Source organism: Zingiber officinale, chromosome 6A (genome assembly GCF_018446385.1).
Source record: "Zingiber officinale cultivar Zhangliang chromosome 6A, Zo_v1.1, whole genome shotgun sequence".
Taxonomy (NCBI): domain Eukaryota; kingdom Viridiplantae; phylum Streptophyta; class Magnoliopsida; order Zingiberales; family Zingiberaceae; genus Zingiber; species Zingiber officinale.
This window is the reverse complement of record NC_055997.1, coordinates 34,456,942-34,529,030: the sequence shown is the minus strand read 5'-3', so window position 1 is coordinate 34,529,030 and position 72,089 is coordinate 34,456,942. Positions and strand designations below refer to the sequence as shown.

Genomic DNA, 72,089 nt, shown 5'->3' with positions numbered 1-72,089 from the left:
GAAAACTGAACTTTTTCAAGTATTTTAAACCATGATTTTGAAACTAGTACTTTGAACTTTGAAAATTTGATTTTGGAAAACAAATTTTACAAAAACATTCTAAAAATATGATCTTACTTTTACCAAACTCCTTTGAAAACTAAAAGTAAAGATTTAAATTTAATTTAACTTCACTTTGAAAATTGTCCTGAATCTAGTTCTTAAAATTTGATTTTACTTAATTTTGACAATTTGATTTGAAAGTTAAATTTTACAAAAATTAGTTTTAAAAAAATTTACGTTGTTATTGAAAATTGTGGAAATTAGATTTTTCAAAACTTAAGTTTACAAACTAAGCTTCTCAAAATCATTTTCCTTAATTTTGAAAATTGAATCTTTTACAAACTTAGTGTTGAAAAATAAATTTCAATCAGTTTTGAAAAATAGATTTTTCAAACTTAATTTGGAATTTTTGTTTTTGAAAACTTATTTTTGAAAAGCGTTTCAAAGTTGAAACTTGTTTTGAAAATTTAAAATTGATCTTGAAATTTAGACCTTATACACTTATGTTTGAAAATTAGACTATCTAAACTTAGCTATTTTTCTAAAAGCTAAAAGCTAATGCTTTAAACAAGTTTTCAAAAGTTTAAACTCCCCCAAGTTAACTTGACATCATTTCTTATAATTTCTTACTTTGTCTAAAGTCTATATTTATGCTTACTTGACATTAGTTCTTTTGATGAATAACAAAGGGGGAGGGTTAGGTGGTTAAGTTAGCTGAACCAAACTGAAAATACAAACTAACTTAAAAACCACATAAATGCATGTTGTTTCTTGCATAGGTTTTCACTAACTTAACCAGGTTGTCATTCCATCAAAAAGGGGGAGATTGTTGGTGCGGTTAGTACTAACAATTTAACTCAGGCTTTGATGAATGACAAATCAGGTTAAGTTAGTTTGTTGTTGTCTGACACTTTGATCGAGTGTGCAGGAGAAGTCCAGACAGGTCGACGGGCTGACCGGATGTCTGGCACGAAGCCCAGCTAGGTCGATGGGCTAACCGAATAGTTGGCACGAAGTCCAAGCGGGTCGACGGGCTGACCGGACGCTTAGGCAAGAAGTCCAGCTAGGTCGACGGGCTGACCGGATAGCTGGCACGAAGTCCAGACGGGTCGACGGGCTGACCGGACGTCTGGCAGGTAAGTGAGGTAAGTCACTGGAGGGGAGTGACTGTGAGGACGCGTTCCCGGGAAGGGAACATTAGGCGTTGATCCGGCTTAGATCCATTTCGGATATCTAAGTCGAGATCGTGACTAGATTCCGGCCTCGGAAAGACGGAATCTAAGTCATACTCTTTGCTATTAATTTGTTGAACTTTAATTGTGCTAACAATCTGTTTTACAGGATATATATTTGCCTCGGACTAACTCTATTTTGCAAGAGAAGGAGTTCCTGGAAATAGGAGGTCCGGGCGCCCGGAAGGCATCCGGGCACCCGGAAGGCATCCGGGCACCCGGAGGTCCAGGCGCCCGGAAGGGATCCGGGCGCCCGGAGGTAAGTTTTATCCAAACTCATGCGTCGCCACATGGAGCTTGCTGGTTGGACCTGCCACGTCCCACCAGGGCGCCCGGAAGGGATCCAGGGCACCCCGAGCCTCATATAAAAGGAGGGTCAGAGGGGAGCTTCAGTACATCATCAGAAAGAAAGTCTTCTACTGCTTGCTCTACTGCTCTGCTCTCCAGCGACGCTAACAAAGATCCGACAATACGCTCCTTCCCTTTCTTTTATTCTTGTCGGTACTTGTCTTTATTTTTCTAGCATTTCTGTACTATTAAATTGTAATCATTTTCGAACTGCTAAGTGATTGCCCAACGAAAGTACTCACGGAGTACGGGCCTTCGAGTAGGAGTCGTCACAGGCTCCGAACGAAGTAAAAAAACACCGTGTTCAGTTTGTCTCAGTCTTTATTATTCCGCTGCACTTAACTCTTATTAACGCTGGTTTTTCGAATCGATATTCACCCCCCCCCCCCTCTATCGACGTTTCACGATCCAACACTATGGAGATCAGCAACAAAATGTGATTTCATAGTGAGAAGATGGGAGATGTCACCATGATAGAGAAGATATTGCGTTCTCTGACACCAAAGTTTGATTATGTTGTGTGTTCCATTGAAGAATCCAAAGACATAGATGCATTTTCTCTTGCTGAACTGCAGAGCTCCTTGCTAGTTCATGAATATAAGATGAACCGAAGTTCAACTTCAAAGGAGCAAGCTTTAAAGGCTTCTATCTCTACTTATTTCTCAAACTCTAGAAGAAGAGGTAGAGGTATAGGTAGAGGAAGGGGAGATAGAGGCAATAGAGATGACTGCAAGTATTTTGAAACTGACGATGGTCATTTTCGGGGCAAAGATAGAGGATGAGGTCAACATTTTGACAAATCAAATAGAGAGTGCTTTAGATGTCATAAATTTGGACATTATCATATTGAATGTTATACTAAGCTACCTGCAGACAAAGAAAAGGAAGCGCAATCAAATTTTGTCGAAAAGCAAGAAGTAGAAACTTTGTTAATGTTTGTTCAAGATAATCAGGAACCTGAATATGATGTTTAGTATGTGGATACAGGCTATAGTAACCACATGTGTGGAAGTTGTTGGTGCAACCTTAGGTCAAGGTTGACCTGGGTGACCCGACTCGAGTTGACCTGACTCGAGGTATATTTTGATGTTTGACAAGAATAGAGAAGTTATATTTTGATGTTTAACAAGAATAGGAACTTGGGGGATTGTGGGTGCAACCTTTGGTCAAGGTTGACCTGGTTGACCCGACTTGGGTTGACCTGATACGGGAAAAGTCCAAGTATGGAGACTTGGCACGGAAAAGTCCAAGCAGGGAACTTGGCACGGGAAAAGTCCAAGTATGGAGACTTGGCACGGAAAAGTCCAAGCAGGGAGCTTGGCACGAGAAAAGTCCAAGCAGGGAGCTTGGCACGGGAAAAGTCCAAGTATGGAAGCTTGGCATGGGAGGTCGGAGAGGGCTCGGTAGCTCGTTCTCTGGACTGGATGGAGTCGGAGAGGGCTCGGTAGCTCGTTCTCCGAACTAGGTCAGAGAGGGCTCGGTAGCTCATTTTCCGGACTAGGTCAGAGAGGGCTCGGTAGCTCGTTCTCTGAATTGGATGGAGTCGGAGAGGGCTTGCTAGCTCGTTCTCCGGACTAGGTCAGAGAGGGCTCAGTAGCTCGTTCTCCGGACTAGGTCAGAGAGGGCTCGGTAGCTCGTTCTCTGGACCGGACGAAGTTGGAGAGGGCTCGGTAGCTCGTTCTCTGGACTAGGTCAGAGAGGGCTCGGAAGCTCATTCTCTGGACTGGACGTGGAAGTCAGAGAGGGCTCGGTAGCTCATTCTCCGGACTAGGTCAGAGAGGGCTCGGTAGCTCGTTCTCTAGATCAGGAAGGCTTTAGGTTTAAGGCTGGGAAATTGGATCGGTCTGCTGACCGACCCAGTGATACTATGGGTATCTGGATTGGTCTGCTGACCGATCCAGTGATACACTATGGTTATCTGATCGGTCACCAGACCGATCAGTAACCAAACAGTAGCGTTCGATCTTCGGAGAAAGGAGAGGGGATCAGTCTGTGGACCGATCAGCCTAGGGCCTGATCGGTCCACAGACCGATCAGGGATCGCAACCAACTCTCTGTGAGAGTTGGGATCGGTCTGGGGACCGATCAGCGTAGGGCCTAATCGGTCCCCTGACTGATCAGATCCTTCCTGGATCGATCAGGGTGGAGCCTGATCGGTCCAGGTCTAGCCGTTGAGTCACAACGGCTAGATTTCTTTCTGTGTCTTCTTCTTCGCAGGTTCATATAAGAGGGCCACTACAGGGAAGAGTTGATTTGTTCTTGTTCCTTGCGATCTGAGCTTTGCTGAGCTCTCCATTATTGAAGCTTCGTGTGAGCTTCCCTCGACTGGGTTTCCAACTGATCAGTTGCTGCTGTGGTTGGCATCCGTGAAGTTGCTGCTTCATCAACAGTCGACGAGAAGGCAAGCAAACCAGTGTTTTTACATTCATATTGTTCTTGGCTTCTTGCTGTATTTCTTGTACTCTGATATTGCTGTTGCAAGAGAGATTGTGGTGAGGTTTCTCCACCCAGAAGGAGTTTTTATTAGCCGGTTTTCCGGGGTCTCATCCACCGACGGATTGATAGGATTCGTCCACCTTTCGGACATGCCGAGGAGTAGGAGTATCATCTCCGAACCTCGTTATATCGTCGCATTTGAGGTTTGATCTTCTCCATTTTCGTTTCTACTTTTTATTTCCACTGCGCTAACTCAAATTTTAGGAAGAAACGAGAATTTGGGGTCGGCTATTCACACCCCCCCTCTCTAGCCGCGTCCGAAGGTCCTAACAAGTGGTATCAGAACGAGGCCGCTCTTTGTCGGATTAACACCCGGGGGAGCACGAGCTAGAGAATGGATCAACTTGGAGAAGACGTCACGATTCCACCCTTCTACGATCGCGATGACTTCGCGTATTGGAAGGTAAGAATGAAGTATTTTCTTATAACTAACCTAGTAAATTGGAATTGTGTACAAGTAGGTTTTATTCCTCCAGTGGATAAAGAAGGAGAACCTCTCGAGAAGAAGAAGTGGACGAAGGAACAAATCCACCGATCCATAATCAACGACGAGGTAACGAAAATCTTTGAATTTTCATTACCTAATGATATCTTGTGTAAGATAGGTGGATACAACAATGCCAAGGAGTTGTGGAACAACTTGACTACCTTCCATGAGGAGAGCTCCAATTCAAGTCATGAAGAGGAGTCAAGTAAGCCAAGTAGCTCACATCATGGAGGTATGGAATTAGAAGTTGAGGGCTACTCAACATCTAAGGAAGAAGAGGAGGAGAGTTCTTCTTCAAGACTGAAGCAAGAAGAAGAAGCCTCCACCTCCGGAAGGGATGAAGGAGAGAGCTTATATCCATCCTCAACCCTAGGTAACTCAAGCAACTTAATTTCAAGTAAATTACATATAATGTGCTTTGAGTGTAGGGAATATGGGCATTACAAAAGTAAATGTCCAAAGAGGATTAGGAAGACTCTACCGGCACCAAAAGTCAAGGAAGCCGGATTCCCGATACGCAAGGGCAAGGAGCACGTGGTGTGCTTCCAATGCAAGCAAAGGGGACATTATAGGAGTCAATGTCCAAGGGGGAGGCAACCTCACAAGGACAAGAGACCAAGCACATCTATAGGGGGAGCTAAGGCAAACCCTAAGGTATCCTTTAAGGCACATTCTTGCAATTCTAATAAGACACATGCTAGTAGTTTTATTGCAATTGTCAATAATGATAAGCATGATAACCATAGAAACCGATACATGTGCTTAGGTGCCAAACATGTTAGCCTAGATAAGGACAATGCTAGAAATGCCAACCCTAGAGTTAACTCATCTAAGGTTAAGGAAAACCTAGATAGGAATCCCAAAACAACTAGACATATGCCTAGGAATACCTCAAAGAAAAATGAAAAATTAAAACTTGAGGTATTAAAGAAGGAAAATCAAGTCTTGAGGTCAAGACTTGATACTTTAGAAAAGGCTCTTAAGAATTTGGAGAAGTCAACTCTAGGGTCTAAGGGTCAAAAATCAAAGCCCAAGGACATGAGAGGTTTGGGTCACAAACCTAAGTCTCAAGTGGTCAAGCCCGCTTATCATAATGTTCCATTCGATTATGGAACAAGACCTAGGGCTAAGAAGACCATCACCAAAGTCACAAGGGGAGTCACCCCTAGAGTTGATCTTGATGAGTCCCAAATGACCAAGGCTTTAAAGCCTAGAAGGGTCATTAGGAGGGTTGCTAGGGAAGTCATCCCTAGTGAATATTTAGTGAACCCAATGAGCTCAAATAGGTATTGGGTTCCTAGGAGCGTGATTCCTTCACGCTAGATGGTTTAGGGTGTGCCAACCTTAATTGGATAGGTAGGTAACCTACTCATGGCAAAAGGTGGCATTTTAGGAATTTTCAAGGTGTAATCAAGCCTTGAAAATGAAATTAAAAATTCTTCCTAAGGTGATTAGGATGTGCCAACCACATTTGAGGAGTTTTCTAGGGTCAATCTAATTGGCACATAATGATCTAAAAATCTTTAGTATATGATTTTAGGTCTATTACACTTAGGAATATAGAATTCATGGGAAAATGATCAAAATTATCAAAAATGGCAACTAAGGCTAGAATTAGGTATTTTCTATACCTTTATATGTTATTTGCCATACATTATTTGTCATATGCCATGTCATGACATCATATTTATTTTATTATCATTTGAAATGTCATGATAATGCTTAGGTTAGTTATATGTCATGCCTTATTTAAGTTTCATACTTGATGACATGACATCATGACATTGGCACATGTTTCCACTTATGATATTATTTTATGTCATGTCATCATCTCTTGCATTTATGATCAATTAATTTGATTTAAGGATAGAAACACAATTTAGTATGGAGATCAAATTGTTGTTTAGAAAATGCATGAGAACTTAGCTTAAGATGACCTAAACCCATATCTCACATCAAAATTGACTTGGATGTATTTGATACACCTTAGATGTGTGTGAGATATTAGGATTATGAGTTAGGATCAAGGTGTATAGTTCTTGTACCTAGATGAGCCTAATTCGAATTTGAGGATCATAGGGAAAACTTGTGTACAAGTCATGTACATTTAGCCCTAAGATTGTGGTCCTAAATTGAATGGTTTAAGATCATTTCAAAATTGATTTGAAAAACCTTGATGAAGCTTTTCTAGTGATAGCATTCATCATTGAGCAAGTTGATACAAAGATGGATTAACCTTGAGCTATTTCAAAGTCTTTCGAACTTTGTATCAAGATTAAAAAATGGGAGTTATTTTCATAGAAAACTATTTTTCCATGATAATATATGTTATGAGGAATGTATCCTCAAAATTTTACAATTTTTGGAATTTTCTGTAATTTTTAGGGATTTCTGAATTTCAGGAGAAAAATCAGATCCTCATCAGAGAGTCGTGGACCGATCAGAGGAGATCTTGATCGGTCCAGGGAAGTCTGGATCGGTCACTGGACCGATCCAGGGCAGTGTGGATCGGTCTGGTGACCGATCCAGTGGAGTACTGATCGGTCTGGTGACCGATCAGAGCGTGCCAAAATGCTGATTTTCGACTATTGTCTGATATTTCAGCTGTGGAAGTTGGTGATTTAGATTTCTAAAGGGTTGAAACTCTCAAAGACATTGTTGGTGCAATGGAGTTGACCTTTAGGGGGAGCTTTGCCTATTGGTCAAGGGGGAGTTGACTTTTAGGGGGAGTTTTTACTCTGAGGATGAGTGATATGGGATTATCACTAAGGGTTTCAAGGGGGAGAATGTTGTCTTTAGTATCAAGGGGGAAATTAAGGGTTTCAATGAAAGGTATGGGACTTTCATTAGGAAGAAACTCTTGACCTTGATTCACTATTTTTGATGTATGTCAAAAAGGGGGAGAATGTCTAGAGAATGTTCAAGGAAGAACATTGGAGAACTATTGGAAAACCTAAGTAATTAGGTTATCGGGTTAACCTCCTAACTTGATTATGGTTTTTGTCAAACATCAAAAAGGGGGAGATTGTTGGTGCAACCTTAGGTCAAGGTTGACCTGGGTGACCCGACTCGAGTTGACCTGACTCGAGGTATATTTTGATGTTTGACAAGAATGGAGAAGTTATATTTTGATGTTTGACAAGAATAGGAACTTGGGGGATTGTGGGTGCAACCTTTGGTCAAGGTTGACCTGGTTGACCCGACTTGAGTTGACCTGATACAGGAAAAGTCCAAGTATGGAGACTTGGCACGAAAAAGTCCAAGCAGGGAACTTGGCACGGGAAAAGTCCAAGTATGGAGACTTGGCACGGAAAACTCCAAGCAGGGAGCTTGGCACGGGAAAAGTCCAAGCAAGGAGCTTGGCACGGGAAAAGTCCAAGTATGGAGACTTGGCACGGAAAAGTCCAAGCAGGGAGCTTGGCACGGGAAAAGTCCAAGTATGGAAGCTTGGCATGGGAGGTCGGAGAGGGCTCGGTAGCTCGTTCTCTGGACTGGATGGAGTCGGAGAGGGCTCGGTAGCTCGTTCTCCGAACTAGGTCAGAGAGGGCTCGGTATCTCGTTCTCCGAACTAGGTCAGAGAGGGCTCGGTAGCTCGTTCTCCGGACTAGGTCAGAGAGGGCTCGGTAGCTCGTTCTCTGAACTGGATGGAGTCGGAGAGGGCTCGGTAGCTCGTTCTCCGGACTAGGTCAGAGAGGGCTCGGTAGCTCGTTCTCTGGACCGGACGAAGTTGGAGAGGGATCGGTAGCTCGTTCTCTGGACTAGGTCAGAGAGGGCTCGGAAACTCATTCTCTAGACTGGACGTGGAAGTCGGAGAGGGCTCGGTAGCTCGTTCTCCGGACTAGGTCAGAGAGGGCTCGGTAGCTCGTTCTCTAGATCAGGAAGGCTTTAGGTTTAAGGCTGGAAAATTGGATCGGTCTGCTGACCGACCCAGTGATACTATAGGTATCTGGATCGGTCTCCTGACCGATCCAGTGATACACTGTGGTTATCTAATCGGTCACCAGACCGATCAGTAACCAAATAGTAGCGTTTGGTCTTCGGAGAAAGGAGAGGGGATCGGTCTGTGGACCGATCAGCCTAGGGCCTGATCGGTCCACAGACCGATCAGGGATCGCAACCAACTCTCTGTGAGAGTTGGGATCGGTCTGAGGACCAATCAGCGTAGGGCCTGATCGGTCTCCTGACCGATCAGATCCTTCCTGGATCGATCAGGGTGGAGCTTGATCGGTCCAGGTCTAGCCGTTGAGTCACAACGGCTAGATTGCTTTCTGTGTCTTCTTCTTCGCAGGTTCATATAAGAGGGCCACTACAGGGAAGAGTTGATTTGTTCTTATTCCTTGCGATCTGAGCTTTGCTGAGCTCTCCATTATTGAAGCTTCGTGTGAGCTTCCCTCGGCTGGGTTTCCAACTGATCAGTTGCTGCTGTGGTTGGCATCCGTGAAGTTGCTGCTTCATCAACAGTCGACGAGAAGGCAAGCAAACCAGTGTTTTTACATTCATATTGTTCTTGGCTTCTTGCTGTATTTCTTGTACTCTGATCTTGCTGTTGCAAGAGAGATTGTGGTGAGGTTTCTCCACCCAGAAGGAGTTTTTATTAGCCGGTTTTTCGGGGTCTCATCCACCGACGGATTGATAGGATTCGTCCACCTTACGGACACGCCGAGGAGTAGGAGTATCATCTCCGAACCTCGTTATATCGTCGCGTTTGAGGTTTGATCTTCTCCATTTTCGTTTCTACTTTTTATTTCCGCTGCGCTAACTCAAATTGTAGGAAGAAACGAGAATTTGGGGTTGACTATTCACACCCCCCCTCTCTAGCCGCGTCCGAAGGTCCTAACAGAAGTAAGTCTTCATTTTTCTTATTTAAATGAAGGCTTTCATTTTACAGTAAGTTTTGGTGATTGTTCTACTATGAAAGTGATGGGAAAAGGTAATTTAGAGATAAGAAACAAGAATGGTTTTGTAGAAACAATTTCTAATGTTCCTTACATTCCTGACTTGAAAAGTAATATGTTAAGTGCTGGTCAATTACAAGAAAAGGGGTATGTAATTACTATTCAAAAGGCTGATTGTGAGATTTATGATCCCACTAGAGGAGCCATTGTCGTTGTGCAAATGAGCTCAAATAGGTTGTTTCTATTAAAGATTACAAGTGGGCAATCTTGTTTGGTAGCTGAAGTAAAAGACCCTTCTTGATTATGCCATTGTTGTTATGATCACTTGAGTTTTGGTGGATTGAAGATCCTCCAGCAAAACAATATGGTGACAGGTATGTTGGTGCTGTTGGAGTATATACTAAAAGCTTAGCTTCTATATAAATATTTATTTAGAAATAAAAGAATCACATTGGTCAAGTGTCTACATTTATACCAAATGTAGATGTTCAATTAATTTATATTGTAGATAACATAGTGTGTGGTGACACACACAGAAGATCGTGTTATCGGTTCTTGATAAATTATAAACAGTAGCTCACGACTAAGATGGAAAGGAACAAATCATTGGAATAGTTGTAGTGTAATTAGGTATTAGTTTATCTTGACTAATAGATTACACTAGTACACTCTAAGTGTATTGAGCAGGACTATTTTAGGTAAATTTTTTTTATACTGACTTAATAAAAGAACTAGACCTTAGTTATTATGGAAGTGTGTGCTCTTAATCCTAATATAATAACAAGCACATATATTTAGCATTTATTTCTTTGACTTATCAAAGGGTGAGATTTAGCTTGATAAATCAAAATGCCCGATATATTGGGAAAATATGTTACTTATAGTGTGACTTGTTGATTATAGAAGGAAACTGTGTCCTAGTAATCTAGGTTGATAATGTCCCCAAGAGGAGCTCATAAGGATTGTCATGTTAAACCCTGCAGGTGAACTTAGTCCAACATGATGATAAGGTTGAGTGGTACTACTCTTGGACTAAGATATTAATTAAGTGAGTTGTCAGTAACTCATTTAATTAGTGGACATTTGACATCTTAAATACAAGGAGACTGACACACTCATAATAAGAAAGAGCCCAAAACGTAGTTTGAGATTGGTGCGGTAGTTCAATAATAATTCTTTAGTGGTATGAATTATTATTGATGAAATTAAGTTGGGTGTTCGAGGCGAACACAGGAAGCTTAATTTCATCGGGAGACCAAAACCAATTCCTCCTCTCGGTCCCTATCGTAGCCCCTTGTATATAGAGAATTATACCCACCACATACCCACTTCTTACCCACCTTTATACCCGTCCTAAAGGGGCCGGCCAAGCAAGCTTGGAACCCAAGCTTGGGCCGGCTAAAGAAATTAGGATGAGTAAGATGGTGTGGCCGGCCCTAGCTTGAACCCAAGCTTGGTGTGGCCGGCCATATTAAAAGGGGATTTTATTTTTATTTTAAATTTTTTCTTAATGTGGATATTATGATTTTAAAAGAGAGTTTAAAATTTAAATCTTTCCTTTTATAGCCTTCTACAAAAGATTAAGAAAAGATTTGAAATCTTTCCTTATTTGTAAATTGAAAGGTGGATTTTAATTTTAAGAAAAACTTTCCTTTTTAACCATGTTTATGATTTAAAAGAGAGTTTAAAAATTAAATATTTCTTTTATAAGCCTCTACAAAAGATTAAGAAAAGATTTGATATCTTTCCTTATTTGTAGATTGAAAGAAAATTTTAATTTTTAGAGAAAACTTTTCTTTTTGGAAATCATCCACATGTTTAAAAGAAATATTTTAATTTATAAAATTTCCTTTTTACAAACCACCATGAAGGAAAAAATTATTGGAGAAATTTTTTATAAATTTCCGGAAATAAATTAGGAAGTTTTAATTCTTGTGTAAATTAAATTTTTCTTGATTGGGATTAGAATAGTGGCCGCCCATATGGTTTGAGAAAAGGAAATTGATTTTAAATCAATTAAATTTTCTTTTTCATGGCAAAGGAATTAAGGAAGTTTTTATTAAAATTTCCTTATTTGCCAAGACCAAGGAATATAAAAGGGGGGTAGAGGTGCCTTCATGGCTAATAACCTCTATTCTATTTTCTCCTCTCTTTTTCTCCTTGGGTGTGGTTGGCCCCTCCTCTTTCTCTCTTCCCCTTCTTGTGGCCGAAACCTCTTCATTGGTGGAGTTGCTTTGGTGGCCGGATCAAGCAAGGAGAAGAAGGAGAGAAAGGAAGCCTTGTTTCTAACATCCCTTGGAGCATTGGTGGTGGCTGAACCTCTTCATCTTTGGAGGAGCTCTTGGTGGCCGAAACCTAGAAGGGAGAAGAAAGAGTTTTGGTAGTTCTCATCTCGGTAGATCGTTGCCTACACAACGTTCGAGATAAGAAGAGGAATATGGTAGAAGATCAAGAGGTCGTTGCATACAAAGGAAGGTATAATTAGTAATTAATTTCTGCATCATACTAGTTATTTTTCTTTGTATGAATTCCAAACACAAGAGGCATTAGATCTAGTTTTTTGAATTATTTTTTTGAGTTTGTTTTTTCTTCTTTTTCGAATTTATGATTCGATTGTTCTTTTTGGTTAACCTAGAGTTATTTAAGGAAATTAAATATTAGCTTTCCTTAAAAGGCTTTGTCTAGGCGGTGGTGGTTGCTTTCATATCCAGGAAGGTCATGTGCCTCGCCATGCAGTCCTTGAAGCCAATTTTGGAAATTAATATTTAATGGAATTAATAACATAGGTGGATTTGAATCAATAGTGTTAAGTTCCGCTTGCGATTCAAATTTAAACCATTAAGAATAGATAAGTTAAATTTGGAATCAATGATGTTAAGTTCCTTCTGCGACTCCTAATTTAACTTCTAAATAACACAATAGGTTATTTAAGGAAAGATTCGACAGTTGTATAAAAAAATTTTGTACAGTGGAACCGATACATTTTCCTAGAACTAACCAACATGTGCAACGGGACTGGCAAGAGGGAGTGAATTGCCTACATAAAAAAATAAACCCCTTCCCATTCTTTCAACTTGTATTAGTAGCATAATTCTAATTAAGCAACAACTACAATAATAAAATTGAACTAAACAACTTAAAGAAAGAAGTAAGAGGGTCAGAGGTTTACTTGATTACAACCTACATGGTTTTTAATCCAAGACAGTGAATAGCACTAAAAAGGTCTCATTCGTTGTAGGCAGAGAAGCCTCTTGCAGACGTTGACAACTCAAGAAATAGACTAAGAAATAATACAAGGGTTGTAGTTCAAGTTGTTTTTTTATTTCCTAGGTCCAGAACTCTTTTTATAGCCTCTGGAAAATCTTATTCACAACTTGAAGGCACCTCCAAAGAGGTCCAAGGCATCTTCCATTAGATAGAATTTTATCTGCCAAGGATAAAACATTATCCTCGGCCAACGGCTAGCGAAGGCGCCTTCAAGGGCTGGAAGACGCCTTCGTACTGTTCATCGAAGGCACCTTCCAGCCATGGAAGGCGTCTTCCACACAGAGGTGCGGAGGCACCTTCAACCCTGTTGAAGGCGCCTCTAGTAGCTCAACAGCTCCCACTCACTTCTTTCGCTACTCCAATCGCCTAGGTGATTCCATCCATCCGAAATTGGGCTCACTGGGACCCATCTTTCGGCCTTCTCCTCGAGCACAGTTCCTCCACGGCTTCTCGTCCCTCGAACGTCACACATGTTGTTTTCATCCACCGGTGTACTCTTCCGCAACACCTCGTCTCTCGGATGCACGGAGCTCGTCGGCTCCTTTCCCATGTCATCCTTATCGCTAGCTGCGTCTTTCTCTCGACTTCTTGTATTCCTAAGCTCCTGCACACTTAAACACAAGGATCAAATACATAACCTATCTTAACTTGGTTAATCACATCAAAATAATCCTAGGGTACTTACAATCTCTCCCTTTTAGATGTGCATCAACCCAAGTTAAATTAGGGTTAAAAATACAATAACATAACTAAAATGATTCAATTTGTTTAAAATGGAAAAATATTTGAAAATTATCTAACTCCCCCTTTCTCTCTTTAACCTGTACTTATTTCTTCCCCGTTGATCACATAAAAAAAGGAAAAAATATAGTAGACGGTTAAACAGTTTTGAAAAGAAATTTCTAGGGGTACACTACAAGCATTACTAGTAGAACAATGTTTTCCAGAAATAGTTTTTAGTCATTTTTCAAAAAAACATAGAAAAAGATTCCAACTTGACATATAAGCAAACAGAAATTTCTAATGTAGACAATTTCTATGAAAAATTTTAGAATTTAATCTAAAAAGGATTTTGGAACCAATATAAGTTTCTACCTACTGAATTTATTAAAAATTTGGAGGTACATAAATTGTTAAAAAAATTTTAATTTGTCCCTGGTGATGTCTAATGTACCAATTTAGCCGACCATAGTTTCTAAACATTAATTTATGAAAGATATTCGAATTTAGGCATGCACAGTGATTTTTCAAAGATTTTATTTGTTCTTCTAGTATATCCTTTTCTATTTTCAAGTTATCAAACATTTCTAATGAGCATGAATTTGCTAAGTTTAATTTTAATCTAGCATTTTCTTTTTTTAGTTGTACTATATTCTTTGAAGGCATTTTAGTAATTTGGAAAGATTGTTCGGGTGAAAGTACGATACCTCACTTACCTCATGGTCTGATGCTCCCCCTTTATCGCAGTTTTCATTTGAAGATTCTCCCCTTTCATCTATGTTTATCTCCGAGCTGCTTTTATCATCATTTTTAAGTTGGTATTTGGCTATTAACGCTAAGTTATTATTCTGTTCAGTCTCAGATTCCTTTAAAGCAATGTCCATCGAAGGGTCAGATTCTTCTTTTCTTGACGTTTCGTGGTGTTCCAAGAATTTTTTCCAAAGTTCTTTTGCACATGTATAGTCACCAATTTTTTTGAGTTCCTGCACAGGTAGAATATTAAGTAGATGAAATTCAGCTTTACCATTGGTCATGAATTCATTTCTTTGTTGTTTGCTCCATCGATATTCCTCAAGTTCTTTTCCGTCTATTATTTTGGGTACTTCGAAACCATTTTTGATACTTAATAAGATGTCGAAGTCTATTTTGAAAAATACCTCCATTTTACATTTCCAGAACTCGAACTCCCCCTCAAATGTTGGTGGATTGATGCTAGGACCAGCCATCATCTTTGTACTTCAGTCGGCAGTTAGTCCTTTTAAAGCGGTTGGGCTCAGATATCACTTGTTGATACAGTGAGAACGACAAGAGGGGGTGAATTGCCTACACACAAAAAATAAACCCCTTCCCATTCTTTCGACTTGTATTAGTAGCACAATTCTAATTAAGCAACAACAATAATAAAATTGAACTAAACAACTTAATGAAAGAAGTAAATGGACCAAAGGTTTACTTGATTACAACCTAGATGGTTGTTAATACAAGGCAGTGAATAGCACTAAAAAGATCTCCTTCGTTGTAGGCGGAGAAGCAAACATTGAAAGCTCAAGAAATAGACTAGGAAATAGTCCAAGAGTTGTAGTTTAAGTTGTTTTTTATTTCCTAGGTCTAGGGCTCTTTTTATAGCCTCTGGAAAATCTTATCCGCAGCTTGAAGGTGCCTCCAAAGAGGTTCAAGGTGCCTTTCATCGGATAGAATTTTATCTGCCAAGGATAAAACATTATCCTCAACCAACGGCTAGCGAAGGCGCCTTCAAGGGCTGGAAGGCGCCTTTCACAAAGAGGCACGGAGGCACCTTCTGTTGATACAGTCTGACCTGGCTGTCGTTTTGATGTTGACACTGATTTAAGTTTGTATCAGATATTAATTAAACTCAGACTAGGTCAGAGAGGGCTCGGTAGCTCATTCTCTGGACCGGACGAAGTCGGAGAGGGCTCGACAGCTCGTTCTCCGGACTAGGTCAGAGAGGGCTCGGTAGCTCGTTCTCTGGACCGGACGAAGTCGGAGAGGGCTCTGCAGCTCGTTCTCCGGACTAGGTCAGAGAGGGCTCGGTAGCTCGTTCTCTGGACCGGACAAAGTCAGAGAGGGCTCGGCAGCTCGTTCTCTAGACTAGGTCAGAGAGGGCTCGGTAGCTCGTTCTCTAGACCGGACGAAGTCGGAGAGGGCTCGGCAGCTCGTTCTCCGGACTAGGTCAGAGAGGGCTCGGTAGCTTGTTCTCTGGACCGGACGAAGTCGGAGAGGGCTCGGCAGCTCGTTCTCCGGACTATGTCAGAGAGGGCTTGGTAGCTCGTTCTCTTGACCAGGAAGACGTTAGGGTTTAGGGCTGAGAGGCTCTAAAACTAACACAAGGACATTTGATCGGTCTGTTGACCGATCCAGCGATACTCTGGTTGTCTGGATCGGTTAGCAGACCGATCCAGTGATACATGAGTCACCTGATCGGTCTGTAGACCGATCAGTGACCACACAGAAAGTCTCTATGGGTTATCTGATCGGTCTGGGGACCGATCAGTAACCACACAGAAGCATTCTGTGAGTTATCCGATCAGTCTACAGACCGATCAGAAAGAAGCGATCAGAAACGCTGGGACTCAAAGCGAGAGGGGGGATCGGTCTGTGGACCGATCCACCCATGGGCTGATCGGTCCACAGACCGATTAGACTCTTCCCGGACCGATCAGGATGAGTCCTGATCAGTCCAGAGAGCTATGGATCGGTCTGTTGACCGATACACAACTTGTCGTTTGTTTCAGCTGCTTCTCTGATATTTCTGATTCACTTCTGATTCACCTTATCAAATCATCTGCTGTGAGATTTCTAAGTTACAGGTTGCAGGTATCGTGCCATTGGTCAATTTCAAATGAAGCTCCATCGAAAGAATAAAAACAAGTGCCCTTTATGCTGTATTTCACTGCAAGTGATGCAATTCGAGCTTCAACGTTCACTGGCCGCAATCAGTTGGACTCTTGCTCATTGGTTCGAGCTCAGAGACACCAGTGAAGACCATGAATGGTATTGGTGTGAGTTCAGAGAACCAGATGAGAAGGAAGAGTGATTGGCGACGCCTGAGTTGGTTGCAGTGATTCGACACAGGTGACAGTGATTCGGGACAGTGAGGAAGCAGAATAAGAAGAAGGAAGAAGAGAGGCTTGCTAAGGTTCTGGAAAAAACTCTTTGTCGATCAAGAGGCTGTGTGTGTTGTTGAGCTCTTGGCTGATTCCTTCTGTCTTTGCATTTGTGCTTTGTGGCTGTGAGTTCATCTGTTCAATCCTTTAGCCACTGAACTCTGTAAGTAATTGTGCTTCACTTTCAAATCTATTTTGTGATCTTTGTGGAGAGGTTACTCCACCGAGAAGGAGAAACATTTAGCCGGAATTTGTCCGGGGTGTGATCTACCGAACGATCAAGGGATCGTCCACCTTACGGACACGCCGAGGAGTAGGGGCAAGTTATCCCCGAACCTCGTACATACTTGTGTAAGCTGTGGGTTGTGCTTCTTTCCTTGCATCAGTTTTATTTTTGTTTATTTCCGCTGTGCTAACAAGCTTTTGTGAGGATTTGAATGAGTTTTTAGTGGAGGCTATTCACGCCCCCCCTCTCTAGCCATCCGAAGGTCCTAACAAGTGGTATCAGAGCAAGGCGCTCTTCATCCGGATTAACACCCTAAAGAGCAAGAAGATGGCTATGAAGGAAGGTTTTAGTACCAATCGCCCACCCTACTTCGATGGAGCGGATTTCCAATATTGGAAGAGTCGTATGGAGTATTATCTCAAGACCGACATCTCCATGTGGTTCTCAGTCAAGGAAGGTTTCACACCTCCGAAGGATGAAGAAGGTAAGGAACTAGAGTCGTCAAGGTGGTCCGCCGAGCAAACTCGCAAAGGACAAGCCGATGCCAAGGCGGTGGTCACACTACAATGTGGAATAGCCAAAGATCAGCTTGTCAAGGTAGGTCCATTCGTGAGTGCAAAGGATTTGTGGAACAAGCTCATCGAGCTCCAAGAAGGAACTCGAGACTCTCGGATCGCCAAGAGAGACTTGTTCCTAAACCAACTACAAAATCTCACCATGAAGGAGAACGAAACGGTAAGTGAATTACACGGAAGGTTCAAGGAGATCATCAATGGTCTTCATTCCGTGGATGAACGCGTAGAAAATCGCAATCTCGTAAGGTACGCTCTCAAAGATTTTCCAAGGAATGCCTTGTGGTCATCTATGGTAGATGCCTACAAGGTCTCCAAGGACCTCTCAATTGTTAAGTTAGATGAATTCTTTTGTGAAATGAAACTTCATGAGCTTGCTAACAAGGGTCAAAAAGAGAAAGGCATTGCTTTAGTTGCAGGAGAAAAGAGCAAGGATGGAAGGAGGAAGAAAGAAAAGAAGAAGGAGAAAGAAACTCCTACATCCTCATCCTCCTCCGAGTCCGATGATGAAGGAGGATCATCATCAAGCGAGATGGCCAACTTCGTGAGAAGAATCATGAGAAGGAGCCGAAGATACAAAGGGAAAGGTAAGTCTATTGATCAAAATATTGATAAGACTAACGTGACTTGTTATGAGTGTAGCAAGAAAGGACACTATCGGAGCGAGTGTCCAAAACTCAAGAAGAAGGAAGAAAGGGCCAAGAAGAAGAAAGCTCTCAAAGCTTCTTGGGATGAATCCTCCTCAAGCTCATCGGAGGAAGAGAAGGAGAAAAGCACTCGTCAATTAGCACTCATGGCAAGGGAGGAATCGGACTCCGGAAGTGATACATCAGCCGCGGCTTCATCATCTTCGGATGATGAAGAGGTAACCTCTCCACATTTAGAAAAATGCTATAAGACTATTGCTCATTTATCTACATTGCTTAAGAAATCAAAAACTGAAATCAAATTATTAAAAGAAGAAGTAGAACACTTGAAGACTCTTAGGGAAGATGAGGTTGATGACCTTCATCAAGAGCTTCTTGAGGATGAAAACAATGCCCTAAAGAGTGAAGTTGAGAAACTCAAGAAAATGCTTGAGAAATTCTCAACTAGCTCTAAGACCTTAGATATGATTCTAAATGCCCAAAGGGCGGTCTACAACAAGGCTGGATTAGGATACCAACCTAAGGAGTCTAGTTTCATTTCCTTAGTGTCTAGAACCCAATTTCATAGATCACATGCTTTTAGGGTTCATGAGACTAGGAAGGGTGTGACCAAGGCATGGGTTCCTAGGTCTTTCATTGTAGATGCATTAGGTCCCAAGATTTGGGTACCTAAAACATCTATCTTTCGTGTCTTGTAGGCATTTGTCAAGGGGGAGCATCTATCAACTTGGTTTGTTGATAGTGGATGCTCCAAGCACATAACCGGGGACAAGTCACTCTTTACTACCCTTCAAAATAAAAATAGAGGTAATGTGTCTTTTGGTAATAATGGTAGTCTTAAGGTTATAGGAGTTGGAGATATTCAAATATCCGAATGTCTCCAAATCAAAAATGTCCTTCTAGTTAAGGGGATGACTTTTAATCTCCTAAGTGTCAGCCAATTGTGTGATACGGGTTACACAATTGAGTTTCATTCAAGTCAATGTCTGGTCAAACACATTGACACACTTGACACGGTACTAGTAGGCACAAGGGTAGATAACATTTACCAAGTATCTTTTAAAAGTGCTACTAATGCCTCTGCTAAGTGTCTCATGTCAAAAGAAGAAGAATCATGGCTGTGGCATAGAAGGTTGGCTCACGTAAACATGAAGAACATTCGAAAGCTGGCCAACAAAGGATTAGTGCGAGACTTACCAAGCATCAAGTATCAAAAGACAAAATTATGTGATGCATGTCAAAAGGGTAAGCAAACAAAAGCGGCTCATAAAGGTAAAAGCGCTGTAAGTACATCTACTGCTTTAGATTTATTGCATATGGATTTGTTTGATTGCAGTAATGTTATTTCATTGAATGGAAGTAGATATTGTTTAATGATCATTGATGACTTTACTAGATATACATGGACTTTCTTTTTGAAAAATAAGGATCAAACCATAGATGTTTTTGTTTCTTTTTGTAGAAGAACTGAAAATGAAAAATCAACAACAATTAAAACAATTAGAAGTGATCATGGTGGAGAATTTCAAAACCATAGATTTTTAGAATTTTGTCAAGAAAAAGGATATAAGCATGAGTTCTCTACTCCAAGGACCCCACAACAAAATGGGGTTGTGGAGAGAAAGAACAGAGTCTTGCAAGAGGCTGCACGAAGCATGCTCAATGAGTACTCATTACCGAGCTACTTATGGGCTGAAGCGGTAAATACCGCTTGCTATGTGCAAAACCGAGTCTTGATACATAGGTTTTTAGGAAAGACTCCCCATGAACTTTGGTTTGGGAGACCCCCTACAATTAAACATCTTAGGGTGTTTGGTTGTAAGGTGTTTATCTTGAACACCAAGGATCATCTTGGAAAGTTCACGGCTAAGGCTGACGAAGGGATACTAGTCGGGTACTCTCTAACCAGCAAAGTCTATCGAGTCTACAACATTAGGACTAAGTTGATTGAAGAGTCCTCGGATGTAGCATTTGAAGAAATCCCTAAATCGAATGATCAATCAAAGGATGTAGGAGAAATTCAATTTGAACTTAGAAATCTAAGTTTAAATGATCAAAACATAGAAAGAGTCGAAGTTGACTCCGATGACGATGAGCAAAGGCAAGAGAGGACTCAGTCTGATTCTTTACCTGATACTGAGCCCTTGCCTGTGTCTAGTGAGACCATTCATGAGGCACCACCAACACCAAGGCAATCTAGGATAGCCTCTAGTCATCCCCAAGACCAGATTGTGGGAGACATTCAACAAGGAGTTAGGACTAGGTCATTCTTTAGGAATGAGTCTAATGAGGTCGCTTTGATCTCAGAAATTGAACCAAAATTAGTTGATGAGGCATTGCACGATCCTGATTGGATCATAGCTATGCAAGATGAGTTAGGTCAATTTGAAAGGAGCCAAGTGTGGGACTTAGTTCCTAGACCTAAGAAGACCACTATTATTGGAACCAAATGGGTCTTCAAAAATAAGTTAAACCAAAAGGGAGAAGTAGTAAGAAACAAGGCAAGACTTGTAGCCAAGGGCTATAGTCAAGTCGAAGGCCTCGATTATGATGAGACTTATGCTCCCGTGGCTCGATTAGAATCCATTCGCTTAATGCTAGCTTTTGCTGCACATAGAGGCTTCAATCTCTATCAAATGGACGTTAAATCAGCCTTCTTAAATGGTTTCATTAAAGAAGAGGTCTATGTTGAACAACCACCGAGGTTTGTGAATACCGAAGCTCCAAACCACGTGTACAAGCTCAAGAAAGCTCTTTATGGGTTTAAACAAGCACCTCGAGCATGGTACGAAAGGTTGTCAACTTACCTATTAGAAAAGGGTTTTGTGAGAGGTCAAATAGACCCAACACTATTTCTGCGTAGAGATGGTGAAAACATATTTGTAGCCCAGGTGTATGTCGATGACATAATTTGTGGCTCAAATAACAAGGGCTATTTGAATGAATTCATTACTCACATGGAAAGTGAGTTTGAGATGAGTCTGGTGGGAGAATTGACATTCTTCCTTGGACTTGAATTCAAACAAACTCGAGATGGCATTTATGTCCATCAAACAAAATATACTCAAGAGATGCTCAAGAAATTCAAAATGAGTGACTCTAAGGAAGTATCCACTCCAATGGCGACAAACACTCGCCTTGACAATGATGAGAGTGGAAAACCAGTTGATCTAACGCAATATAGAAGCATGATTGGTAGTCTTCTATATCTCACAACTAGTAGGCCGGACATACTTTTTACTGTGGGCATGTGCGCTAGATATCAAGTCTGTGCCAAGGAATCTCATTTAATTGCAGTTAAGAGAATTCTGAGATACCTTAAGGGCACAATTAGAGTAGGTCTATGGTACCCTCGCACGGAGTCTTTTGACTTGATAGGTTATACCGACTCCGATTACGCTGGGTGCAAATTGGATCGGAAAAGCACTAGTGGGGGTTGCCAATTTTTAGGTTCATCATTAGTTAGTTGGTCAAGTCGGAAGCAACATTGTGTTGCTCTCTCCACGACCGAGGCTGAATACATTGACATGGGAGAGAGTGTATCACAATTGTTGTGGATGATCCACACTCTAGAGGATTATGGGCTCTCGTATAAGGGAGTGCAAGTGTTGTGTGACAACATCAGCACAATAAACCTAACAAAAAACCCAGTCCATCATTCAAGGACCAAACATATTGAAGTGCGTCACCACTTCATTAGAGATCACGTAGCTAGGGGAGACATTGCACTCACCTATGTTGAGTCAAAGTCAAACCTAGCCGATATTTTCACCAAACCTCTTCCGGAAAATGAATTTAGTCATTTGAGGAGAGAATTGGAAATGTGTTTGGCTCAATAGGCCATTAGGACTTCATCATGATCAATAAGGACAATTAAAACAACAAGAGAAATAGGGAAATTAATTTGGGCAACTTGGGAACATCTCACACAAACTATAAGGTTTAACAAATGATTTTTGTTTGCTAGAAATGGGGTGAGATGCTAGGATCAGCCGAATTATTCAAAATGTATCATGCATCCCTTGAATAATTAGGTTGAAGAGACATAAATTGAGTATGGGGAAGACCATTACATAATTAATGTGTATTTGGTTCCTAGATCTTACTCATATATTCCAACCAAGGAAACTTGGTTGGACCTTTACCTAGAAATTATGAAACTTTGGTTGATGGACTGTTTGATACACTTGAACGATGCTTTTCATGATTTTGATTGATACTAGGACAAGTCCTTGAAAAGAATGATAGCAAGTTGGTTATATTTTGACAAACTTGAAACTGAACATAACAAAGGTCAAAAATTTCAGTTATCAGGCCTTAGGTTGTTTGTTTGTTATAAACAAGTTAAGACCATAATTTTTAGGTAATAGTTATGCTTGTAGATCCTCTAGGTTCTAGGTTCTGAACTTGGAAGTTTTCCTAGAGAAACTTCCACGAATTATCGAACATCTCTATGATTTTCAGTTACTGAAATTACTAATTTCAGTTACTGAAATTACTGGAGAAGATCTAAGTATCAGACACTGATCGGTCTACGGACCGATCAGGTCAGACTGGCACACTACTGATCACTTTCTGATCGGTCTACAGACCGATCAGGGAGTTCCCTGATCGGTCCGAAGACCGATCAGATCAATCCGGTACGCAAGCCACTAATCATTCTCTGATCGGTCTACCGACTGATCAGGAAGTTCCCTGATCGGTCCAGGGACCGATCAGCGAGCACTGATCGTCTCCTGATCGGTCTACAGACCGATCAGGATGTTCCTGGATCGGTCCATGGACCGATCAGGAGGCTCCTGATACCGCCTGATCGGACAACCGTCCGATCATTTCATCAACTGTACACCCATCAGAAAACCCTTAAACTTCCCGATCCTTTCTTTTCCCTCTTCACGCAGAAGCCCTAGCCGACTCTTCCCAACACCTCACCTCTTCTCTTTGCACGCTGGAACCCTAGCCAAAACTTCAATGGCACCAAGGTAACTCCTTACTTCTCTAGAACTTGGCATTTCGGTCTCATTTCTCACCATATCTGTGGTTTTTGTTTCGGGTGGCTCCGGTGCTCACTTACTTGCCCCATTATATCACTTTGTTAACTCTTAGAAAGAAACCAGTGGGTGAGGGGACCTCTAAGTCACCGGAGAAGTCAAAGTCTAAGGCTCCTTCCCGACCTCAACCATCTATTTCCGGGAGATTCCCGAACCACAATTTTGAGGAAGCCTTTAGACAAAGAACCTTTAAATTACTCCCTTGTAGGTCTGTAGATCGTAAATTCATGGACAAATTTTGTCCAACTGTGTCTGAGATCATTGCCTACTACAAACTTGACTCACTTGTCTACTTAGAATGGGATATCAACTATGACTTGGTCTCTGAGTTTTATAACAACCTTCATCAGACTAATGATGTAGGTTATAAAACAAGAGTTGCTAAGCAGACTCTTGATTTCAGTTTCTCATCCTTCTTTGACTATTTCGGTTGTCGGAGGTGCTCCGGTAATGTCTTTTCGATATTTCCTGACTTACCAGATCCTTTACCTCCACCCTTTGATATCTTATCTGAAGATATTTATGAGTACTTCTTCAGACATCCTAGACCGGGTGGCCTTGATGAGCTAGATGTTGACTTTCCTACTTTTGCAGCCTTGAGATTATCTCCTCAAGACTACATTCTTTTTAAAATCGTCACAAACTGCCTTCTGCCTATCACATCTAAACCATTATCTGAGATCCGACCATATCATTGCCTGATGCTTTATGGATTGCGTCGGCGTCTCGACTTTGACATCATATCTAGCATCTACTCTTCGATCATCTCCTATAGTGAGTCGAGCGGCTACACTGTTTATATGCCTTGTGGGCATATAATTACAGATTGGCTCGAGACCCTTCAGATTGATGTCTCTAAGGGTAGAATAGTCAAGATGGTCAGACAGGATTGCAGACTTGGGAAGCGGGCATTTTCCAAGTCTGGAATCATAGAACAAAATGGGGATGTTTGGTGGAAGGATGGGAGAGCTCTAGGTGAGTTACCACAGAGACCTCCACGACAGGTTACAGTTGCTCCTGTTGCTGCTCCTCCTGCTGCTGACGATGGAGAGGTCGATCCTGATCTGCGCTGGCAGATTGCCGAGCTGGAGAGTCGCTTTGATCGGCACGATGAGCTGCTGGTTGCTGAGCTTCACGGGCTGCGCGTCCGGATTGACCAGCGCTACGATGATTTACGCAGTCAGCAACTGGCGACACATCAGGCGATTATGGATTGGATGGCCAGATACCCACCTCCGCAGGATTTCCCGGGCTATCCATCCTCGAGCAGCGGCATGCCACCTCAGGGACCCATTCCTCCTGTTGATGATGCTGATGCTCCTCATGATGAGGAGGCTGAGTGATATACATTGTTCTATGATGTCAGTTTGACTGTCTATGTTTTTTTTTTGATTTTTTGATGTTGTTTGTTGGATTTTTATGTCTGACCTGGATGCTTGTTCATTTCATCTATGTATGCTGTTTATTTTCTTTCTTTATGTTTCACTCCTTATTGGTTTTTAATATGCTGTTCATATGCCATGTCTTGTATGTCTCTTATTTCTTTATCACTCACTTATAATACACTTAAAGGGTGTTCTAGGTGAATTAAGAAACAGACAGTATGGGTTAAGGGGGAGTCTTTTAAAGTTTTCTTGCCTAATTCGCACCTTTTCGGTGTTTGACAAAGGGGGAGAGAATAGTTAAGTTTAGAGATAAATGGAAGTTTGGTTTTAGGGGGAGGACCTTGATTCCCCTATCCTTACATGGTGTTGTATCTGTATTAGGGGGAGGATCTTGATTCCCCTAAAATTAGGGAAATATGGAAATATGAACATTTCTGATCTAAACTTAAATCGTGTTGTCAAACAACAAAAAGGGGGAGATTGTTGATACAGTCTGACCTGGCTGTTGTTTTGATGCTGACACTGATTTAAGTTTGTATCAGATATTAATTAAACTCATACTAGGTCAGAGAGGGTTCGGTAGCTCGTTCTCTGGACCGGACAAAGTCGGAGAGGGCTCGGTAGCTCGTTCTCCGGACTAGGTCAGAGAGGGCTCGGTAGCTCGTACTCTGGACCGGACGAAGTCGGAGAGGGCTCGGCAGCTCATTCTCCGGACTAGGTCAGAGAGGGTCGGTAGCTCATTCTCTGGACCGGACGAAGTTGGAGAGGGTTCGGTAGCTCGTTCTCCAGACTAGGTCAGAGAGGACTCGGTAGCTCGTTCTCTGGACCGGACAAAGTCGGAGAGGGCTCGGCAGCTCGTTCTCCGGACTAGGTTAGAGAGGGCTCGGTAGCTCGTTCTCTGGACCGAACGAAGTCGGAGAGGGCTCGGCAGCTCGTTCTCCGGACTATGTCAGAGAGGGCTTGGTAGCTCGTTCTCTGGACCAGGAAGACGTTAGGGTTTAGGGCTGAGAGGCTCTAAAACTAACACAAGGACATTGGATCGGTCTGTTGACCGATCCAGCGATACTATGGTTGTCTGGATCGGTTAGCAGACCGATCCAGTGATACATGAGTCACCTGATCGGTCTGTAGACCGATCAGTGACCACACAGAAAGTCTTTGTGGGTTATCTGATCGGTCTGGGGATCGATCAGTAACCACACAGAAGCATTCTGTGAGTTATCCGATCAGTCTACAGACCGATCAGAAAGAAGCGATCAGAAATGCTGGGACTCAAAGCGAGAGGGGGGATCGGTCTGTGGACCGATCCACCCATGGGCTGATCGGTCCACAGACCGATCAGACTCTTCCCGGACCGATCAGGATGAGTCCTGATCGGTCCAGAGAGCTATGGATCGGTCTGTTGACCGATCCACAACTTGTCGTTTGTTTCTGCTGCTTCTCTGATATTTCTGATTCACTTCTGATTCACCTTATCAAATCATCTGCTGTGAGATTTCTAAGTTACAGGTTGCAGGTATCGTGCCATTGGTCAATTTCAAATGAAGCTCCATCGGAAGAATAAAAACAAGTGCCCTTTATGCTGTATTTCACTGCAAGTGATGCAATTCGAGCTTCAACGTTCACTGGCCGCAATCAGTTGGACTCTTGCTCATTGGTTCGAGCTCAGAGACACCAGTGAAGACCATGGATGATATTGGTGTGAGTTCAGAGAACCAGATGAGAAGGAAGAGTGATTGGTGACGCCTGAGTTGGTTGTAGTGATTCGACACAGGTGACAGTGATTCGGGACAGTGAGGAAGCAGAATAAGAAGAAGGAAGAAGAGAGGCTTGCTAAGGTTCTGGAAAAAGCTCTCTGTCGATCAAGAGGCTGTGTGTGTTGTTGAGCTCTTGGCTGATTCCTTCTGTCTTTGCATTTGTGCTTCGTGGCTGTGAGTTCATCTGTTCAATCCTTTAGCCACTGAACTCTGTAAGTAATTGTGCTTCACTTTCAAATCTATTTTGTGATCTTTGTGGAGAGGTTACTCCACCGAGAAGGAGAAACATGTTGGTTGCTACTCGGAAAACCTAGAGGTTCCACTGTACAAAAATTTGTACAAAGGTCTGAACCTTTTCCTAGCTACCATGTGTTCTTTTAAATTAAATTTTGGATCGCCTGCAGAACTTAACACGTTTGATCCAAAACTTAATCTATTTGTTCTTTTAGGTTTTGACTTGGATCTCCTGCGGAACTTAACACGTTCGACCCAAATCACCTTAAGTTATTAATTCCATTAAATATTAATTTCCATAATTGGTTCCCAGTACTGACGTGGCGAGGCACATGGCCTTCTTGGATATGGGAGCAACCACCACCGACTAGACAAAACCTTTTATGGAAAGCTAATATTTAATTTCCTAAAATAACTTTAGGTTAACCGAAAAGAACAATCAAATCACAAGGAAAAATAAAACAAAAGAACACATCATCGAAAAACATATTCGAAATACTAGAATCGTAAGCCTCTTGTATTTGGTATTATTTCCATAAATAACTAGCATGATGCGGAAAGGAAAAATTACTAGTTATACCTTCTAGAAAAACCTCTTGATCTTCTACCGAATTCCTCTTCTAACCTCGGACGTTGTGTGGGCAACGTTCTTCCGAGATGAGAAACCACCAATCACCTTCTTCTTCCTTGCAAGTTTCGGCCATCAAAACATCTTCTAGGATGAAGAGGTTCGGCCACCACCACCATACTCCAAGGGATGCTAGAAACGAGGCTTGCTTTCTCTCCTACTTCTCCTTCCTTGATCCGGCCACTAACAAAAGCTCCACCAAGAGATAAGTTTCGGCCAACAAAAGGAGAGGAGAGAAATAGGGTCGGCCACACCACCAAGGAAAAGAGGGAGAAAAATAGAATAGAGTCGTTAGCCTTGAAGCCTCCTCTACCCCCTCTTTTATAATCCTTGATCCTGGCAAATAAGGAAAATTTAATAAAAATTTCCTTAATTCTTTTTCCATTGAAAAGGAAAAATTATTTAATTAAAATAATTTTCTTTTTCAATTTTATTTGGCCGGCCACATAAAAGCTACAAACAAGGAGAGTTTTAATTAATTAAAACTTCCTAATTTGTCTCCAGAAATTTATAAAATTTCTCCAATAATTTAATCCCTTAATGATTGGTTTATAAAAAGGAAATTTAATAAATTAAAATTTTTCTTTTAAACATGTGGATAAAAAGAAAGTTATCTCTAAAAATTAAAATCTCTTTTAATCTACAAATAAGGAAAGATATCAAACTTTTCTCAATCTTTTGTAGAAACTAATAAAAAAGAATTATTAATTTTTAAACTTTCTTTTAAATCATGAACATGGTTAAAAAGGAAAGTTTTCTTAAAATTTAAAATCCTCCTTTAATCAACAAATAAGGAAAGATTTCAAATTTTAAACTCTCTTTTAAACATGTAGATGATTTACAAATAAGGAAAGTTTTTACCAAAAATTAAAGCCATCCTTTTAAACTACAAATAAGGAAAGAGATTAATCTCTTCTCTTAATCTTTTGTAGAAAACTATAAAAGGAAATTTAAAATTTTTAAACTCTCTTTTAAAATCATGATATCCACATAAGAAATAATTTTAATAAAAATCCTTTTTAATATTCTAGTGGCCGGCCTCCTAAGCTTGGGACCCAAGCTTTGGCCGGCCACCTACATGGCTCATCCACTTGGTCTTGGCCGACCCTAGCTTGGGTTCCAAGCTAGCTTGGCCGGCCCCATTAGATGGGTAAGAAGGTGGGTATGCGGTGGGTATAAATCTCTATATACTAGAGGCTACGATAGGGACCGAGAGGAGGAATTGGTTTTGGTCTCCCGATGAAATTAAGCATCCCGTGTTCGCCCCGAACACACAACTTAATTTCATCAATAATAATTCATTTCACTAAAGAACTATTATTGAACTACCGCACCAATCCCAAATTACATTTTGGGCTCCTTCTTATTATGAGTGTGTTAGTCTCCCTGTGTTTAAGATAACAAATGTCCACTAATTAAGTAAGTTACTGACAACTCACTTAATTAATATCTAGCTCCAAGAGTAGTACCACTCAACTTCATCGTCATGTCGGACTAAGTCCACCTACAGGGTTTAACATAACAATCCTTATGAGCTCCTCTTGGGGACATTCTCAACCTAGATCACTAGGACACAGTTTCCTTCTATAATCAACAACACACACTATAAGTGATATCATTTCCCAACTTATCGGGCTTATTGATTTATCGAACTAAATCTCACCCATTGATAAATTAAAGAAATAAATATCAAATATATGTGCTTGTTATTATATTAGGATTAAGAGCACATACTTCCATAATAACTGAGGTCTTTGTTCCTTTATAAAGTCAGTATAAAAGGAACAACCTCAAATGGTCCTACTCAATACACTCTAAGTGTACTAGTGTAATTATATAGTTAAGATAAACTAATACCTAATTACACTACGACCTTCCAATGGTTTGTTCCTTTCCATCTTGGTTGTGAGCTACTATTTATAATTTATAAGGAACCGATAATATGATCTTCTGTGTGTGACACCACACACCATGTTATCTACAATATAAATTAATTGAGCAACTACATTTATCATAAATGTAGACATTTGACCAATGTGATTCTTATTTCTAGATAAATGTTTATACCAAAAGCTAGGCTTTTAGTATACACTCTAACAATCTCCCACTTATACTAAAAGACTAAGCTGCCATATCTGCTGCCATACATCTGATTCCCATGCCTTTCAAAAAGCTCTTGCCTTAAGGACCTTAGGTTATCATCTGATGCAATCTAGGCGGCAACAACTTCTCCTCGTTATACAATTTTTTGTATTGGGTAGTACTTGCGCTCTATTGTGTTTACTTGTCTTATAGACTCATGGTTTCTTCGAGTTTGTTACTATACCATTATTATTACAATAAATTGTAATAATCTTTGGACAGACTAGAAATCATATCTAAGTCTATGTTGAGGTAATTAAGTCATTCAGCTTTTATGGCTACCTCAGAGGCTTGCCATATACTCAGCTTCTATAGTGGAGTCCAGAAAAACACCTATGCTTATCACTCTTCCATAGTTATGACTTTTCCTCCTAAAGCAAACACAAAACCCCGAGGTCGACTTATTATTGTCTCTATCCGATTGGAAGTCAAAATCCGTGTAACCCACAGGGACCAAATTAACTGCCTTGTAAGCTAGCATATAATCTCTAGCGCCCTAAGGTACTTTAATATATGCTTTACTGCAGTCCAATGTCCTTGTCTAGGGTTACTTTGATATCTGCTAACTATGCCCTTGGCAAAACAGATTTCTGATCTCGTGCATAGCATAAATTAGGTTGTCTAATTGCCGAAGCATAAAGAACTGCCTACATGTCCTCAATCTCCTTTGATGTCATCGGAGATATCTCTTTAGATAAAGACACTCCATGCTTAAAAGGTAAGAAACCTTTCGAGGAGTTTTGCATGCTTAAAACGAGCAAGGATTTTCCGATGTATCAAGCTTGGGATAAGTAAAATATATTTTTTCTTTCGATCCCTTATTACTTTGATCTCAAAAATATATACATTCTCCCAAGTCTTTTATATCGAATTATTTGGACAACCATACCCTTACTTCTGACAACATTTTGATATTGTTTCCAACTACCAAAAATGTTATCTACGTATAGCACAAGAAATACCACCACGTTTCCATCACACCTTTTGTATACACAAGACTTATCCGTTTACTCAATAAATCCATAGGTCTGGATTACTTTGATAAACCGGATGTTCCAAGACCTTGAAGCTTTGCCTCAGTCCATAGACTGATTGAGCTTGCACACAAGATGCTCTTAGCCCTTTGCAATGAACCCTTCTGGTTGCTTTATATGGATGCTTTCATCAAGACTTCCATTAAGGAATGCTGTCTTGACATCCACTTGCCAAATAGATAAAAGAATCCGGATAGACTTAAGCATGGCTACCAGTGAAAAAGTTTCCTTTTTCATCAAGCCTTGCTTTGAAAGTTACTACCTTCCTTTCTATCCCTCTTTTCCTATTATAGACCTTTTTACACCCAAAGGCTTTTATACCATTTGGTGGTTCTACAAGCTTCCAGATTTTATTAGAATACATATATTATAATTCTGTTATTCATTACTCTTTGCTAAGATGTTGCATCTTTATCTTGGAGTGTTTCGTCATATGTCCGGAGATCAGGTTCATGTCCTCCAGGGATCGAGTCCAAAAACTCTCCCAAAACATGAATCTTTTTAGGTTGCCTAACAACCCTCCCACTACGATAAGGCACTTTCTGCAATTGTGTATCATTTGTGATACGTGTTGCAGTTTCCTTGTGGTATCTCATCTTGTACAGTTGGTACTAGATTAGACATGCCTTTTATTACTTCCTTAAGAACAAATTTTCTTATGGGCACATGGTTTATTACATAGTCCTTTTCTAAAAATTGGTCATTGATGCTAACAATGACCTTCTGATTTTTACGATTATAAACCTACTTTCATTTCACTAGGATAACCCACAAACAAGTGAATTCCTGTCCAACTTATCATTGTCTCTCTTCTGCATATGTGCTGGACTACCCAAATCCGAATATGCTTCGAAATAGGCTTACGCCTATTCAGTAATTCTATATGAGTAGAGAGTTCTGTCTTTAGAAGGTACTATATTCACTCCCGTTTCCAGAGTATATCCTTAAAATGATTTTGATAATATTCTTTATAACTCATCAATCTACTTATTTCCATAAGAGTCCTATACCTTCCTTTTCCTACACCATTCTGTTGGGGTATACCAGGTGCAGTTAGTTGGGATTGAATCCCTACTTCTGATAAATGACTCCTAAATTCTCCCAAGAGGTACTTGCCACTACGATCTTACCGTAGTGTCTTGATACTTTTACTTTGTCGTTTCTCAATATCAGCCTCATACTCTTTGAACTAATCAAAGCACTTAGACTTGCGGCACATCAAGTAAATATATCCGTATCTCAAATAGTTGTCTATAAAATAGATGAAATATTTGAAACAACCTCTTGTCTGGATGCTCATAGGATCACACAAATCAGAATGAACCAATTCCAATATATCTTTGACTCCATACCCCTTAGACTTAAAAGCTTCTTGGTTATTTTTCCTTCCAAGTAAGACTCGTAGGTTGGAAAGATTTCCACTACTAATGAACCCAAAAGTTCATCAGCTACCAATGAATCCTACTCAAGTTAATATAACCTAGCCTTAGAAGCCAAAGATATAATTGGTTCATTTTCGAAGGTTACTTTCTCTTAAAGTTTGTAGATGTGTTACTAATTTCCATTTGTTGCATCGTGAGAGTTATTGGATTTATAAATTGTCAACCAACGTACCAGAACAGATAACTTCTCTCTTTTTATTAATAACAACTTTGTTATTTAAAAGAGGCGGAATATCAAGTTCTTTGAATAGTTTAGAAACTGAAAACAAATTCTTTCTAAACTTGGTGCGTAAAGACAATTACTCAAAAATCCATGTTTTATTCTTATCAAAAGATAAACATCTCCCACTGCAACAGCTACCATTTTTACAGTAGTGCCCATGTAGACGGTGTTTTAATTTTCATTTATTTGTCGGGTTTCCTGGAACCCTGCAATGAATTGCGGACATGATTAATGGCATCTGTATCTACACTACAGGTTCTGGTAGATAACACCACTAAACATGTTTCAACTAATGAATTAAATACACATATATTGTTCTTAGTTCTAAGAAGACAGTCTACATTAATGTCCAAGTCCTATTTCCAATCATTACAATTGGGATTACTAAGTCTTTCTTATAGTATGACTACTAGGGGATTGACAAACATTTTAAATCCTAAGAATCACAAAAATACTTGGTCAAGATCAACTCCTAAAAAATCCCCATGAATTTTGTATGCCACGATAGTGTGGACGTATACAAAATCGAAGAGGAGTTTTTATTCATTAATTTTATTATCTCGTCAACTTTACTTTATGACGAATAAAATTAATAGTTGATCTGTCTTTGATCAAATATTTGGTCAAAAACTTTTGAATTTAAAAAAATATTGATTCCTCAAACAATATTATTTAAATTCACCAACACCTCAAACACCGTGAATTTTGCATGCCACGTTAGTGTGGACGTATACAAATTTAACATTTGTAAAAGGAGGGTTTAAACCCATTAATTTTATTATCTTGCCAACCTAACTTTTGACAAATAAAATTAATAGTTGGTATCATTTGGTCACACAAATAATAGCAGTGACTCCGATGGGGAGGATACTATTAGATGTGTCTAAGTGTATACCAATACTTGACACTAAGTCCATTAATAAAATTATGCCCCTTCCATTGGGGAAGATCACACGCTCTTAATTAACTTCCTATAGTCATCCAAAAATAGAAGTCTGTTCTAGTGATCCACAAACAAGCTCATCCGTTATGGAGGAAGGCACTCAGAGCCAACGCGCAAGCTTGTTTGCATCACTTACAAACCAGTAATGGAGACCATGGGATTTACTTAAAAATCCCTCTCCCACTTAGTTATTTATAAATGAGGAATTTTAACTATGCTAGCCTACTAAATATGTAAACTAACATGCACACACAGCACAATATAAAAGCAATAAATAGAAAATCTAATTTTCAACTATTATGGCTTTTATCTCTTGTTGTCCTCCGTGTGTTGTCATCCCAAACTGCTGCCATATTTGGCCACTGCCACATCCATCTTGCTCCTAGTTCCGCTGCGCCTCTGGTCCTTAGAAGGTTCCACGCTTTGCAAGATTCGATCCGTGACATAAATAGAATTTTACATTTTGATCCTATATTCCTCGAAGGAATGTACATGTAAACTAGATCGAACATAAAATAAAATTTACATCCATCGATCCTATATTCCATAAAAGGAATGTACATGTAACTAGATCAAAAATAAAATCCTAATAAAACTAAATACAGCTCCTGCTGTATTTTATAATACAATCATGCACACACAATAAAATGCCCTTGACATGTCCAAGGGTCCAATCACACACATAATAACTAAAAGCCATAATAGTTGGATCCTGCATCCACAAAGTTAGCACATCCTACTATTAACCTGCCTAAATTATGTATGACATGTGCATAATTAAACTAATACCAAATACACAGAGGCAAAACCCTAGCTCTGATACCAATTGTTGGTTGCTACTCGGAAAACCTAGGTACAAAAATTTTGTACAAAGGTCTGAACCTTTTCCTAGCTACCATGTGTTCTTTTAAATTAAATTTTGGATCGCCTGCGGAACTTAACACGTTTGATCCAAAACTTAATCTATTTGTTCTTTTAGGTTTTGACTTGGATCTCCTGCGGAACTTAACACGTTCGACCCAAATCACCTTAAGTTATTAATTCCATTAAATATTAATTTCCATAATTGGTTCCCAGTACTGACGTGGCGAGGCACATGGCCTTCTTGGATATGGGAGCAACCACCACCGACTAGACAAAACCTTTTATGGAAAGCTAATATTTAATTTCCTAAAATAACTTTAGGTTAACCGAAAAGAACAATCAAATCACAAGGAAAAATAAAACAAAAGAACACATCATCGAAAAACATATTCGAAATACTAGAATCGTAAGCCTCTTGTATTTGGTATTATTTCCATAAATAACTAGCATGATGCGGAAAGGAAAAATTACAAGTTATACCTTCTAGAAAAACCTCTTGATCTTCTACCGTATTCCTCTTCTAACCTCGGACGTTGTGTGGGCAACGTTCTTCCGAGATGAGAAACCACCAATCACCTTCTTCTTCCTTGCAAGTTTCGGCCATCAAAACATCTTCTAGGATGAAGAGGTTCGGCCACCACCACCATAATCCAAGGGATGCTAGAAACGAGGCTTGCTTTCTCTCCTACTTCTCCTTCCTTGATCCGGCCACTAACAAAAGCTCCACCAAGAGATAAGTTTCGGCCAACAAAAGGAGAGGAGAGAAATAGGGTCGGCCACACCACCAAGGAAAAGAGGGAGAAAAATAGAATAGAGTCGTTAGCCTTGAAGCCTCCTCTACCCCCTCTTTTATAATCCTTGATCCTAGCAAATAAGGAAATTTTAATAAAAATTTCCTTAATTCTTTTTCCATTGAAAAGGAAAAATTATTTAATTAAAATAATTTTCTTTTTCAATTTTATTTGGCCGGCCACATAAAAGCTACAAACAAGGAGAGTTTTAATTAATTAAAACTTCCTAATTTGTCTCCAGAAATTTATAAAATTTCTCCAATAATTTAATCCCTTCATGATTGGTTTATAAAAAGGAAATTTAATAAATTAAAATCTTTCTTTTAAACATGTGGATAAAAAGAAAGTTATCTCTAAAAATTAAAATCTCTTTTAATCTACAAATAAGGAAAGATATCAAACTTTTCTCAATCTTTTGTAGAAACTAATAAAAAGAATTATTAATTTTTAAACTTTCTTTTAAATCATGAACATGGTTAAAAAGGAAAGTTTTCTTAAAATTTAAAATCCTCCTTTAATCAACAAATAAGGAAAGATTTCAAATTTTAAACTCTCTTTTAAACATGTAGATGATTTACAAATAAGGAAAGTTTTTACCAAAAATTAAAACCATCCTTTTAAACTACAAATAAGGAAAGAGATTAATCTCTTCTCTTAATCTTTTGTAGAAAACTATAAAAGGAAATTTTTAATTTTTAAACTCTCTTTTAAAATCATGATATCCACATAAGAAATAATTTTAATAAAAATCCTTTTTAATATTCTAGTGGTAGGCCACCTAAGCTTGGGACCCAAGCTTTGGCCGGCCACCTACATGGCTCATCCACTTGGTCTTGGCCGGCCCTAGCTTGGGTTCCAAGCTAGCTTGGCTGACCCCATTGGATGGGTAAGAAGGTGGGTATGCGGTGGGTATAAATCTCTATATACTAGAGGCTACGATAGGGACCGAGAGGAGGAATTGGTTTTGGTCTCCCGATGAAATTAAGCATCCCGTGTTCGCCCCGAACACACAACTTAATTTCATCAATAATAATTCATTCCACTAAAGAACTATTATTGAACTACCGCACCAATCCCAAATTACATTTTGGGCTCCTTCTTATTATGAGTGTGTTAGTCTCCCTGTGTTTAAGATAACAAATGTCCACTAATTAAGTAAGTTACTGACAACTCGCTTAATTAATATCTAGCTCCAAGAGTAGTACCACTCAACTTCATCGTCATGTCGGACTAAGTCCACCTACAGGGTTTAACATGACAATCCTTATGAGCTCCTCTTGGGGACATTCTCAACCTAGATCACTAGGACACAGTTTCCTTCTATAATCAACAACACACACTATAAGTGATATCATTTCCCAACTTATCGGGCTTATTGATTTATCGAACTAAATCTCACCCATTGATAAATTAAAAAAATAAATATCAAATATATGTGCTTGTTATTATATTAGGATTAAGAGCACACACTTCCATAATAACTGAGGTCTTTGTTCCTTTATAAAGTCAGTATAAAAGGAACGACCTCAAATGGTCCTACTCAATACACTCTAAGTGTACTAGTGTAATTATATAGTTAAGATAAACTAATACCTAATTACACTACGACCTTCCAATGGTTTGTTCCTTTCTATCTTGGTTGTGAGCTACTGTTTATAATTTATAAGGAACCGATAACATGATCTTCTGTGTGTGACACCACACACCATGTTATCTACAATATAAATTAATTGAGCAACTACATTTATCATAAATGTAGACATTTGACCAATGTGATTCTTATTTCTAGATAAATGTTTATACCAAAAGCTAGGCTTTTAGTATACACTCTAACAAAACATTTTGACGAAATTTGTCCGGCGTGTGATCTACCGAACGATCAAGGGATCGTCCACCTTACGGACACGCCAAGGAGTAGGGGCAAGTTATCCCCGAACCTCGTACATACTTGTGTAAGATGTGGGTTGTGCTTCTTTCCTTGCATCAGTTTTATTTTTGTTTATTTCCGCTGTGCTAACAAGCTTTTGTGAGGATTTGATTGAGTTTTTAGTGGAGGCTATTCACACCCCCCTCTTTAGCCATCCGAAGGTCCTAACACCTTCAACCCCGTTGAAGGCGTCTTTAGTAGTTCAGCAACTCCCACTAGCTTTTTTCGCTGCTCTGATCACCTGGGTGATTTAGTCCATCCGGAATTGGGCTTCGGGACTCATTTTCTGGCCTTCTCCTCGAGCAAGCTTTCTCCCCAACTTCTCGCCCCTTGAACTCTGTGCACATTCTTCTCGTCCACTAGTGTAATCCTCCGCAGCACCTCATCCCTCGAATTCACCTAGCCCGTTGGCTCCTTTCCCATGTCATCCTTCTCGCTAGTTGTGTCTTCCGCTCGACTTCTTATGTTCCTAAGCTTCTGCACACTTAGACACAAGGATCAAATACACAAGGCCTACCTTAACTTGGTTGATTACATCAAAACAACTATGTGAGACTTACAAGATCTTCCTCAGATTAGTATTCCTTCCCAAGTTTGTGAAGAATGTGTTGTTGGCAAACAACATCTTTCTCAATTTCCTCAAGGGAAGTCATGGCGAGCAAAAGATGTTTTGAAGCTAATTCATTCCGATATATGCAACTCGATAACACCATGTTCTAATGGAGGTAAAAGATACTTAATTACTTTCATTGATGATTACACTCAAAAAACTTGGGTTTATTTTTTACAAGAAAATTTAGAAGCATTTTATGCATTCCAGAGCTTCAAGGCTCATGTAGAAAATGAATCAGGAAACACCATTAAGACTCTCTAAATAGATCATGATGGAGAATATTGCTCAACCAAATTTGAAGGTTTTTGTGAAGTTCATGGCATTCAAAGAAAGCTGACAGCTGCTTTTACACCCCAACAAAATGATGTATTAGAGAAGAAAAATAAAACCATCCTCAATATGGTGTGAAGCTTGTTGACAAAAGGGAGAATTCCAAAAACGTTTTGGCCTGAAGTAGTAAATTGGAGTATTCACATCTTAAACAGAATTCCTACAATTGACGTTCCAAATATAACACCGGAAGAAGCTTGGAGTAAAAGGAAACCAACTATAGATTATTTTAAACTTTTTGGTTGCATCGCTTATGCACATATCCCGGATAAGAAAATGAAAAAACTATAAGGGGACGTTTGGTTCTTTCCTAGGAATAGAAATCGGAATGGGAATCATTGTATTGTGGAATGAGAATGGGTATGAGTATGGATATCACTCTTAAAAGTAATGTTTGGTTAGTTGCATATTTTCTATCGGAATAAATCAAAATTTCCTTTTTTACCCTTAAAGGAAAATAAGAGAAAAAATTAGATGTAAGAGAAAGATGAATGTGAGAGAAAAATATGATGAAAGATAATGATGAGAGAGAAAGTGTGATGACAAAAAATGAAGAGAGAGAAAATGAGAAAAGATAGTGTGATAGGAGAGAGCATAATGAGAGAAGATGAGAGAGAAAATATGATGTGAGAGAAAATATGATGGGGGAGGATGAAGAGAGAGAGAAAATATAATGAGAAAAAATAAGGAGAGAGAATGTGATGAGAGAGATTGAGGAGAGAGAAAGTATGGTGAGAGAAAAATATGATGAGAGAGAAAATGAAAGAGAACAGTGAGTGTGATGGGAGAGATTGAGGAGAGAGAAAGTATGATGAGAGAGAAAGTGTGTTGAGAGAAAAAAAAGAGGGAGTGTGATAAGAGAGATTGAGGAGAGAGAAAGTGTGATGAGAAAAAAAGAGAAAAAAGAGAGTGATGGGAGAAATTGAGGAGAGAGAAAGTATGATGAGAAAAAAAAGGAAGAGAGTGTGATGGAAGAGATTGAGGAGAGAGAAAGTATGATGAGAGAGAAAGTGTAATGAGAAAAAAGGAAAGAGAGTGTGATAGGAGAAATTAGGGAGAGAGAAAGTGTGTGATAAAATGATGAGAGAGAAAATATGATGAGAGAGAACAAGGAGAGAGAAGTGTTATGAAAGAAAAAATAAATAAATATATTTTGATATTTGATATTAAGGGAGAAAATTTTAGTTTTAGGCCAAGGGTATTTTTGGAATAAGGGAATATTTTGATTGATGAAAATAGGGTAATGGCTCATTGAAGGGGAGGTACATGGGAATGAGTTATTACTCAATTTCAAGGATTCATTTCCTTATTTGTATTCCTATTCCTATAATCCAAACATTAACAATGACAATCAATGATTTCCATTCTCATTCTCCACTCTCATTCCCCTAAACCAAACGCCCCCTAAGTATCCCAGGTTAGTTTTGATATGATCAGTCATGTTAAATTAGGTCTTGTGTATTTGATCCTTGTGTCTAAGTATACAGGAGCTTAGGAACACAAAAAATCGAGCGAAAGTCGTAGCCAGCGAAAAGGATGGCACGGGAAGGGAGTCGATAGACTAAGTGCATCTAAAGGACGAGGTGCTACAAAAGAGTACAACGACGGACAAGAAGGACACATGTGGTGGTCCGAGGGATGAGAAGCCGGAGAGGAGGTTACTCGAGGAGAAGATAGGAGTTGGGTTCGAGTGAGCTCAATTCCGGTTAGCTAGAGCATCACCCAAGTGAAGAAAGATCAGCTAAGGAGCTGATCTCCCTCTTGGAAGGTGTCTTCCATGGCTTGGAAGGTGCCTTCAATGAACAGTGTCGAAGGCGTCTTCAAGGCTGTTGAAGACGCCTTCCCTAGCCATTAGCTGAAGATAAAGTTTTATCTTTAGCAATAAAACTTAATTGATTGAAGGCACCTTGAACCCTCTTGAAGACACCTTTCACCCTTAGATAAGATTTTTCAAGAGCTATAAAAAGGCCTTTGGAGGTAGAAAATATTCAATAACTTGAACAACAAATCTTGTATACATTCCTAGTCTTTCTTTTGAGCTGTCAACTTCTGTAAGAGACTTCTCCACCTGCAATGAAGGAGAATTTTAGTTGAGCATTTTCAAAGCCTTGGATTAATAACAACTTAAATTGTAACTAAGTAAATTTTGACCTCTTTTATTTTATTAGTTATTCATTTAGTTTTTTTATGTTTAGTTTAATTGTGTCTACTAATCTGAGTTGAAAGATCGAGAAAGGGGTTGTTTTTATTTTACAGGCAATTCACCCCCTCTTACCAATCCCCGATGCATCAACAAGTGGTATCAAAGCCAAAACGCTTCAGGAAATAATAACTGTCGACTGAACTACAAAGACGATGGCAGGACTCAGCATCTACCTGCCTAAATTTGATGGGGGGAATTCATGATATGGAAGAAATGCATGCAGGTATTTTTTTTAAAATTGATTTTGAATTTCTTTCAATAATTAATTATGGTTTTGTAGCCCCCAAGGACCAACAAGGAGCTGAAAAGGAGGAATACCAATGGATAAAAAAAAAAGAAAACGATGACTTCTTAGCGAATGAACGAGCCGAGTTCCACTTGCTGAGCGTACTTCTACCTCAGGAAGTTAGCAGAATCGACACCTATGAGTCAACAAAGGAACTTTGGGAGAAGTTCCTGGAACTACATGAAGGTACGTCCGAAACCAAGCTCATAAAACGGGATCTATTTCGAAACCAACTGACCAACCTTCGGCTGAAAGAAGGAGAGTCAGTAGCACAACTGTACGCCAAGTTGAAGGATTTAATCACTAGACTACGAATCTCAGACAACTAGTAATAAACCAAGATTTTTTAAAGTATGCATTAAATGTTTTACCTAGGACACAAGAATGGACATCTATTGTAGACTCCATTATATTTCAAAAGATCTAGAGGTAAGTTCTTTAGAGAGTTTATTTTCCACTTTAGAACTTCATGAATCTAAATATGCATAATTGAAAAAGGAGCCTAGTCAAAACGTTACCCTGAAGATAAGAACGGATGATTCAGACTCTGAAGCGTTAATCGATGAAGATGAAGCGACCCTAATGGTAAGATGTAATAAGTTTATTAAATCTAATAAATTTAATAAGGCACATACTAAGAAATATTTTTGGAGCAAAAGGAAGGTCTAATGCTATAATTACAATGAAGAAGGGCACATCAAGGATGATTGTCCAAAGATGAAGACGAAGGAGAAGAAGAAAGAGCCAGCCAAATCAAGGCACAAAAATTTAAAAGTAACATAGGGCGAGTCATTATCGGATTAAGAAGTTGAAGAATACGTTGGACTAGCCCTATTGGCAGACCACCAAGGAGAAGATGAAAGCAGCTCAGAGATGAGCATCGATGAAGGGGGAGGATCTTTAAAAAAAAACTATGATAAAGGGGAAGCATCACACCATGAGGTAAGTGAGGTACGTGCATTACCCCCTGAACAATCTTTTAAATTTATCAAAATGTTATCTAAGAATATAGTAAAACTAGAAAAAGAATGTATGATAATCTAAGAATAGAAAATGAAAAACTCAAAGCACAAATAAAGCTATCAAATAGGGGGAGATTGTAAGTACCCTGGATTAGTTTTGATGTGATTAGCCAGGTTAAGTTAGGTCATGTATATTTGATCCTTGTGTCTAAATGTGCAGGAACTTAGGAACATAAGAAGTCTAGCGAAAAACACAGCCAGCGAGAAGGATGGCGCAGGAAGGGAGTCAACAGGTTCAGTGCATCCGAATGATGGCATACTGCAGAAGAGTACACCGATGAACAAGAAGGACGCGCGCGGTGGTCCGAGGGACGAGAAACTAGGGAAGAGATTGCTCGAGGATAAGGTCAAAGTTGAGTTCGGGTGAGCTCAATTCTAGTTAGCCGGAGCATCACCCAAGCGAAGAAAAATCAGTGAAGGAGCTGATTTACCTTTTAGAAGGCATCTTCTATGGCTTGAAAGACGTCTTTAATGAACAGTGTCGAAGGCATCTTCTAGGCTATTGAAGGCACCTTCCTTAGCCGTTAGCTGAATATAAAGTTTTATCTTCGGTGATAAAACTTAACCGATTGAAGGCGCCTTGAACCCTCTTGAAGGCACCTTCCACCCTCAGATAAGATTTTCCAAGAGCTATAAAAAGACCTCTGGAGCTAGGAAATATTCAACAACTTGAACAACAAGTCATGTACACTTTCCTAATTTTTCTTTTGAGTTGTCAACTTCTATAAGAGATTTCTCTGCCTACAATGAAGGAGAATTCTAGTGCAATACTTTCAAAGTCTTGGATTAACAACCACCTAGGTTGTAACCACGTTAATTTTGACCTCTTTTATTTTATTAGTTGTTTAGTTAGTTTTTTATATTTAATTTAATTGTGCCTATTAATCTGAATTGAAGGATCGAGAAAGGGTTTGTTTTTATTTAACAAGAAATTCATCCCCCTCTTGTCGGCCCCCGTTGCACCAACAAAAAATTGATGATAAGGGGGAAAAGTGTGTCTTTCTTGGTGTTAGTGAAGTATCTAAAGCGTATAGATTGTTTAATCCACAAACCAAGAAGATTGTGACCTGCCGAGATGTTATCTTTGATGAGGAAAATAATTGGGATTGGAATAGGCAGCAACCTACTCAAGTTCTTTTTGACAATGATTCTGAAAGAGAGCCAACATCATCAGTTTTTATACATAAAAATTCATCAGAAGCTAGTCCAACAACTGTTGAAATTTTTCCAACAATAGTAGAAGCTACTGATACAATAGCTCAATCTCTTCGTCGGATTTGAAGAAGTCCTGCATGGATGGAAGACTATGAGGTAATAGAAATTGAAGATCCAATCACTCATTTTGCTTTATTTTCATATTGTGATCCTACATACTTTGAAAGTGCAGTCAAAGATGCAAAATGGCATAAGGCGATGGGTGATGAAATTGAAGCCATTGAACGAAATGATACTTGGGAGTTGACTGATCTTCCAAAAGGCCACAAAACAATTAGTGTAAAGTGGGTCTTCAAAACAAAGCTAAAATAAAATGGTGAAGTTGACAAGTATAAGGCGTGTTTAATAGCTAAGGGGTAAAAGCAAGAATATGAGATCGATTATACAAAAGTTTTTGCTCCCGTTGCAAGACATACACGATCAGATTGGTGATCGCATTGGCGACACATAACTCATAATCTATTTACCAGTTAGATGTCAAATTGGCATTCTTGCACGGAAACTTCAAGGAACAAGTATTTGTAGAAAAGCCCCTTGGTCATATTAAGATCAGAAATGAGCATAAAGTGTATAGATTAAAGAAAGCTATTTATAGATTAAAACAAGCTTCACGAGTTTGGTATAGTCTCATTATGACCTATTTTTTTAAAGAAGACTTTCACAAATATCCATATGAGCACACAGTTTTTGTTAAAATTGGAGATAAGGGAAAACTACTCATTGTCTGATTATATGTATACGATCTTATATTTACTGGAACTGATGATGTCATATTTAAAGAATTCAAGTAATCTATGATGGTTGAATTTGAAATGTCTAATCTTGGTATATGATGCATTACTTCCTTAGCATAGAAGTAGTGCAATCAACTAATGAAATATTTATTTCTCAGAAGAAGTATGTGTGAGAAATTTTGAGTAAGTTTCAGATGGATTGCAATCATGTAAGCACTCTAACTGAGTTTTGCTTGAAGCTAAACAAAGATCATGAAGGGAAGAAGGTTGGCAGTACAATTTACAAGCAAATTGTTGGCAGTTTGATGTATTTAACTACGACATGACCAGACATAATGCATTCTGAGTTTAATAAGTAGATATATGGAAAATCCAACAGAAATACATTTATTAGCTACCAAGAGAATCTTTCATTACTTACAAGGAACTAAAGATTTTGTGTTATTCTACAAGAAGGGTGAAAAGTTAGAGTTGTTCGGGTTTACTGACAATGATTATGCAGGAGATCAAGATGATAGAAGAAGCACTTCAGGCTATGTTTTTATGTTGGGCATAGGGGTTGTATCATGGTCTTCTAAGAAGCAACCAACTGTCTCCTTGTCAACTACAGAAGTTGAATTTATTGCTACAACAGCTTGTGCTTGTCGAGCTATCTGGTTGAGAAGAATTCTTGAAGAGCTTCAGATCAAACAAGTTGAAGCTACTATAGTTTTTTTTCAACAACTCAGCAATCAAACTCTCTAACAATCATGTGCTACATGACAGAAGCAAACTATTGGCCCAGGTAGGCCGTAAGGAGGGGAGGTGAACTGGTTGTTAAGAAAAACCTTCCTCGACTTTTTAACTCAAATTAGTAGTAAAAAATAGAATAAGTGAACAACAAAAAAAATAAGGCCAAAAGAGTTACTTGGTTACAATCGGAGAAGTTGTTAATCCAAGGCAAGTAAGCACACTAAAGATCTCCTTCTTTGAAGGTGAAGAAGCCTCTTATACTCGTTGGAAGCTTAGAAAATAGCTAAGAAATGAATACTAAAGTTGTTATCTTATTTCCTAGGTCTAGGGGTCTTTTTATAACCCTTGAGAAAAGTTATCCGTGGTTGGAAGGCACCTCCAGTGAGACACCAAAGGATAAAACTTTTTTCCTTTGGCAATAGCTAAACTCAGCCTGGTCGAAGGCGCCTGTCATAGGGCTAGAAGGTGCTTTTGTACTGTTCATCGAAGGAGACTTCCAGCCATAGAAGGCGCCTTCCACAGTGAAGGTGCGGAGGCACCTTCAACTCCCTTTAAAGGCGCCTCCAGTAGTATTTCTAGCATTCTTTTTGCTCTTCTGCTGCTCCGATCGCTTGGGTGATCGCGGCCATTCGGGATAGGTCTCACTCGAACTCATTTTCCGGTCTTCTCCTTGAGCAGGTTTCTACTCCGGTTTCTCGTATCTCGGAACGTCGCGCACGCCCTTCTCATCTACCAATGTACTTTTCCGCAGCACTTCGTCCCTCGGATCCACCGAGCTTGTTGGCTCCCTTCCCGTGTCATCTTTCTCGCTAGTTATGTCTTTCGCTCGTCTTCTTGTGTTCCTAAGCTCCTGTACACTTAGACACAAAGGTTAAACACTAACAGGACCTAACCTGACTTGGTTGATCACATCAAAACTACCACAGGCTGCTACCAATACAAATAATCCTATGCTAATTTTAAATTTAATGCATCTGTTACACCTTTAAATAAGCAGCAAAAAGTTTGTGGTAAAACATTGGTTATTCCACTTGGGCAAATTTTGGCCCGTCCAGTCTGACATTCGACGCGTGCAGGTCGTGCTCGCACATGAATCAACTTAGTTCAGTGCAATCTGGGTATAGGATTTGCACCTCTACGTATCCACGCGTGAGAGAGAGTTTCTCCCCTTACATTTGTTCACATCATCAAAGCATGTGAATCAATATAAACCAACCAATTTATCTTGAAGCTCCCAATGTGACACTAAAGTTATATTCATAATAGAGCTCATATCTCTTCCACTTCTTCTCCATTCACATAAATTCTAACGGAATATGTATCTATTGCGAATATTTTTTAAATAATCAAGAAATTATATCTCAGTATTTATACAATCAACCCTAAGCGTGTTATTCAGATCAGACTAGTCCTTAATAAAAGGATGTGTACTGTGATATTGGCAAAAGTGGAACCGCCACCCTAGCGGCTCCCTGGCTCCGGCCCCACAAGATTCCAGAGGGAGTAAATCACGGTTAATGCTGGGCAGGATAAGTGACTGGGGGTCGAAGGAATTTTTGGCGCAGCAGACCAGAGTTTTATCCCCGAGTGCAACTGGCGACTTTCGACCCCACGACTTCATTGACAAACTGCAGGCACCTAACCAGGTGATCCAGCCCGTGGGGGCATGTGTACTGTGATATTGAACTATAAAGTGATGGTTGTTAAGTAATTGGATTTGTGACATTTTGTAAAATCCATATGCTTGGTACAAGGAACATAAATTATAATATGTATTTAAATTATTATTAGGATTAGAAAATTTCTATTCTTTTTCTTTCATTGTAGGATATTCATGTATATTTTTTCAATGAAAAATTTTATAAAATAATATAATTTACATATTAATTAAGTATTTATTCTTTTAAATATCTGTAAAATATCCTCTCTTTTTTTAATTCTAATATTTTACCATTACAGCGTGGAACTTTTTTTTCCTTCTGCCATTAACCAACTTGGCAAAGCCTGTCTGATGCTTAGATTAGTATAATATTAGTGAAATGAAAAAAAAAAATAGCAATGGTAAATGAAAAGTAAAATTATAGTTAAATCTTAGAGTTAATTAGTTTGATGCGTATACCATCGTGTGTGTTACTCCTTTCTTCAATGTTCGGTGAACCGCCATTTGTTTCATATGAACTTGCTTTCCACCTTGACGGTCGAAGGAACCGGAGTTGAGATTGCTTTCAATCTGTGATTCTGAGCTCTTATTCACATTCACCACAGCTCAGTCTTCTTTGTTTTGCTCTCTTACTAAGAGCATCTATAATATTTCTAAAATTTTAAATAAATCATTCATTTTATTAAATTTAAACAATTATTTTTCATTATACACTACTCTAAATTTTTTATTTTTTTATAATTTTCTTCTCCCTTCCATTTTAATTATTTTTTTTCTCTTCATAATATCTAATTTTTATTATCCAATTCATTCTCTTTATTTTTTTCTCTCTCACAAATTAAATAATATTTTAATATTTAAAAAATAAATTTCATTCTTTAAATTTAAAAAATACTATTTATGAAATCTAAAATTTGATAAATAAATAAAGTAGTTATTTTTTTATATAAAATATAAATTTTAAGATAAATTTTATTTTTAGGAAAGGATATAGATACTCTAATGAGTTTTACATTTTACTTGATTTAGTACTTGCATTGTCAGTGAATAAAGGTAAGGGATGATTCTGAATGTTACTTAAAATCAAAATTGGACTCATGTCACAACCCTTTCTACTTTATTAATCCAATCAATGAATCTCTGTTTATAACAAACCAAAAAACTTAGACAAATCAACTCAAAAACCAATCTCCATGTCGTTTGTCACGACCACAGCGTTCTCAAAATTTAACAAAATTGTAATTTGAGTTTTCGAAAGTGATATCAGAATCAACATCAGTGATCTTACAATTTTTAAAATCCATCCTAGATTAATTCTATAATTTGCATGATCACGATGCAAAACTCTCATTCAAAGCCTGTCCATTAGAGAACTGCATTGGAACGTTATTCAAGTGATATAACGTTAAAATCAATGTAAGAACAATTATAATGTATGTGGTACTCACACAAACATTGAACGAGTTCAATATATATTTTACCGATTTTTAATCCCTCTGTGACCCACCATAAACATTCAAGTTTGTGGCCCACCACAAACTTTATATATCCACAAACTTTATATATATTATATTAAAAAAAATTAAAAATTATAAAAAAAAAAAATCATTTAAACGGCTAGTAAACAACAAATAATAATCAACAAATAGTTTTTCAAAAAAAAATTTAAAGGATTATTTAAAAACAAATTCAACAAATAATTTTTTTAAAAAATATAAAATTTCATCTATAAATACTCATCACTTATTTCAATCTTTCAACGCATAAATTCTTCTAAAATTCTTCTCTTATTTTCCTTCTATCAAATATGAATCTCCTATATTCAATGGCATTTTGCAAAGAAATGCCCCAGAAATTAATTTCACGATCAACAAGACTCAATATACAAGGAGTATTATCTAACAAATGGAATATATACAAAATGAGCTAATTTCATAAAAACTTTTCCTTATCCAGAAGATCCCAAGAAGAGGTTGTTTAAGAAAAGACAAGAGATTGTAAAAAAAAATATTGAACGAGCATTTGGAGTAGTCCAAGCTCGATAGGCAATTGTCAGAGATTCAGCACGTTATTGGTAAAAAAAATGATAATTTTCTTGGTCTTGTTCGAGAACGTCATGGCTATCCACCGCTGCAAAGCCGTCCACATAGATTAGTCTGTAGCAGGCAGCAGCGTCAACAAATAGGTTGTAACAGAGAAATTACGTGACATGTTCAAGAACAAAGCCAGTTCCTAATATCTTTCTTTAAATTGAAATTATAGGAGCAGCCTTTGTTTTATCCAAAGCAATCTTTTGCTGGAGATTATTGTTGGCATATACCTTGTGAGTATCGTAGAAGATAAATAATCTTCCGATTTGAAAAAAAAATGATAGGAAAATGCATGTTTGAGTCAGATAAACAAAAATACAATAACAAATTTTGATGCATCAGTAAAATGCAAAGAAGGTATACAAAAGCTGAATAAAATAGCAAAAGGAAGATAAGAGTTCAGATAGAGCTAATACATTTGTAGCCATCATATCAGCCATCAAACCAATAGGGAAACCCCAAATTTTAAATCATATGTTAAAAATTTTAAATATAAAAAAGCGTAGAAACAAGAGGAAAAAAAATGAATTTCGGCATCAGATCTCCAAGGTGATATGTATGTAACATCACAAATACATGCTCAGACGCAAATTACCCATTGCAAACAATAAATCCTCATTTGCCAATCTAAAAAGTCAAAGAAAACTATTGAATAAACAGAAGAAAATTTATGTAAACGATCATTGTCGTGCCAACCATCTTATTTGGTTGGAAGTGAAATCATGATCAGTACAACACACAATCTTGCTTCAAGGGAACGAGTGCATTGGGAATGGAAATGATCCTCAATCACCAGATAGTGAAGCAAATTGCATAGAACACCTACATTTCGGAGAATAAAAAAACATTGTGGAAAATGACATAATGAACATGAAAGGATTAAGATCTTGAATCTCTGGTAAAGTATGAAAAACTAATAACGGTCAATTGAGTAGGGAATGTACGTAATGATAACGCACATGCTATTGACTTAAAGAGTTGAAAGCAATTTGTGATCATTGCAGCAAATGATATTGCTTCGAGGCAGTGAGTAAATTGGGAATAGAAAATGATCCTCAATTGCCAGAAAATGAAAAAAAAAAAAAAAAATCAGAGATAATGCAACTCAGTCCCTTAGATGTTCTTTGATAATGCGATCATATCCGCAATAATCATTACAGGTCTGAAGACTCATCATCGTCGTCCAAAACCTAGATCTCGAAATGGAGTGCGATCCGAAGTACTCAAAAACGACAACACAATCGACTTGGATTCGAGGAAGAAATTGACAGAGATATAGAAAGTAGACGCATTAAGGCAGGCACAGCGTACCAGAGTAGGAAAATCACAGCAGAAGGGGAAGAAATCAAAACGATCGACGACGAAATCACCTGTCGGCGATGAACGACTTCACAGATACGACGGCTGCGACCAAATCGACGCCCTGGCGATGGAAGAGGGACGAGTTAACAATTTATAGGATCGAAGAGGGAAGGCGTGCTAAAAAACAAGGGTTTCGATTCTTTTGAATCTCCTATTTGACGGACAGATTTGATCTCGAAAACCCTAATTTGTGTGGAGTTTAGGGTTTATAGCTGGTTCGGGGACGAACATCAATATGGCTGCCGCCGCGTGAAATCGACGCGTAACTGATCAATTATTTTGAAAAACTAAAATATATCCCTTTTATTAATTAATTTTAGTACAGTCTGAAATAAAATTATATTATTATTATTTTTTGTTTATTAGGAATTTAGAATTTAAGACTAATGTGTATTATTTTTAAAAAAAATCATTAATCAATCAACTATTTAGAGTACGATAAAATGATAAAAAAATTTCATTAATTAATCAGGAATCTAAAGCTCGGAACTCAAATATGATCTAATATTAAAAAAAAAAATCATTAATCAATTATAAATCTAGAATTCTCTTTAATCTCACATCTTAGAATTAGAAATATTCACAAAAAGTGGATCAAAGGATGAACCTTTGCAATTACAATCGAATCGTGATCGTAATCCGACCGTAATTAGTTGCAATCCCTCATTGGGTTCACCGTCCCCAGGTTATAGTTTAGGTCACCCCGTTTGACGCCAGGCTATCTGGTCACTTGCTCTACCGACACCCTCCGACCATCTGTCCCGATCCAAATTATAACTGATCCGGTGGTCAAGGCAGAGGATCCCATTGTGAGGGGTCAACGCCACGTAGAGATCAAAGGCCCGGGGGGTCCACCGGAGAAGGGTGAGCCGACCGGACTTAGGAGAAAAGGATAGACCGATCGGCTGACCGATGAGCATCCAACAGTAAAAGGTGCCCTGACAGGGGTCGGGGTTCCGACACTCAGTTGAAACAATAGCTAAGAGCCGAGCGGAAGGCCTAAGAGAAGATGATATACTGCTAAACAGTCCCTACATAGCACCCTACCGAAAATATCCCCAGCATATTGAGGCCAAGGGCTGGCCGGACGGACGTGATGTGAGTGTCGTCCGGCCGGCGCGTACCAGAGTAGGAAAATCACAGCAGAAGGGGAAGAAATCACAGCAGATTTGATCTCGAAAACCCTAATTTGTGTGGAGTTTAGGGTTTATAGCTGGTTCGGGGACGAACATCAATATGGCTGCCGCCGCGTGAAATCGACGCGTAACTGATCAATTATTTTGAAAAACTAAAATATATCCCTTTTATTAATTAATTTTAGTAAAGTCTGAAATAAAATTATATTATTATTATTTTTTGTTTATTAGGAATTTAGAATTTAAGACTAATATATATTATTTTAAAAAAAAAAATTATTAATCAATCAACTATTTAGAGTACGATAAAATGATAAAAAATTTTCATTAATTAATCAGGAATCTAAAGTTCAAAATTCAAATACGGGCTAATATTAAAAAAAATTTATTAATCAATTATAAATCTAGAATTCTCTTTAATCTCACACCTTAGAATTAGCAATATCCACAAAAAGTGGATCAGAGGATGAACCTTTGCAATTGCAGTCGAATCGTGGTCGTGATCCAATCGTAATTAGTTGCAATCCCTCATTAGATTCACCGTCCCCAGGTTATAGTTTAGGTCACCCCGCTTGACGCCAGACTATCTGGTCTCTTGCTCTGCCGACGCCCTCCGACCATCTGTCCCGATCCAAATTATAACTGATCCGGTGGTCAAGGCAGAGGATCCCATTGTGAGGGGTCAACGCCACGTAGAGATCAAAGGCCCGGGGGGTCCACCGGAGAAGGGTGAGCCGACCGGACTTAGGAGAAAAGGATAGACCAATCGGCTGACCGATGAGCATCCAACAGTAAAAGGTGCCCTGACAGGGGTCGGGGTTCCGACACTCAGTTGAAACAATAGCTAAGAGCCGAGCGGAAGGCCTAAGAGAAGATGATATACTGCTAAACAGTCCCTACATAGCACCCTACCGAAAATATCCCCAGCATATTGAGGCCAAGGGCTGGCCGGACGGACGTGATGTGAGTGTCGTCCGGCTGGCGCGTAAGTTGAGGGATGGCCGGACGGACTCCCCGTCCGGCCGGCCTGCCGGACGCCCTGGCCTGTGATCGGTAAAGAGGGACAAGAACATTTTATGACAGCTGTCAAGTCCTATGGCTAGGCCATACGCCAAGTCTGACAACGAGGTATTCTGTTATCCCATCGAAGACGTGTGTGGACTGTAGCAGTATGGCGTCAGGTAAGCTTTCTGACAGATACATACCGAGGCATGGGCTGCGGACACGTATTCGCCTCGGTGGACGTGCAGGAGCTCCTTCACCGCTCTATATATAGAGCCTCATACTTCGCCGGAGGTACGGGTTCAAGACTTTTGGAGCCACTTTCTTCACTATTTGCTTGCCTGACTTGAGCGTCGGAGGGTCGCCGCCGGGAAACCCTTCCCGGCCCGACTTCAGTGCAGGTTCGCCGGAGCTTCGTTCCACCAGTCGAAGATCCACGTTAGCAGTCGAAGAGCGCCCCGTGCCCAGCGTCCGTTGATTCAGCATTCGGACAGGATCAATTTGGCGCCGTCTGTGGGAACGCTCCTGCATCCGAACGGAAACAATGGACGATGCTGGACGACAACATACGGTGATGCTCTCCACGAAGGAGCCCGACGCTCTAATCAAGGCTAGAGCAGCCAAGCTCGTGGAGCAACCGAGAGAGAAAGCGCAAGCCGAGCGGCTGAGCAACAAGCGACATCAGCATCAGGGGGCCGAGCGGAAGCACCGACTGCCACAGTCCCATTTCCCTCAAAAGCAGATACTTCATCTCCCGAATTCAACTTATAGCAAGCCCCTCCTTCTGGAACCTCAAGAGCGGGAGTTCGATGTCAGGCAATGGATCGACCACATACGAGGAAGTTGGGTGGACGAGCTGCCGAGCGGAGGAAGATGGATTGGGACTTGGATCCACCATGAAGCGCAAATTATCTCCAGCCTTTCCGGGACAGGATGAAAGGTGCGCCAATGTAATGTATGCTGTATATTTTCCGTTTGGCTGTATATTTGAAATGCAGGAAGCAAAATGTTCAAAAACGCAATTGGCATTATCCGCCGAGCGGCCTATCTCCATGATGTATAAGACCCGAGCCACCGACTCAATGGCGAAGATCCCGTGCCGTTCGGCCGATCGTAAAAATTATCCAAGACAAGTCATCGAAGACGAAGACCCCTCGTCGCTCGGTAGGGCGTATATCATCAGTGTTAAATTTAGCCTTAAAGGCCGTCGAGCTCCGACGTTAAATATCGAGAAATGAGCCGGCGTCTATAAACGTCCGAGCGGAAGACCGTCGAGCTCCGACGTTAAATATCGAGAGACGAGCCGGCGCCTATAAACGTCCGAGTGGAAGACCGTCGAGCTCCGACGTTAAATATCGAGAGACGAGCCGGCGTCTATAAACGTCCGAGCGGAAGACCGTCGAGCTCCGACGTTAAATATCAAGAGACGAGCCGGCGTCTATAAACGTCCGAGCGGAAGACCGTCGAGCTCCGACGTTAAATATCGAGAGACGAGCCGGCGTCTATAAACGTCCGAGCGGAAGACCGTCGAGCTCCGACGTTAAATATCGAGAGACGAGCCGGCGTCTATAAACGTCCCAGCGGAAGACCGTCGAGCTCCGACGTTAAATATCGAGAGACGAGCCGGCGTTATAAACGTCCGAGCGGAAGGCCGCCGAGCTCCGACGTTAAATATCGAGACGAGCCGGCGTCTATAAACGCTCCGGCGGAAGACCGTCGAGCTCCGGCATTAAATATCGAGAGACGAGCGGCGTCTATAAACGTCCGGCGGAAGGCCGTCGAGCCCGACGTTAAATATCGAGACGAGCCGGCGTCTATAAACGCCCGAGCGGAAGGCCGCCGAGCTCCGGCGTTAAATATCGAGACGAGCGGGCGTCTATAGGTTCGGCGGAAGACCGCCGAGCTCCGGCGTTAAATATCGAGACGAGCCGGCGTCTATAAACGCGTCCGGCGGAAGACTCTCGAGCTCCGACGCGTTAAATATCGAGAGCGAGCGGCGTCTATAAACGCCCGAAGGAAGACCGCCGAGCTCCGACGTTAAATATCGAGAGACGAGCGGCGTCTATAAACGTCCGAACGGAAGGTCGCCGAGCTCCGGCGTTAAATATCGAGACGAGCCGGCGTCTATAAACGCGTCCGAGCGGAAGGCCGCCGAGCTCCGGCGTTAAATATCGAGACGAGCCGGCGTCTATAAACGCTCCGGCGGAAGACCGTCGAGCTCCGACGCGTTAAATATCGAGACGAGCCGGCGTCTAAACCGTCCGAGTGGAAGGCCGCCGAGCCCGACGCGTTAAATATCGAGACGAGCCGGCGTCTATAAACGCGTCCGAGCGGAAGGCCGTCGAGCTCGATGCTTAAATATCGAGACGAGCCGGCGTCTATAAACGCTCGAGCGGAAGACCGCCGAGCTCGACGTTAAATATCGAGACGAGCGGCGTCTATAAACGCGTCCGAGCGGAAGACCGCCGAGCTCCGGCGTTAAATATCGAGACGAGCGGCGTCTATAAACGTCCGGCGGAAGACCGTCGAGCTCCGACGTTAAATATCGAGACGAGCGGCGTCTATAAACGTCCCGGCGGAAGGCCGCCGAGCTCCGGCGTTAAATATCGAGAGACGAGCCGGCATCTATAAACGTCAGAGGAAGGCCGTCGAGCTCCGGCGTTAAATATCGAGAGACTAGCCGGCGTCTATAAACGCGTCCGAGCGGAAGACCGCCGAGCTCCGGCGTTAAATATCGAGACGAGCCGGCGTCTATAAACGCCCGAGCGGAAGGCCGCCGAGCCCGACGTTAAATATCGAGACGGGCCAGCGTCTGGGCGGAAGGCCGTCGAGCTCCGACGTTAAATATCGAGACGAGCCGGCGTCTATAAACGTCCGAGCGGAAGACCGCCGAGCTCCGCGCGTTAAATATCGAGAGACGAGCGGCGTCTATAAACGTCCGAGCGGAGACCGTCGAGCCCGGCGTTAAATATCGAGAGCGAGCGGCGTCTATAAACGTCCGAGAGGAAGACCGTCGAGCTCGGATGTTAAATATCGAGAGACGAGGGCATCGTCAGCCGAAGCGGAAGACCGTCGAGCTCCGGCGTTAAATATCGAGAGACGGGCGTCTATAAACGTCCGGCGGAAGACCGTCGAGCTCCGGCGTTAAATATCGAGAGACGCGGCGGCTATAACCGGCCGAGCGGAAGGTCGTCGAGCTCCGACGTTAAATATCGAGAGACGAGCCGGCGTCTATAAACGTCCGAGCGGAAGGCCGTCGAGCTCCGACGTTAAATATCGAGAGACGAGCCGGCGTCTATAAACGTCCGAGCGGAAGACCGTCGAGCTCCGACGTTAAATATCGAGAGACGAGCCGGCGTCTATAAACGTCCGAGCGGAAGGTCGTCGAGCTCCGACGTTAAATATCGAGAGACGAGTCGGTATCGCCCGAGCGGAAGGCCGTCGAGCTCGGCGTTAAATATCGAGACGAGCCGGCGTCTATAAACGTCCCGGCGGAAGACCGCCGAGCTCCGACGTTAAATATCGAGACGAGCCGCGTCTATAAACGTCGGCGGAAGACCGTCGAGCTCCGACGTTAAATATCGAGACGAGCCGGCGTCTATAAACGCCGGCGGAAGACCGCCGAGCTCCGGCGTTAAATATCGAGGACGAGCCGGTATATCCGCGCCGTCGAGCTCCGACGTTAAATATCGAGAGACGAGCCGGCGTCTATAAACGTCCGAGCGGAAGGCCGTCGAGCTCCGACGTTAAATATCGAGAGACTAGCCGGCGTCTATAAACGTCCGAGCGGAATACCGTCGAGCTCCGACGTTAAATATCGAGAGACGAGCCGGCGTCTATAAACGTCCGAGCGGCTCGCATTGCGAAAATCTAGCGAAAACCCCTTTGAGGTAAGGCGCAAAGCAAAAGATGGTTAATTAGAATTAAAAATGTGAGCACGTGAACGAGTGACGTTCGCGCGCCGAGCGGCTGCCCAATTGCATGGCGAAAGACGTTATTGAAGGCAAGCGGCTTGAGTCCACGTTAGAGCGTGAAGCCGAGCGGAGGAGTTTTAAAGAACACTTAATGTGACGAAAAAAAAATTTCTTGCCAAAACAAAAGTTGAAGGAACGGAAAAGATAATCTATTTATGCCGAGCACTGGGCAAACCAAAAAAGTTACAGCAAATAACAAGTTTGGCCGAACGGCAAGGGTACAAAAAAGTTGATGAGAAACACTCCTCACGCGTCAAAATCAAAAAGTGCATCAGGAATGGCGCCCATCACGGTAGCCAGATCCTCTGGAGGGATGGTCAGCTCGGCGGGAAGGTGGCCCTTGGTCTTCAAGTGATCCACAGCCGCCTTGATCGCCTCTTCAAAGGTGAGGGAGATCTTGTCAGTAAATTTCTCCCCAAAGGCATCCGAGCGGACGAATGCCTTCCTCACTTCCTCAGAACGAGCCGACTCCCCCTCCTGATACTCTTTGAGCGCGGCCTAGGAGGCATCGTTGGCAGCATGGAGAGCCTTTAAGTCTTCATCAAATTTCAGCAAATCGGCCGAGCGGCTCTCTTTCTCGGTGGTCAGAAGGGCATCCAGATCCTTGATGCGTTGCTCTAGCCCTCTGATCTCCACCTTCATTCGGTCCATGTCATCGATGGCCTGGCGCTTCCGAGTGGTCGCCGTCTTGATCTCCTTATCTCGTTGTTTGACCACCACTTCAAGCCGAGCGACCTCACTCGCTAGATCGGAAGCTCGTTTCCGTTCGGCTTCCAGTAATCTTTTGGCCTTCTCCAGAGCGGCTGTCTGTTGTCGGTTGTCCCCTGCGGCTTTAAGTTTTTTCAATTCATCCTCCAGCTCGGCCAACCGATTGCTAATGGCAATCTGCTCCACCCAGTTCTGCGAGCAAAAGTGAACAGGTTAAAAACTTAATTCAAATACACGAACAAAGAAAAAGAGCATACCCCGGTGGCCTGTTGAAGGTTGCTGTCACCGAGCTGCCCGGGAGTCATCGCGGTTATTCAGCGCCGAGCATCCTCCCAAGCTTTTGCAAGAGGGCCCGTCAAGGTGATCTGCTGCTCGGGGACCGCTGGCCGATCAGCAGCAGCCATGTATTCCTATAAGGGGAGGCGCAGGATGGTTTTAATTAAATTTGGGCCGCTCGGCTCGCTCTGAGAAGCATCGGCCTTACCGGATGGCCCACCGGTGGACGAGGAGGGAAGCTCGCCCAAACGCCTGATACGGCGCAGAGTTCTTGAAGGGCTGGACGGCGGCACCTCATAGCTTACCCTCGGAGAGCCATGTGGGGTTGGGGTACTCTCTAGAGAAATGGTCCCCAATAACATCGGAGCATCCGCGCCCCGCTCGGGCTGTGGCTCATCAAAGGCAGTTGATGCAGATGCCGGCTCTGGCCGTCTGCGCTTCCGAGTGAGCAGGGGAACATCATCGGCCGAACGGCCCTCCACCTCGGCTTGGGTAGAAGGTTCTGTGCCGCCCGCTGCCTCGTCGTGAGAGGTAGTAGCTGCTAAGGCTTCAGGGGCATCCTGAGTCCCCTTACCTACTTCGCCGGTCAGATCAGCTGGATCAAGGCCCCGCTCGGCGACCTCCTTGTTCTTCATCGCCTCAATCTGAGCGGCTTTCAATTTGAGCTTCTCGGTCGCCTTAGCACGCCACATAACTTCAGCTGTAGAAACAAAGATTAAATCAATTAGAACAAAAGAAAAAGGAGGGATGAGAATCGCTTACTCATGCTGCAGGGCAGATCGGCTGGGGTAGAAGACAGGCCGAATATATACATTACTCCCGGAAGGAGCAGCTTGTCAATGTGATAGCGCTGACCCACCAACCGCTCGGCCGCATGAAGGTAGGCCGCATCGCCTCTAAATTTGCCGAGCTCCGGTTGCGCCGGCATCGCCGTCTGCCACTTGGTACGGAAAGTTGGCGGCTCGGGAAAACGCACATAGAAAAAGTGCTCCTTCCAATGTTTGTTGGAGCTCGGCATATTATCAAAAAGGACGAAACTTATCCTAGACTAGAAAATAAAGGTACCCCACTCGGCTTGCTTGGGATAAAAAAAGTAGTGAAAAATCTTAGGGTCGAGGGGGATGTTGTTCAGTTTAAAAAGGACTATCACTCCGCTCAACAGCCTAATGGAGTTAGGGACTACCTGGTCGAGCGGAATGCGAAAATAATTGCAGACTTGTAAGAAGAACTTGTGGGGTGGAAAACGCAGCCCGGCCAAAAATTGATCTCGGAAGAAAAGAACGGTGCCGGGCGGCGGTTCATGTGGTCGGTCGGTGGTGTCAGCTACTATAATGTGGTGGTCGGTCGGCAGATCATAGGTTCGAGTGAGGCGCAAGGCGTCCTCCTCGTCGAACCGACTTTCCATGGTCGAATACCAAAGACCAGGAGCACCGCCGGTCGGCTGTGAGGTACTGGTCATGGTATAAGGCCAGGGATGGACGCGTGATGGAAGGAAGGAGAAATAAAACTAGGAAAGAGTGTGGGATGATAAAAGAAATAGCTAATAGAGAGAAGAAAGGAGAGGCAGCAAGGAAAAGGAAGCCTTACGGGCAAGGGAGATGATCGGAAGAAGCTGTAGGGTCGCCGGAGAGCCGGAACGCAAGGTCGCTGGAGAAGAAAGGAGCAACGAGACGTCGGGAGGAGATGAGGCTGAAATGCGGCGGAAAGCGGAAGTCGGAGCTTTATAAGGGCGGCCGCTATCAATTTCAGCCGTCCGATCCAGGTCATCGATAACGAGGTCATCATCCAGTGTTCATTTCAAACGGCGGCTGTCCCATCGGAAGTGACGCCACCGCCATACCCTGACAAGAGAAAGGTAGCCACGTGTCAGCAAGTTACGGGTTAACGCACATGGTTGACAGACGCCTCGGCATAATTTCCAAGGCACGGGCAAGATATCGCCGAACGGGCGAGCAACCCTCATCTTGTCCAAGCGGACTAAGGTATCGGTCGCCACTCTCATCTTGTCCGAGCGGACTAAGGTATCGGTCGCCACTCGACCAGATCGGCAGTCCAGTCAGTCGGACTTCGCCTCCTTTGACTAGACTTGAGGGGAAGGCAATTGATCCGGTGGTCAAGGCAGAGGACCACATTGCGAGGGGTCAATGCCACGTAGAGATCAAAGGGCCGGGGGGTCCACCGGAGAAGGGTGAGCCGACCGGACTTAGGAGAAAAGGATAGACCGATCGGCTGACCGATGAGCTTCCAATAGTAAAAGGTGCCCTGACAGGGGTCGGGGTTCCGACGCTCAGTTGAAACAATAGCTAAGAGCCGAGCGGAAGGCCTAAGAGAAGATGATATACTGCTAAACAGTCCCTACATAGCACCCTACCAAAAATATCCCCAGCATATTGAGGCCAAGGGCTGGCCGGACGGACGTGATGTGAGTGCCGTCCGGCCGGTGCGTAAGTTGAGGGTTGGCCGGATGGACTCCCCGTCCGGCCAGCCTGCCGGACGCCCTGGCCTGTGATCGGTAAAGAGGGACAAGAACATTTTATGACAGCTGTCAAGTCCTATAGCTAGGCCATACGCCAAGTCTGACAACGAGGTATTCTGTTGTCCCATCGAAGACGTGCGTGGACTATAGCAATATGGCGTCAGGTAAGCTTTCTGACAGATACAAACCGAGGCATGGGCTGCGGACACGTATTCGCCTCGGTGGACGTGCAGGAGCTCCTTCACCGCTCTATATATAGAGCCTCATACTTCGCCAGAGGTACGGGTTCAAGACTTTTGGAGCCACTTTCTTCACTATTTGCTTGCCTGACTTGAGCGTCGGAGGGTCGCCGCCGGGAAACCCTTCCCAGCCCGACTTCTGTGCAGGTTCGCCGGAGCTTCGTGCCACCAGTCGAAGATCCACGTCAGCAGTCGAAGAGCGCCCCGTGCCCAGCGTCCGTTGATTCAGCATTCGGACAGGATCAATAACCTTAGGGACGATGAATGCAGAGAAGGATCATAACTAATTATGGTCAGATCGCAATCTCAATCTAATCACAATTATAAATAATCTATCCCCTAATCTATTTTTTTATAGATAAAAGAATCTATCCCAAAAAGTTTCACTATAAATCTATAACATTGCACTATTACATAGATATAGGTTATATCCTTAGCCAATTAACATTTTGAGTAATTATAGCAATATTTAGAATCGAATTAAATATTCATAAATAAATTTGATATAATATTCAATTAATAAAATTTATTTATATTTATTAAAAAAATAAAAAATATATGAAACAAAAGAATTCAAATTTTATGAATAATTTATAAATATATTTATTTTATAATTTCTATAAATTTTAAGTATAAATTTATAAAATTTTATAATCCTAAATTATTCATATTACAATAAAAGAAATAATATATATTTTATAGGGTTAATTCTCAATTTAGTCCCTTATTATTTGACGTGGTGCTGATTTAGTCCCTCATTTGTCAATTGACCAAATTTAGCCCTCTAATTTTCGAACGTTTTCCCAAATCAATCCTTCCGTCCAAATCTCTGTTAAAGTAGACGGGGCAACTTGTTTAACCGGTGGAAGTGACCGAATCGTCTTGCTTTTATTGTTGTATTCTCTCCCCATTCTAGAGATGACCTAGAGGCAGAATATTTCAGCGATCGCCTTGTTCAGCGATTTCGGGAGACGAAGCAGATTCTTGCTGCTGTTGCCATTCTTTCTCCTCTCTGATTCCATTTCATCCTTCAATAGGTCTCCCCTCTCCTTCCACCATTTTCATCCTGTTATTTTACAGTCTAGCTTTTCATTCATTTGTCACCGAGTTTTGTGAAGCTTAGCATTCATCTGTCACCGAGTTTCGTCAATGATAGATTGCTATAGGCACTTGGTAGAATTTAATCTCACTGAGTTTCACTTTCTCTCCGTTTCTCAAAAAGATTTACTCTTTACAATCTTCCATGAGGCTAGACCGATTCAATTTCTGTGCCCTACTTTGCAAAAGAAAAAATATGCTAGATTGTTATGTTATTTTGTTTTCGAAGTGCAAAAACTCCCTCACTAAGCACTGTCAACTAATTTTGGTTAATCAATTTACTGTAGCTTTTGTATTTATATTTAAAAGTTTTAATTATGGAATATTGACTATATTATGCAGACATAGTTGAACTTGTTAAGGTGACTCGTGTTAAAATGGTGAGCCTTTTGAAAATTTTAATCTTTTAACGCAAGTTATACTTTTTCTCATTGGAAATAATGTGCTTTTAAATCTATTTCTGATGTAGGGCAAAACATATGTTGTATTTGTTGGACGTAATCCTGGTATTTATGATAGTTGGGCAGAAACACATAATGAAGTGAATAAATTTAGTGGTGCTTTACACAAATCATATTGGAGTAGAGAAGAGGCAGAGAAAGCTTATGGTGCATTTTTAAATACACAGTTGAAACAACCCGTAGCTACTTCATTTGCTTTCAGTGACAACAATTCTGTGACTTCAACTTCAAATTCCAGTTCAAGTTCAAGTACAACACCTAACAAATCTGAAAAAATTGCTAAGCTACGAGATGCTCAACTGGAGTTAAAACGTGAGAATCGCGATCATGCAGCAAGAGTTGCGAAGATATATGAAAAGATTGATACAATATTTGAATCCTTGTACTTGTGATGACAATGGAACTTGTTATTGTTACTACTCAATTGTGTTATTAGTTATTAGTTAATGTTGTTCTCAGATATTAACCCTTTGTGTTGTATCACTCATTACCAAACTGAATGATCTATTAGTTATGGTTTTCATATTTAATGGTCCCTTTTATCTGAGGAAAAAAGCAAGTGATATGGTGTTTTTTAAATTGTTAATTACCATAGAAATGGATTTTTTTTATTTTAAACAAATGAACCAGAAGGCTATGCGATAGGTTCTCTTTGCGATAGCATGTGCAAAGTGAGATTATGCTTCTTGATGAATTTAAATAAAATGGGTTTGTATAAAACTAATGTGCTAGCATTGCTTGAATCAAGGAGCAGTCTACATGTGTTAAAAGAAACTATTTACCTTTATACGAATGAGGTTGGAAGAAAATTAATAATGAGCAAGTGTGTTAAAAGAAACTATTTACCTTTATACAAATGAGGTTGGAAGAAAGCTAATATATATCTATCGTTCCAAAACATAAACTCCAACACTAAAATATCGTGCCTAACCAGAACATAACAACCATAAGCACCAAAAATATCCACCAGTACCAATACACAACATCCACCAGTACCAATACACAACAAACGCCAGTACCAAAAGTAAAAATCCAAAATTCATACAACAAGCATTGATCATTTCTTGATGACAGAAGATTGTGATGAAGTTATTCTCTTCTTCGAAATATTTGGGCCAGACCTAGGCTTTGACACTGGTTGAGACATTGATTGAACTTGTCTTCTTGAATCGCTTGATATCGATCGAAGTTTGGAGATTATGGTGTAATTTCTACCACCTTTGACAAACACTGGTGTTTGAATGATGGTAGATTGATCCACCTAAATTCATTTCAACAATATGTTTAATAGTTTAATACATGGAAGCAAAAGCATAAAATGAAATTAAGTAAACTTACATTCACATTTGATAAGGTGTTCGAGCTCCCTCCAATCTGTATCTCAATTCTATTTGGTCTCTTCACCTGTATCAAAATTACAATTGTTAACAAAACTTTAAAAAACTATTTTCATAGAATGTTTTTAACTAACTTGTACTTTCTCCCTTGTATTGAGTACCGAATTGATGTTTGTTGGTTGGACACTACTTTGCTGTGAAGTTGCATCTTGTTGTGTGTTTCTGTCTGTCATCTGTCAACAATATGTTTAATAGTTTAATACATGGAAGCAAAAGCATAAAATGAAATTAAGTAAACTTACATTCACATTTGATAAGGTGTTCGAGCTCCCACCAATCTGTATCTCAATTCTATTTGGTCTCTTCACCTGTATCAAAATTACAATTGTTAACAAAACTTTAAGAAACTATTTTCATAGAATGTTTTTAACTAACTTGTACTTTCTCCCTTGTATTGAGTACCGAATTGATGTTTGTTGGTTGGATACTACTTTGCTGTGAAGTTGCCTCTTGTTGTGTGTTTCTATCATCTGTACAAGTCCTTTGATTATGACCTAAATGGCCACATCTCTTGCATTTGTTTTGTCTATGTGGAGCTTTCAATTTGGTATGACATTTTGCTGGAGGTTCGTCAGGTTCTCTTCTTCTCAATTTGGCCGGTCTTCCAGCTTTGTTCTTATTATAAGCTGGACGAAGTGGAGGTGGAAATACACAATCTGGCCACAAATCAGGCCCATTAATCGGCATTATTGATCTTGAATAACATTTCTTGTAAGCTTCAGTCTTGTAGTAGTGACTAACAAAAGCCTCAGCGTCTTCATGTTTACACCAAAGTGCACATAATGCATGCTTGCATGGAATACCTGTCAAATCCCATTGTCTACAACTGCAAGAATTTGTAGAAAGGTCCACCGTGTGCTGCTCTTGACTGCTTGTAGCCTTAATTTGGAAGTGCATATCATCTGATTTCATAGGAATAAGTTTGGCAGCCTCCAAAGAAATTTTAGCTAAGATAGCTCTTATCCTTGGACAGTTTCTTGTATTCCATTTTTCAGCCATCTCACGATTTAACTGAAATCGCCGCATCAACAAATTTCTGATTGCTTCAAACATTTCAATTATTGATTTCTCTCTTGCATCCAAAATCAAACTATTGAAGCACTCACACATATTATTTAACAATATATCACATTTGGGGATAGTGCTGAAAAATGCCTTACTCCAATGATTCTCATACTTTTTTGCTAACCACTCATATGCATTACGATCAATCTCCTTCAACTCTTGCATCCTCTTACGAAATTCTTGAACTGTTGTAGCCTTTGCAGCATCCCACAAAGCATTTTTAATGGCTACACTTTTATATCCATCATTTTTCATGTTGCTATGCATATGTCGTACACAAAATCTGTGCTCAGCATTCGGAAACAAACTGTCCAAAGCAGGAATCAATCCTTTCTGTTTGTCTGACATAAATGTCCATGCACAGTCATTTCCTAAGTTTATGTCACCAGCTAACAACCGCAAAAACCACATCCAAGTTTCTTTTGTTTCTCCCTCAACTAAGGCATAACATATTGGAAATATATTATTATTTGGATCCAATCCAACAGCTGACAATAACTGTCCACCTGTTTTTGATTTCAGAAAACAACCATCAACACCGATTACAGGCCTACATGTATCCTGGAATCCTAACTTACATGCAGAAAAGCAAACATACATTCTTTGAAACCTCGATCTAGCTTCATCCTCAGTTAACTTCAAAATGACGATGGCATCTCTATCAGTCCGTATCAACTCAGCACAATAATTTCTAATTTTAACAAATTACTCCTCAACACTTCCCTCGACCAAACTCAATGCCTTTCTCTTCGCTAGGTAAGCCACTTTCCTAGAAATCTCTGCATTCATCGATTGACGAATCTCATTCTTGAACTCAAGGCTTCCTAACTTGGGATTTGTCATGAATTTTTTGACAAATGTTTTCCCTAACCAACTTGAGGTAATGCATTTATTTTCAATCGTCCAAACGCAATTGTTGTGTTTCTCTTCGAAAGTTTTAACTTGCCAACATGTGTCATTGGTCATCATCGAAACATGAATTAACCATCCACAATCATTGTTTCTACATTTTGCTCTAAGTCTCTTGCCATCATTCTTTACGAACATAACTGACATTCCTTTTCTGATACAATAACTTTCAATTGCAAATTTTGCTTCTTTCTTCAAATTAAAAATCAACCCAAGCTTCAATTGTGGGTTTTCGGAATCAGTATTTTTATCATAAATAGGGAAATCTCGTATTTCATCCTCATCATCAGAAGTTAATGGATTTCCAAAACCATCATCATTCACACAATCAACATCCCTTTCATGTTGTTGCATCATATGAAGCAACTCATCAGAAATGTGTCCATCACTAGTCAAGTCTTTCTCTTTACTGACTCCTGCATCATAATCCACAAAAGTTTTAAACAACCTATCATTTTCATCAAAATCATAATCACTTTCTTCAAATTCATCAATAGCTTTGTTGATATTATCTATCTCAGATTCCCTGACATCTTTCTCCATCCTAATCAGTATGCTCCCCAACCCCATCTGACCATCATTCTGCTCAATGTATATTTCAACCTCATAATTACTAGGAATATGGGGGATAATATCCAAAACATCTGTGTCAGTTTCCAAATATTTTCCATCTTTCAATGTTTCTCCAAATTTATGCCAAAATTTGATAGATTGCTTGTCTTTATACCCTATATCCTCCGCATAGCCCCACAATTCAATCATCTCTAAAATATCCCTATCAACATAGTCAAAAAAATCGAATTGTCCACCGATATATTTTTTTTCATGAAGACTAGATTTCATCTCCCCATTATAATAAAACTTAATTGTAAGGAAATCTGGTTCACCACAAAGTCCTAGAAAAATATGCACAATTAATAATTAATAACTCAATGAATTAATGAAAATTATGACATAGTAAATTAGCAAAACATTAAATACTTCATTTGTGTATATCTTACCATAATTTGGAGTGTGATCCAAGCAAGTTTTACTATGTTGAGTCATTAAATAAGGAGAGAGCGAGTGTGATATCAACAAATCTACTTCACGGAGAATAAAAATACTCTATAATGTATGGAAGCTTAGCTTGAGTTCTTCACTAACTTTTTGTCACTCTGCTTGGAAAAGAAAATAATGGAATTACATTACCCTTCATATCTTTGAGCATAATTAGAATCATTTACAAATTCAATTTCATTCAAATACAAATTGAGTGAATGAAGTTTATATTTTACTTTACATAATCTCAATAAATGAAGTTTGGAAATGCTATTGTCGGAAACCATTTGTTTTCTATGTTACAGAATTGGAGGAGCATACCTATCGTGAAGAGAAAACACACAACAAAAGTTGCCCTCACTTGTCAGAGTTGCTCCAAAATCTCTAGTAAGTATGTACCAAAGGAGGGGTTTTTGATCTAGCTGTACTTGCGTAGTTGTATCTGTATGAGTGATAAGCTCAAATCAAAATAACAAAGAGAGGTGGGAGGGGAGGGGAGGGGAGACCTAGAGGAGGGTAAAATGGAAGCAGCAAGGAGAAAGAATGATAAAAGCTTGACAAAATATGCTACCTCTCTTTGCATCGATGAACAACGCGTGAGTCGATTTCTAGGACAAACAGCGCAAGATCTAAAAGTAACTGGTCACTTCCACCGGTTAAACAAGTCACCCCGTCTACTTTAACAGAGATTTAGACGGAAAGATTGATTTGGGAAGACGTTCGAAAATTGGAGTACTAAACTTGGTCAATTGAAAATATAGGGACGAAATTGGGACTACGTCAAATAATGAGGGACTAAATTAGAAATTAACCCATATTTTATAATAGAGAAATGATATGCATCTCGAAATACCTTCTCGAATTCATATCTCGACTGATGTGGATTCCTACGTGGGCATGACACTTCAGCACTAATTTTGGGGTTTTTTCACTCTGCGTCGCTCGATTCGCGCTCATTTCTCGCCGCAATCCTTCCTCCTTGCCCTAAAACACGCTCTTTCTCGTCGTCTCCTTGCCGCCGCTCTTTCTCTCCGCTCTCTGCCCCGATCGAACTCCCGGCGATGCTCTCTGCGCCCTCTGCTCTCTGTGGTCCTAACTCTCGACGCTCTCTGCTCGCCGCTCTCCCTTCCCATCGAATGTCCGACGGCCAATGACTCTCGACGCTCTCTGCTCGTCGCTCTCCCTTCCCATCGAACGTCCGGCGGCCAAAGACTCTCGACGCTCTCTGCTCGCCGCTCTCCCTTCCCATCGAACGTCCGGCGGCCAAAGACTCTTCCCCTAGCCCTCCCCTACCCTAAATCTGCCCTGGTATTTTCCTTAGCTGATTTAGTTGGATCTTAAGTTTTTTTTTGTTGGATCTAAACGCCGCTCGATTTTCTTCTGTTTAGCTGCTCACCTCACACTTCCATTGTGTAGATCAAAATAGGGTCGATCAAATTTCATTGTGATAGAGATTCTTGCTTTGTACATTCATTAGTGTAGCCTGTGTATCTGCAATGATAACATTAGTGATCAAATTTCATGTTTAGCTATCTGCCGTGATAACATTAGTGTATGGAAGCAATAACATTCGTGTTTCCTAAGCTCATAAGCTATTTGCTGTGATATGACCATTACATTTGCTTATCGGTTGCTATTTGCTATTTGGGTTTTAGTTTTTATTTTAGAGTTTTGTTTGTTTGGTTTAGTAAATTTGGTACTAACTTTGTTGCTATTTGCTTACCGGTTACATTTCTTTTGGATATGTTTTCTAATTTTTAAACAAATAAATGTAGTTGAATATTTACCTGTCTTCCATTTTTGAATAAATGTAGGTGAAAAATAATCATGGAACAAGGAAAAAATGATTCAAATGAGGTAAACGATAGCAACGACCATGTGAGCATAGATCTATCTCCATCTAATTTAAATGAAGTCATGATTCCTAAGATTGGAATGACTTTTATATCTGAAGATGAAGTTCGTAATTTTTATAAATCCTATGCTCAAAATGTTGGTTTTGGTATTTGCAAATTAGGTGGTAAAAAGGGAGATGATGGAAAGCAAAAATATTTTTGTTTTGGATGTGCCAAAAGTGGTAAAACAATATCTCAAGCCAAAAATGCTTTGTACCCTAGACCTTCTACTAAGACAAATTGCAAAGCTAAGATTAATGTTGTTATTCGGAATGATGATAACTTTGTGATAAGTAGTGTATCTCTTGAACATAATCACGTCTTGAGCCCTGGAAAGTCACGACATTTTAGATGTAATAAATTATTGGATTCAACTACAAAGAGGAAACTTGAATTAAATGATCAAGCAGGAATAACTTAAAGTAAAAGTTTTCATTCATTGGTAGTTGAGGCTAGAGGCTATGAGAATTTGACATTTGATGAGAGAAAGTGTAGGAATTATATTTCAGAAGCTAGAAGGTTGAGGTTAGGGGATGGAGATGCTGAAGCCTTGAGTAATTATTTTTGTCGCATGCAAAGTCGGAACTCTAACTTCTTTTATGTGCTTGATTTAGATGAAGAGTCTCGAATAAGAAATGTTTTTTGGGCAGATGCAAGATGTAGGGCTGCATATGATTACTTTTCTGATGTTGTGACTTTTGATACTACTTATTTGACTAATAGTTATGATATGCCATTTGCTCCTTTTGTTGGGGTGAATCATCATGGTTAATCCATTTTGCTTGGATGTGGTTTATTATCCAGTGAAGATTCAGAAACATTCAAATGGTTGTTCAAATCTTGGTTGACATGTATGCTTGGGCATGCTCCGAAGGCCATAATCACAGACCAGTGCCGCGCCATGACAATTGCTATTGAAGAGATGTTTCCAGATTCTCATCATCGTTTGTGTCTTTGGCATATAATGAAAAAATTACCAGCAAAATTAAGTGGACATGCTCAATATAAGCTGATAAAGAAACAATTGAAGAATATTGTTTACAACTCGCTTACTATTGATGAATGTGATAAGAATTGGATGAAAATGATTGAGGATTTTAATTTAGAGAATAATGACTGGTTGAAATCTTTGTATGAACAGCGGAATAGATGGATACCTGTGTACGTCAAGGATAAGTTTTGGGCAGGTATGTCCACATCTCAAAGGAGTGAAAGTATGAATGCTTTTTTTGATGAATATGTTCATTCGAAAACTTCTTTGAAGCAATTTGTTGAACAGTTTGATAATGCTCTGAAGAAGAAGATTGAAAAAGAAAAAAAATTTGGATTTTGGTTCTTTTAATTCTATGATACCAATAATTTCTAGTTATCCAATTGAAAGACAATTTCAAAGTTTCTACACTAACAACTTATTTAAGTTGTTCCAAGATGAGATAAGAGGGTTGATGTTTTGCAATACCTCACTAGTGAGGCAAGAAGGGGTTGCTTTTATATTTGAAGTGGTAGAAACTTTGTTGGGAAAAAATGGAGACCCTATAAGGATGCTTCCTTCAGGGTACATTATACTGAGTTAGATTGTCAAGTTAAGTGTCTATGCCATCTTTTTGAGTTTCGGAGAATTTTATGTAGGCATGTTATCTCTGCGTTGATACGAATGAAGGTGATTGAGGTTCCTATGAATTATATTATGGATCGATGGCGCAAAGATATTAAGCGTGGTTATCAAAGTATCACTAACATTTATGATTAATATGTTTGTGAAAGAGAAAGACATCGGTATAATATTCTCACTCCATTGATACAAGAGGTTCAACAACTTGGGGCAAATAATGACGACGGTTGTTCTGTTTTGATGTCAAAGCAAAGGTTAGTTCCAACATAATTTGTCCAAATTAAAGTAGTATGATTTACTTCATCTGTCAAATATAATATGTTTGGTTTACATGATAGTTGGTCCATTCTGCTCCAGCGCCACAGGTTTCTCCTGACGATGCTAACACTCTTGGCAATCCTATGCACCATCTATCTCTACTTCGCGATCACTTTTGACGTGGCCATAGATAGGTTTACATAGATAGGTTTACATAGTGTGGCTTTCTCTCGCCTGGTAGTTTGGTTTACAAAGTTTTTTGAGTTTATAAAGGACCAGTTTGCTCTTCCATCTGTTATGTTGCCTGCTTTAGGTGGTTTAGGAGCAGGCATGATAGCTCTCAAGGACCCTGGAATTCTATACTGGGGTTTCACAAATGTTGAAGAAATTTTACATACGGGAAAGAGTGCTTCAGCACCAGGAATATGGCTTTTAACTCAACTAGTTTGTGCAAAAGTAGTAGCTACTGCTATTTGCAAGGGTTCTGGACTTGTAGGTGGCCTTTATGCGCCAAGCTTGATGATAGGTGCTGCCCTTGGTGCAGTTTTTGGAGGCTCAGCTGCAGAACTTATAAATTCAACAATTCCAGGAAATGGTGCTGTTGCTCAGCCCCAGGCTTATGCATTAGTAGGTGTCGTTACATTCTTTGAAAATCCAAGGAGATTCAAATTCCTGTTCATTATTTAAAACTGATATCATTGATACAGGTTGGAATGGCTGCTACACTGGCTTCAGTTTGTTCGGTTCCACTAACCTCAGTACTGTTGCTCTTTGAGCTAACAAAGGACTACAGAATATTGCTTCCACTCATGGTAACTAATGGATTTGTTTTGACTAAGATACTAGCAATGGGATACTGTTTCTTTATCAAGTTTTTTAGTAACTTGTGCTCTTTCTATATTCTAGCATTTATTGTTCATCTTATTCTAATGATGGAGGTGATCTCGAACTTTCTCAACTGGAAACTGACATTCACCGCTCTGGCACTATCAACAATGAAATGCTGCTAGATGACCTTAAGGTATGAATTTATTGGTAGTGGCGAATGTAATGAGAGAGCTTTCTTACTAGCCCAACTAGTGCTTCTTAATTTGTTTGGCTTCACATAAACATTTATTTTCTCCTCCAGGTTTCTTTAGCCATGTCAAAGACTCAAAGACAATGTAATGAGGATGCCATTGTGCTTATGCATGACAAACAACAAACTTGTGTTCTTATCATTGATCACGAAGACTTTCTTGAGGGTATTCTTACACTTGGCGACATTCGGAGGAAAGGGTTTGAAACAAGTGGAGAGCTTCCTGGCACACCCAGGCTTGTCAGGGGGCTAAGAAGGCAGTGTGCCAAGCCAAAGCTTTGGAAGTCAAGAAGGGAAGTCAAGAAGTTTAAGCCAGATCAGGATGTCTCAAATTTTTTTCCTTGAAACATAATATATGGATCTTGATCTGTCTATATGATACTTGTTTCTTATGTTTCTAAGCTTGTTCAATGTTGTGTGATATGATACTGGTTTCTTATGTTTCTAAGCTTGTTCAATGCTGTGTGATGGTTAAGTGTAGCTATGCATGCCATTTTAACAAACTGTTGAGACTTAATTTCTCTTTGCATATCCATTGTTTAAGAGGGGGAAGGACTCTTTGCATATCCATTGTTTGATGAAATGATCACCAAGTTTTATAATTTAACCATTCCCAAGCCTGCCTTTGTCTGGATTTCTCTAAATTATCGTACATTTTCATATGCAACTGCTGCACATGGTCAATCCAGATACTGCGGAGTTTATATCTGTAGTGCAGGCCCTTAAAGGTGGCCTTCATCCTCAGAGGTTAGTTCATGTGTTGGATTCTATGTTGGATGTAACCTTAGCTCTTAAAGCATTCAAATGAGCTTTGCAAATTTGTGAAGTTGAATGAGGCTATGACCTTCTTAGATAGGGAGGACGTTGTGCAAGTTGAACCTTACAATGCCTTGCTCAAGGATCTCTGCAATGCTAGTAGATATCAAGAGGCAGCTATATATCATTACAAAATGATCAAACCATTACAAAATGGGTACTAGTAAGAACAAGTCCAAAAAGAAGAAGAACGCACAAAAAATCATTATAAAATGATCAAATTGGTATATAACAAGTTCTACATTATCCATCTTAACTAAAAACAAATTATCCTATCACATTACAGTACCAACATTAGTCAACACTAATTAACCACATAAACTAATAAACTAATTAGTCTTAAGCTGGTTATTACAAACATTTAATCTGTCATATTATAACAACAACATTACTCAACACTAATTAACGACCGAACTAACAAAGTAATAAGATATACAGCCAAAAGAGTTAAATTTATAACTAATATCCAGACCACTGATGGTAACATTCCAATTTCCTAGATTATGCACACGAGAAGCAATGTATTCACTGTCTAACCTTGACTCTATTCTTCCTAACCTTCCACGACATATTTCACTTCTGTCTTCATTAGACAAAGTATCAGCTACCACCCACTTTTGCCAGCCATATTGCGCACATCCATAATACCTCCTTCCGGGATTTTTGCTCGATCTAGAAACACATACCAATGTTCTTTGTCCGCAATCTCTACATGGTACATGTTCAAATTTTGTATTGTCGATGGAGCTGTACCTTGATGATGCCATCAAATAACAACCTATTAAGCAAACAAGAATTACTTAGATTCAAATATTTTTAATGCTCATAGATTATATGCTAAATCAATTCAAAAATAGGAAATAAGCTATTTTGCGATGACCATACATCCAGATGGTAAAGAACATACATCCAAATACTAAAGTTATAAGAGATGTATGTCAGTGCAGTACTGGTCTCTCTCATGTTTTATTTTAAAAATTTACTAAACCAAACACACAAAACTCTAAACATTGGTCTTTATAAACACCGACCTATCCGAAACAACGACTTTCCTCCATGCTACGATTGCTAAAATTGTGGATTTTTAATCAAATCTGCAAATTACAATGAACATATTTCATATTAAATAGATAAGAAACTATAAAGGTGATTACAACCTGATAACAATAGAGAACTATAGCTGTTAAGACAGGCTGCAACTTAGATAACTTATTCTCAGATAAAATGAAACATGTTGTAACAATTTTCAATATAAACTCTTCCACAGACATTAAGCAAATGTAATGGTTATATCATGGCAGATATCACAAATTGAATATCTGAATACCAGTAAAGCTTCAACTTCCCTGCAATTTACACAAAAAAGAATCAATCATGGAACCAAACACTTGATTTGTATTGTCGAGTTGTAACTTAATCATCTCATTAAGAAGAATCTCCATCTCTTAAATATTTCCAACCAATCCCAACCTAATTTAAACACTTGATGATGCCACACAAGGAAAAACTGATGGAAGGAGAGCTTCCATACACAGGCTACACTAATGAATGTACAAAGCAAGAATCTCTATCACAATGAAATTTGATCGACCCTATTTTGATCTACACAATGGAAGTGTGAGGCGAGCAGCTAAACAGAAGAAAATCGAGCGGCGTTTAGATCCAACAAAAAAAAAACTTAAGATCCAACTAAATCAGCTAAGGAAAATACCAGGACAGATTTAGGGCAGGGGTGGGTTAGGGGAAGAGTCTTTGGCCGCCGGACGTTCGATGGGAAAGGAGAGCGGCGAGCAGAGAGCGTCGAGAGTCTTTGGCCGCCGGACGTTCGATGGGAAGGGAGATCGGCGAGCAGAGAGCGTCGAGAGTCATTGGTCGTCGGACGTTCGATGGGAAGGGAGAGCGGCGAGCAGAGAGCGTCGAGAG

General features: G+C 40.2%; 2 protein-coding genes, 1 long non-coding RNA gene and 3 other non-coding genes across 6 annotated transcripts; 2 read left to right on the top strand and 4 right to left on the bottom strand.

Moving 5' to 3' along the window:
• Positions 1 to 47,092: 47,092 nt before the first annotated feature.
• Positions 47,093 to 48,972, bottom strand: LOC121996257. The gene is made up of 2 exons (XR_006116004.1): positions 48,675 to 48,972; positions 47,093 to 48,185 (listed from the first exon to the last, which is right to left on the bottom strand). It is a non-coding gene; the product is annotated as an uncharacterized LOC121996257 (long non-coding RNA).
• On the bottom strand, positions 47,755 to 47,844 carry LOC121998994. The gene has a single exon (XR_006116767.1). It is a non-coding gene; the product is annotated as a small nucleolar RNA Z102/R77 (small nucleolar RNA).
• Positions 47,892 to 47,991, bottom strand: LOC121998993. Its single transcript, XR_006116766.1, has one exon. It is a non-coding gene; the product is annotated as a small nucleolar RNA Z101 (small nucleolar RNA).
• LOC121998812 lies at positions 48,463 to 48,547 on the bottom strand. The gene has a single exon (XR_006116605.1). It is a non-coding gene; the product is annotated as a small nucleolar RNA SNORD25 (small nucleolar RNA).
• Positions 48,973 to 58,451: 9,479 nt separating the features above from the next.
• Positions 58,452 to 60,487, top strand: LOC121994740. Its single transcript, XM_042548675.1, has 3 exons — positions 58,452 to 58,461; positions 59,977 to 60,014; positions 60,104 to 60,487. Exons 1-3 carry the CDS (start codon positions 58,452 to 58,454, stop codon positions 60,485 to 60,487), a joined length of 432 nt encoding a protein of 143 aa, XP_042404609.1.
• Positions 60,488 to 67,303: 6,816 nt separating this feature from the next.
• Positions 67,304 to 69,202, top strand: LOC121994739 (chloride channel protein CLC-f-like). Its single transcript, XM_042548674.1, has 4 exons — positions 67,304 to 67,589; positions 68,481 to 68,899; positions 68,980 to 69,099; positions 69,179 to 69,202. The coding sequence occupies exons 1-4, from the start codon at positions 67,304 to 67,306 to the stop codon at positions 69,200 to 69,202; spliced, it is 849 nt and encodes a 282-aa protein (XP_042404608.1).
• The last annotated feature ends 2,887 nt before the right edge of the window (positions 69,203 to 72,089 follow it).

Excerpts from the sequence above, each read along its gene's own strand:
- LOC121994740 (XM_042548675.1), top strand. Across the intron at positions 60,015-60,103 it reads AGGTGACTCGTGTTAAAATG|GGCAAAACATATGTTGTATT; the intron begins GTGAGCCTTTTG and ends TTTCTGATGTAG.
- LOC121994739 (XM_042548674.1), top strand. The coding sequence starts at position 67,304 with ATGACAATTGCTATTGAAGAGATGTTTCCAGATTCTCATCATCGTTTG. Across the intron at positions 67,590-68,480 it reads CAAGGATAAGTTTTGGGCAG|GTTTACATAGTGTGGCTTTC; the intron begins GTATGTCCACAT and ends TTACATAGATAG. Across the intron at positions 69,100-69,178 it reads TCATGGTAACTAATGGATTT|CATTTATTGTTCATCTTATT; the intron begins GTTTTGACTAAG and ends TCTATATTCTAG.